Below are 72,089 nucleotides of genomic sequence, written 5' to 3'. Positions count from 1 at the left end.
TGCTGGCAGGCTGTGTAAATGTCTCAGGCCATATGTATTATGCGGTCTCACACATTAATTCACATTTGGGTCACACTTTATAAAAGGAACTTTATATAACTTGCTCACAAAGGATTAATAAAAGATGGTTAGACAACTTAATAAATGGTTAATCAACTGCTGTAGATCCCATAGGGTCAACAAGTTGCTCATAACGTTTATAACTCCTACTGCTGATGTTCTATAGCAGTGGTTATCAAACTTTTGTATTGGTGACCCCTTTCACACAGCAAGCCTCTGAGTGTGACTGCCCCCATAAATATATTTTAAAGTATTTTTAATTTATTAACACCATTATAAATGCTGGAGTCAAAGTGGGGTTTGTAGTGGAGGCTGACAGCTCATGACCTGCCCTCCATGTAATAACCTTGTGACCCTCCTGAGGGGTCCCAACCCCCAGTTTGAGAAGCCCTGTTCTATAGCCATCTATATAACACATGCTACTCATGTCTGTAAAATGCTAATGACATATATTAATAATTTATTAACTGTCTTTATAAATAGAACTTTAATATAAAGAAAGTCTAACCTAAGTCTGTCATGGTGGTGTTGAGTCATTAACAGAGGCATCTCTTTGTTAAAATCTCAAGAGTTATTGATGTTAGATAGGTGTCAACAACAAAGTGGGCCCCAGTCCAACAGTTGACTTTACCCAGACACACCGCTGAAACAGCAGGGACCCCCACTGTGGAGTGAATTTCAAGACTGGGCTCAAATTTTAAATAATTTCTTTTTAAAATTCCTTCCAATCTCAGCTGCTCCATTTTTTGTTCTGTTGAACCTCGTGATGCCACTAGCTCTGCATTATAGTCTTCCATTGCAGACAGTAACATAAGCCAGCAGAATGGGCTCCTGTTGTATGTAACAAGCAAAGAAAAACAAAATCCCCTCCAAACCTTTCATGCCTTCTTTTATACAGCACAAAAAAGCCAGAAAGTGCAGAAGTACAATTTAAAAAAAAAATCCTTTTCAGGTCACCATTAAGGGAAGCTAATTTTAGGAAGATTTCTTTAGAGTCAGGCCTGTGCTTGTGCAGCTTTTGTGACAGATGAAAAGGGGACGTGGCTGGAGGTATACACAGTCCAGAAAAGTGCTTTTTCCTAGTGTAAAAATTTGGCATGTCATGCCAGAAATGTTACATCCAGTGCAGCAGTGGTGGATCTCTCTTTTTATCTCAGGGGGCCCTGCTGTGAACTCAGTCTTGGTACCTCACAATTTTATTGAAAATCTTGTGATTTTTTTTTATGTTAGTTAATTTTTGTAAAGTCTGAGCTGTTGGAGGCATGTGAGTAGGTGAACGTTCATTTAAACTAAAAAAAATTCTAATATCATGGTTGTGGAGAAAAACTTGAAAACACCACGTGCACCCAAAAGATTAAAAACAAAACAGAAGACAAATATAAAGATTGGCTTAAAATCTCATGATTTAAAAAACAGTGTCATGATTTCTTGCACTGTGACTCATGCATTAAATGCATGGGGTTGGCAATACCACGAATGACCTCTGCAGTTTGAAAAGAGGAGTCTCTTCATTGCTCTGTTTTCCTGCTGTTCGTCTCTTTTTACTATGATACTATGAAAAGCCAGTTGCTGTAGTGGCCATGCCTGCCTAGTGATGGAACACAGGGACAGGGGCAGGTACAGACATTGATTTCTCATGCTAAAGGCAGGATAAGTAGCTGCCTCACAGCCCTGTGTCCCCCTTGGGAAGCATCCACCGTATTCATCAATCAAAAGGAGCTAGCAATGAACATAAATTTAGAACCAACTCTCACACGACAGCCAGATATTTCAAGAATAACTATGTATTGGGAAAAATAAATAAGGAATGGCGTGTTTGTTAAATCATATTCAATATTCACACTTTAAAATAGTGCAACTCTTCTTTGAAAATGCTAGAACCATGATTTAATGCAAATGAAGAAACACAAAAGCTGTTATTTACATTCTAGCAGTATTTACAGGTCCCAAGAGAAACTGAAGCTCCAACATGCACCAGCACACACCAGGAGACACATAGGAAGTGACAATCTCTACTCCAAAAATCTAAATGGACGAGTACAAGAAACAGAGCTTGGGGCAGCTCTAGGTATTTTGCCGCCCCAAGCACGGCAGGCAGGCTGCCTTCGGCGGCTTGCCTGTGGGAGGTCCCCAGTCCCGCGGATTCGGCGGCACGCCTGCCGCCAAAGGCAACCTGCCTGCCGCCCTCACTGTGACCGGCAAAGCGCCCCCCGTGGCTTGTCCCCCAGGCATGCGCTTGGCATGCTGGTGCCTGGAGCCGCCTCTGAACAGAGCAATTTAGCAACAGAGTCAAGTTGCTGCACAGTGCACAAGCCATTGTGCCACACTGACATATTCAAGCTCGTATACTCTGGTAATACATTACTAACCAAAGAAAAATGGACTGAATGTGCAGGCTTCTGAAGGGCCAAGACTTTATTTTATCTTGAATAATGAATGAAAGGGAGCCAAGTACTCTAACATTTGGCATACGAATATCTGTCTCCTCAAGTTAATCACCTTTTCTATTACAAAACTTCAGATGTTTGTATGTTCAACTTGGCTGCTCTGTCCTGTAAACCATTATCAGGAGCTGATGGAAAGCCTGACTGATGTTGGTTGTGCAGTCTCCAGTAAGACGACCATATCATATAGTAGTGCTGCTATAGTCTGTTTGATCAAGGGGGTTTGTAGGGAAAGAGTCACTGTGGACTTTTGAGGATTTAATAGTTTTGGAAAAGCCTCTGTCTCAAATCCTGAATAATTTTTAGGAATTGGGGGGGGGAGGGGAGAAATCAGTGGCCTTTCTCAACACAATGCAGCATGCAGTTACATGGGCCTGAAGACTACAGTGCTCAAAAAAAGCATCAGCACATTGGTTTACAGCACAGGTGGGCAAACTATGGCCCATGGGCCACATCCGGCCCGCAGGACCCTGCTGCCCAGCCCCTGAGCTCCTGTCCAGGGAGGCTAACCCCCGGCCCCTCCCCTGCTGTTCCTCCTTCCCTGCAGCCTCAGCTTGCCCAGTCCACTGGAGCAATGCTCTGGGCGGTGAGCTCCTGGGGCAGTGCAGCTACAGAGTCTGGCCTGACCCAGTGCTCTGTGCTGCGCGGTGTGTGGCTGTCTCCAGTCAGGCAGCCACCAGCCACCGGTGCTCCAGGCAGCATTGTAAGGGGGAAGGGAGTGGGGAGGTTGGATAGAGGGCAGAGGAGTTAAGGATGGTGGTCAGGGGGTGGGGGTGTGGATAGGGGGCGGGGTGGCCAGAGGCTAGGGAACAGGGGTGTTGAATGGGCATGGTTCCCGAGGGTGGGTGCGGCAGTCAGGAAGGAGCGGGGGTTGGATGGGGCAGCAGGGGGTAGTTGGGGGCAGGCATTCCAGGGGCAGTCAGGGGAGAGGGAGAAGGGCTGGTTGGAAGGGGCAGAAGTCCCAGGGGGGTAATCAGGAAGGAGGGGGAGTTGGATGGGGGTGGCAAGGGCAGTTGGGGTCAGGAGTTCCAGGGCCAGTCAGGGACAGGGAGAAGGGGTGGTTGGATGGCGTTGAGGGGGGCAGTCAGGGGTGGGGGTTCCAGGGGCGGTCAGGGGACAGAGAGCGGGAGGTGGATGGGGCAGTGGTCCTGGGGGGGCATCAGGGGGTGAGAAGTGGGTGGAGGGGGGGGGGCTGGGCCATGCCTCACTGTTTGGGGAGGCACAGCCTCCCTTAACCAGCCCTCCATACAACTTCTGAAACCTGATGTGGCCCTCAGGCCAAAAAAATTGCTCACCCCTGGTTTATAGTCAATGCAGCAGGCTAGTCAGTTACCATCAGCTGACTGCTAATTAATGGAATGTATTCCATGTCTAGCTCTAACCTGTATACTGCTACATTCAAGACTCTGTGAGAAGTCCTTGTGACAACAGTTGTGTATGTAGAAAGCTGAGGAGAAATGCCACAGCATCTATAAAGACATGGGTAACCCTTTCTCCACTGCAAACCATTTTGGTCTGTCTTGAACACTTAGCGTTCGAGTTCAGACAAAATATTTTTTGTAGTTCTAGAACTGAAGAAATCATCTTGTTAGTTAGTTATGGCTGCACCTTGTCATCCTGCCACTTTCAAAACATAGCCAATAAAAGCTTTATGTATCTTTCTACAAAAAGAGTCTGCAATAAACACATCTTGACAGTGGTGTGATCAGATTCCAGAGATCAGGAAGTACTGCAAGTAAAAGTTAACTAGGCAATAAACAACTCAATGAAAATGTTTAATAAATATTTGTTGTGCAATATCTTTTTATTTCTCAACTCTCAAATATTTTGATTTTGTTTTATTCCAAATTGTCTGAAGAAAAGCAGCAATTAAGCCCCATAACACCTCACTAAGTGGTTGTTAACTGTTAACACAATATTATCACACTTCATCTGGTGTTTCCTAAGGCACCCAACAAATAATGAGCTAAGATTCTTAAAACCAAAATAAAACACTGAAATACATTGAGACATTGCTTCATCTTGTGGGTGGTGTTTGTTGGAAAGAAACAGGTCAGTTTTGCCTTCTGGGCTTAAGTTTGTGTTGGGACCTGCATGTTCTGAAGAACCACCAGCTGGAGTTTTACATGTATGAGCAGGGGGTGAGTGGTGTGTTGGGGGGAAGAGATCACTGGTGGCAGGCTGGAGAGTGAGCTGACCCCCCAAGCTTATCTGGCAGTGGCCCAGCCCCCTGGACCAGGCGTCCCACTCTCAGTGTTGTGACCTGGTGCACGGATTTGCAGTGTCATTCAAGTTTAGCCTGGCTACCCCTCCATCATGAAAGAGGGACAGCCAGGCCAGATCTGAGTGAGTGATGTCAAGACAAAGTCCATTGAGTCACAGTGTCATGAAACCCCCATGTACCATGCTGCAATGCCTGACCCTGGCTCCATGGAATAGGAGCCATTGCTGCCAGGTGAGAGAGGGGCAGGCTCACTCTCAAGTCTTGTGTGAAAATTTGTGTTGTACACCTCCATTTGTCAATTGCACACTGTGTGTGAAAAGAGGCCACATATATACCTAAAGGTCACTGTGGAAGTGGGTGGTGGCATCCCCACTGCCCTTCTACCTCCATCATTGATTGTGTTTATTGCTCATAGAAAACAATATATACTGTTCTGAAAGTAATAACTACTCCTATACTCTGAGCTTTTGGTATTCACTTTGTTACTCTTCTGCTTGATCAGTCAATTTAAGAAAAAACAAAAAAACCTACATTAATACTTGAGCCATTTCTCAATTAATTCCATGCACTCTTATCTGCAACTCTTCTTAGTCTATAATATATAGTCTAGCATGCTGTCTTTTTGCAATAACACTGTTTTGCAAAACATACTGACATTTTGCTGTGACATTATAAAATTGTCATGTTTTTGCTTTCCCTATCTTTTTATTTCTCCTACTGCTTTTGCACTTTCTGGAACACTGTCACTGACCTTCCAAACAAACTTTAATGTGGACATTTTCACCTTTTTTTTTATTCTACAGAAATTGAAAGAGAATTTTCAATTAGGTCTTGTATACACTCTCTGAGGATTTGTGCCAAATATTAATGCCTAAGTTGAAAGATCTTTTTCAAGTAGAGATGGTTTTCATATGGTAATCACTCCATTTCCAAACCTCTTTAAAATGTGGACTCACTCTGAAAACTACTGCTTGTTTTCATGAATATTTATGATTATTCATCCTACTTATTTAGTATTTTTTATCAGGTGATCCAAAAATAACTTTTAAAATGTTCCCCTGGGCAAAAAATCACTTTGTTAAAGAAGCACACCGTGATATTCAGGATATAAAAACTCTCTCTGACTCCTGGTTTGTATTGTCTCATTTATTGGCTAGAGTTATTTAATCTTATAGATGAGACAAAGTTACAAAGCAGCTTCTGGCACCCAATGAACACTTAAAAGGAAGTATTCTTAACCCATTTTAAGCTCTATAATCACACTTCTATCCAGTCAAACAATATTACATTATTTTGTTAAAAGCTATTTTGTTATTGTCATTGGCCTTCTGTCTGTCTTTATTATTCAGACTTTCTCTGGGGATGGCAGTAGTAGAGGAGACCTAGCCTCTTCCCCCAATAGTCTATGTAGGAACTCCATTCAATTCCAGTCTGAACAAACTGTAGTGTAGGAACAGAAGCAGGTAATGAGCCCTGCATATCTGGAATGGCTCTGGCTGAAATCTGGTTAAGTTTGACTTTCGGTTCCTGTACCTGTTCCTGAGCTGTGACGGGCCAGTTGCTTGTTGCCCAACTACTACTCCCAGCCTCTTTTCAGACGCTGTTGTGTCCTGTGTGTGCATCCATCAATGTGAACAATGCTCTCCTGCCTTTAGGGCCAAATATTTAAAGGTATTTAGGCACATAAAGATGCAGATAGGTACCTAGTAGGATTTTCAAAATACCATGCTGCCCGAGCACCCTTAAAATCTGGCTCTAAGTACCACCTACTGTCCACTAGATCTCTTTCTCTTGGCCTGGACACCCCCCTTCTACAAATGCCAGTAGAAATAAGAGGGAAACCTTAGAGGATGTTGGTTACTGGTTTTAGCTAGATAAGGCTGAAAAGGAGAATCTAACAAAATGGCACAATACTGCCATCCCCAAAGTGTTTCTCCTAATAAGAGGCAGAGGATAGCTTTCTCCAATAGGCAATGCTAACTACCTGGGTCTGTAAAGTAATTAGGTAAATGGGGGATTATAGCCCCCACCTTGGTTTCCAGGGCCCTCTGAAAATTAAAACCTTTCTTTGCAGTCAGGGAGATATTGTGCCCCATAGGGTCTTATCGCAGGATTTATGGTGAGCTCTTCAAACACATTTAAGTGATTTTAGGAGACTAATCTCATTGATTTTTAAAATTCCTTAATTCTCAATTTGTCACTTACCACAGGGTATTTTGCCTGAATGAGGAGAGTGGGATTGGACCCTAGATCTCTACAAAAACTCCACAAGGACTTGTCAATACTTGGTATTGTTATGTTGGTAATTCTCTATCAAGTCTATCCCATGAGTCATAGGGATACCCATTTCACCATATAGGTAAAGGATAAAGAGGTAAATATGAATGCTTTGAAGGTTTTCTGAGGGAGTGGTCTGAGTTAGTTTGAGAGTAAGAGCACTGGGCCCACGACTAGAGAATTCAAAGTTTGTGCAATACAGTTTTGTTGTTTAAATCTGAGGTTCCCACACTTTTCCTTCATGTGGACCATCTTAATAGGGTGTCTCATGGACCCACTTCCCACATATTTGTGATCCTATGGATCTTGCTCTGCTTTTTGATAACCAAATAACAGCAATGGAGCATCTGCAGCAGTTGTTTAAATAAAAAAAAATTAAGAGCCTATATATTTTTAAATGTCTCTTAACTCAGTTGAACAGGTAGAAATAGGAAAGAATTAGTACTATGTGACCAGCTAGTGCTTCATAGATGATTAGAAAGAATTAGATGGGCCTCACACAGTCCACAGGCACATACATTTGGTAACCACTGTTCTACACCTAAAAATCTTCTTTCCTGAGCATTCAAAAATATACTATCCAACATATTTTATTTTCCAGGGGTGCTGGTTGGCATACTATACAAGGAAAGATGCCAACCAGATGGTGTGGAAAGTCTAATATGGAAGCAACTGAACTACTCCTGCCATGCAAATATGTTCTCTGCAATTCAGAAAGTGGAATAAAAAAAATCTACTGCATAAATACTGTATGCATCACACACGGCACGTGAATATATTGTGCTGACATATTTGTACAATAGGATAAAGAATAAGGTATGCATTTTCTAGCCAAAGTTTTGCAATGCATACTTTATAATGCAAACATTTTAAAGAATTCAAGTAATTAAAAATATCTGCATGGTAGGTTTGACAAGTGCTTCATGCAATGTATCTGTAATGTGACACCTGATGTGCTTGTTAAAAAGCTGCTGACAAAAGCTAAGGAATTAGTTATAAAATTATTACTAAACATAAATGGAACAGGCAGCCAGTGTACAGAAGCCTTAAATCAGAGCTGGCCTAACAGCAGAGAGCTTTGTGGTTGAAAACACACAATCTATCATATTGCTGAATTGAGTCATGAGTTACCGATACTTGTCTTCCCAATCTATCCCATATCTTCTGTCTTTTCCTGTGCATTTAAGAATGACAGTTGAAGAGAACAGACCTGCAGTGATGTAGCAAAATGTTACTGACATCTATTCTGATTTTCTTTCAATCTTGAGGTAGTTTGGGGAATGCCATCAACAAGATTTTATTTGAGTGTCCCAGAAGATCTGGGATACCCTAGTGAAGGAATACTTAGGGGTTCCTAGGAAAGGTCTTCTATTTCACCCCACTAACTATACCATAAAAGATTCATATTAATAGTGGTAGCCCTGGTATATAGCAAACCCAGAATTCCAGAGGAATGAATGCTTTTTGCAGGGTTTTATTGGAACTACTGTGCATATGCAAAACCAGTTGTCATACACACTTGTTTGAGAAGCAGGAAACATCTTTTCTTTTCTAATAAAATAAAATGTAAAAGTAACAATCTTGATGACAATACATCTTAATGTCTAGCTGAGCTAGACTGAAACCTTATTTAGGCTCTGGAGACTATAATGAAAAAAGAATCTAATGAAGGAAAAAAAAACCCCTAACAGTATTATTTTAGCATAAACTATATAGGAATTACTCAAGCTATAGTCATACAATATGACTACAAAATATTGCCTACTTCAACCTTCTATTATCATTACTTACCAGATAGTTATGTGCTTTTATTACAGTAACTATGGATGCAAAAAGCCAATTCTCAAGCTAAATACTCCTTTGACCCTCAGAAAATATTAGAAATTATATGTTTGGGCCAGGTTAATTACTAGTAATTAGCAGCAGTATCTAGCTGCTGCTTTGGTTCATGAGTCCTGCAGTGTTTTCTATTGAGGGAGGAGTTTTACTGCCTCATAAAACTTACCTTATACTATTCATATTATGCTACAGTATGTGATCAAATATAAAGTTTAGATAAGCTTTTAAGTGACTTAGGTGAAGGAGGAAGCAAAAGAAATGAATTAGGTCACATAGAAGAAAGTGGCAATTAAATCCAGACTTAGATTTTAAAGATGATGGAGTATGTCCATAAAATGGAACATTTATGACAATCTGTAATATATACATTCATATTAAAGCTTCTGACATAAAATAAATATTTTGTAAGCATTATTTTGGGGGAAGCAAGCAGTGTTATGATGATGGAATTGTTTTTTATTCTGATATATTTCAGAGCTTTATCAGTAATAATTGGATTGGTAGAAGCTTTCTACTTTGTTAAAAGGTCCCATATATGGTCCAATGAAGAGATAATATCAACAAATTAGAAAATTGGTAAAGGGAAATAACTTGTCTGTAATCCTGTGGCTCTGAAGATATCATTTCTATGGGATTCACATTCCTGGGTTTTAGTTCCCTTGCATAACAACGGTAACTTCTTCAGCTCTTAAGGAAAAAGGACATCTCTCACACTGGTACTAGGGTAGAGTAGTGAGGGACAAAGCCCTTACTGGTCATTGCATATCATTTCAGTCTGGTATCTGTGCTGCAGTACCATGTACCAGTCATTTCTTTGGTTGAACAGGACGTGAAACTCTCAGAATAGGCCAATTCAAAATGATGACTCATATAACTAAAAACAAGGTCCTGAAGACAAACAGAAGCAAGCTACAGGCATTGGGGTCACTGAGCATCCTTTGAGTCAGAAGCAGCATATACATGCAAGTCATTTCCCTTATCCAAAGATACTATCTGCTAAGATTCTCATTACTGGAAAATAAGAATTGTGAGTAGTGGACTCCCTCCACATCACTTCTCATTCCCTAACCCCCACCAAAGAAAGAAAGAAAGCTGCAATGAACAGGAGTAATAATACAAAAAATTCTATCAGGATTTTATTTTTTTTAAATTACATAAGTAGAGAACAGGGACTGATACCTCTGAAATGTCCAAACAGATCAGATGGTCAACCTTGAAAAGGGAAACATAGAATGACACCCCCAAAAAATTGAAAAAAAATGGGCCAGTTGAAAAAAATGTGCTTCCTGAAATAAAACAAACTTCTCCAAGGATGGAGAGTTTGGCATTCTACCATGGAAACAAGTTCTTCAGCATGGAATGTGACTGGGTGCTCCACTCATTGCTAGGATGGTACCTCCTCCTGGTTGTTCTGGGGATTAGTTTGTGAGGTTTATGCCCCTTCCCACCATCACATGCTGTCACTCCATCTCTCTCTCAGGGAGTATCCATGAGTTATTTATCTCTATAGCCCCCAAATACCCTCCCCTTCTCCCAGGGACTGATTGGAGACTCCCTTCCTGCAGCATCCTTCTTGCATCCAGTGCCCTAGCTTTATAGAAGCCCTGTCTGTTGCCGCACAGGTGACCTTCCCCTAATTAGAGCTTTGCTCTTAGCCTTCAGCCTAATAGGTTATGGGAAAGTGTGGGGTTAATGGAGGCCAGATGATCAGATCGAACCCTGATACAAGGGGAATAAGTGCTATGGTAGCAGGAAATGGAAAAAAAATAATCAAGCATGCAGATGCCTAGTGTGAAGGCTTGCTTTGTAGAGGGAAGTTACACTGTCCCAGGATGGATCTCAGAATTGCCATGCCGGCTGAGGGGAGAGGGTAAACAACAGGGGTGGGTCCATGCCATTATGGAACAAGTGCCGGAAAGCCAGTAGAGACTGTGGGAAGTTCACATCTATCTGCAGGACTATTTAATGAGGGTAGCTGTGCAACAGCAATGTTTATTGAAAATCCTGTGAGAAGAAAGTAGGAGAAGCCATAAGGGGCAGGAACAACAGTGGGGGGGAGGGGTTCTAGGATTAGAAGGCTGGAGGGCCAGCCAAGGTATTGTTATGCCTGTGGGAAGCAGGGGCACTGAAGAGGGAATGTCCTACTTCTACTGTGTGACCCTGGTGCCTTGAAATACCAAATCAGGGCAGGCTGAAAGAAATGAAGCAGATATTCGCCAAAATGGCAGATTACACTGTAATTACATTCACCAACCAGTATCAGAACGGTGCTCCTATGTTACCATGCTGGTTAGCAAGAAGGCACACAGTTCCCTTTAGGCATTCCAGTCCTTGGCTCCCACCTAGATAACCAAGTCTAATATAGTGAGAGGTAACTGAAAACCCAATTCACAGACTTAAAGTTCTACCAATCCCAAAGGATCGGACACTTACCCCAGGTCAATATGATTTTCAGATCTTATCCAAATATCACACTGTCAGCCAATCTTTACTAACTAAATCTAAGATTTATTATTAAAAGGAAAAAGAAAGAAGAGAGTTATGAATGGTTAAAAGATCTATGTACATAGAAGGGATTTTCAGTGTTCATAGATGAGGATCACAGCAGTGATGTTATATGTGCTGTATGTAAAAGTCTCTCTGGAATCATCCCAACAGGTTAGATTTCAAAGGCAACTTAGATGTAAAGTCCATTAGAGCTTTCCACATGCATTTTCCAGGGTATTTCAAATAATTATTTGGAACATCTCTATCTTATGGCTTACGCTTTCCCTGTTCAAAGTTTTAGCATACTAGAGATGAAAGGATCAGGCTTGAGGCTTCTTTTACAGTTGAAACAAGCTGGGTGCTGACAGGCAATTCCACCACATGGGCTTTGATGAAAGCGAGTAGACAGTCTGTGATCTCTATTCAATAAGTCCTTTCTCAGATAATACCTTTAGCAAGAGCCATTCAATCTCTCCAGATAGTTCACAGGTGGTTTACTATGTGGAATTACAAGTTTCCAGAAGAGATGAGGACAATAATATTATTACATCACAAGTCCCATCTAAATGATTATATCCCCCTTTATTCGGTGAGTCAACAGAATACAAGAATGAAGCATTATAAAACAGGAACAGGATTTAGCCTCTACAAACTAACAATCATATTGTTAGATTTCTAATAGTATGCAAGTAAACATAGACACATTTAGCACTTACTCTTTCATTCTCTAACAATAAAGGAAAACAGGTTAAATATTTTAAGTCTACTTAACATGGCCTTGATAACTGTCTAAAAAGAATGTCCCTGTTTACCATTGCAATACCCTTTATATATGTCCTTAAGGGTTGCTTACAGGTCACCAGGATTGCTGATTGTTTAATCTTCACTAGCCCAGCATTACATGCTGCAATAAAGAATCTTGCCAGGGAGTAGTGAAGATTAGGTAAGAACAGGACAGAGGACGTATAAAGAGATATTACCCCCACAAGAAAGAGGGGAGCAGGGAAGACAAACGCAAGCTTCCAAGAGAAAACAGTCAGGAAGAAACAGAGGCCTGTATCGAGACCACCGATGTGGCAGAGAAAGCCAAGAGGATGGTAAAACCAGGACGTGAGAAGAAGCAGGAGGGGAGAGAGAGACCCTGAGAGAGGAGACTGAAAGATGCATGGACTATCCCAAAAAGAAGTCAGGGACTCAGACCCTGGGAGAGAAGATGACTGGCCCATCTACCCTCCATTAAGCCCATCAGGACAAGTGTGGGGTGGATACCCTATCACAGAGTGTCCAAAAAGGGATTCTTCTCCTTGAGGCCCCATCAGTGTAGTGATATTTTGCAAATGAGAGGACCATGCAACTGCTTTACACACATGCAATGGATATTTCTTGGAGGTAGATAGTGGTAACAGCCTTGCCTCTGCCCAGTCAAATCATATACAATGGGAAATGGCAGCTATATGAGTGCTAAGAAGCCAACACTGAAGCCTTGCACAATGCACTGAAGTGCTTGAGGCAAAGGCTTCAGAAATTAGACTACAGATGATACCAACAAGATGGTCTAAAAGATTAATAGATTTTAAGGCCGGAAGGGCCATTAGATCATCTAGTTTCATCTCCTTTATAACACAGGCCATACAACTTCACCCAGTTACTCCTACATCAAGCCTAATAATTTGTATTTGACTAAAACATAATTTCCAGAAAGGCATCCGTGCTTGATCTGAAGTCACCAAGAGATGGAACTTCTCGTGGTAGTTTGTTCTAATGCTTACTCATTCTCAATGTTAAAAATATGTGCCTTATTTTAAATTTGAATTTGTCTTGCTTTCGCTTTCAGCCATTGGTTCCTGTTATGCCTTTTCCTCCACTAAATTAAAGAGCCCTTTGGTACTCAGTATTTTCTCACCATGAAGGTACTTATATGCTGTAATCAAGTTGCCTGTAATCTGTCCCTTTGCCCGTATCTGAATATTATGAAGTTCCTTTATTTTCGTCTTTGGTACAACTCTACAATACTGAGTTAGTCAGCGGGAGAAACGATTTAATCGTCTTAAGTTTTATGGACCTATGGCAGTATTAAAGCATAGAATGCAGTGGCACAAAACTTCAAGACTTCTAGCATACTAAACATCAGAAAACATTTTTCAAAACTTCTGTTAGAATTAAACTCAATGTGAGACAGCTATTGAACAACAGAAAGATACACTTGGTACAAGACAAAAAGGAAAGAAAGGGAGTTGACATCAAAAATAGATCCCTGAGGAACAATAATTAGAAGTTAGTCAGATATAAAATGACTTAGAACTTTTACAGGATGACAAAGACATATCAATATAGATAAAAATGATATGATGATGGCTTTGATTATTCTTTAATGCACCTTTTTTTCAAATCCCCTATATTTTATGGTAGGAAGGAAGTGAGAGATTCCAAAGTCTAGTCTAATTATTAATGCTAAGTAATAGAAATAGAAATTTCAATTAATTTTAATAAGGCCTTATCACTCAAGTAAATATACAAATGTTTGGGAATGACAAGGAATATATGAAGGAGATAGGAACTCTCCTGTCATACTTAAATGTTTGGGGAAAGATTGTGGGAAGCCTTAATGGATGGCTTTTTTTTTTTTTTTTTTTTTTTTTGGTAAAAGAAAAAACACTTTAAGTGTAATTTCCCATTCTCTCCTGTCTTTGAATAGTCATTGAGTTTGTAAAGTTATCAAACACTAAAAACTAACATAAATGTAACTAATTGTTATCCTTGAATATCTGTTTCGTAGGGATCTGCTCCAACTCGCATTATAGGTGATAGGAATCTTTCCATTGATTTTTATTGGGAGTTGAACTAACCCTTAAGGGAGGATGTTGGAAGAAGGTTCTTTATATATGAGTTCCAGTGGTCTGAGTCTTGTGTCCTGTAAATGCATAATGATGAGAGAGTGTTAATGCTGTACGGCAAGCCTTGATGGATGTACTGTCAATATTTCTGTAGTCTATAAAACTCCACTGACTCTTGAGATGGAAAGTAAAATCTTGAAGGTAAATAATGTATTGCATTTGGGATAACAGTAATTAGAGAAATCTTGTAGAGTACACTAGTTCTAGGGTATGTATGATGTATGGCAAAACATTACTTCTATACTCTAATTAGAAACCTACAATTGAATGGAAGTTACAAAGAGCTATAGAGAATTATTGCAACTGTGTAAAATGAATTATGATGATTTCTGATTTTCTAAACTGCTCTAAGACACTCTAATTTGCTTGTCCAACAAAAGCATCTGGGAGAAGGATGTTGATCAGCAAGAAATACAGACACGGTTTTGTTTTTTAATGGCAAAAATAAAGTGTGCCTCTTATCGTAGGAGCCAATTTTCTAATTTTTCTCCTGCATTACTGCCTGCTATAGGGTAATAATCAAATAGAAGAAAGAAAATAAGGCAAGCAGATTGTTCTTTAGGAACCTCCCTCACCTTGTCCAAAAACTCTCCTGTCCTTTGTTGTCTTTAAATATACCCTTATACATCCCACCTATTGGGTAAATATACATCCCCTCTATACTGGGTAAATGTGATACCAACATATGCCACGTATTACACTGTATAAAGGAAGAGTGATCATTTATAAATTGTCAGTTCCTGTGGCAACCCCGAAAAGCTACTCCAAGGGCCCCTGCTCTAGTGCTGGGGGTTGACTGGCCCCCGGTCTCTGCTCCCAGGACAACTCTCCGGACATAACTCTGGGACCACTGCTGCTTGGGTGGTCCCCAGGGCACCCCAAAGACTGCTGCTTGGACACTCCCCAGAGCCGCCACACTGGCTGCTATTCTGGCAGTCACTGAAGCCAGCTGCCCAGGGCCGCCTGAGCAGCAGCTGTGCAGCTGGCTCTGGGATGGTCCTCAGGACCACTGCTCTGGTGCTCCTTGGGGCCGCTCCCAGGACTGCTGCTCGGGCGGCCTGCAGCACTAGCTGCACTGCTGCTTGGGCAGTCCGCAGAGCCAACTGCCCGGGGCTTCCCAAGCAGCCGCTGATGCACTGGCTCTGGGGACCACCAGAGCAGTTGCCCCTGGGTCGCTCCAGCAGCAGCAGGGCAACTAGCCATGGGGTGCCCAAGCAGCTGGCTCTGGCGGTGGCACCAGGGAGCACCCTGGGGCCAGCTGCTCAGGCGGCCCTGAAGTCAGCCACACCAGCTGCTGCAGAAGTCATGGAGGATGTGGAAAGTCATGGACTCTGGTGACTTCTGGGATCTCCGTGAAAGAATCGCAAACTTAATCAGGAGTTGTCATAAATAGATAGCTAAGGGTTAACGTCTCTTTCACCTGAAAAGAAGAAATCTGAACCACCTGACCAGAGGACCAATCAGGAAACAGGATTTTTTTTAACTTTGGGTGGAGGGAATTTTGTGTCTGAGTTCTTTGTCTTCTGCCCGTATGCTCTCTTGGATGAGAAGTTTTTCTATTTCCTGCTTTCTAATCTTCTGTTTCCCAGTTGTAAGTACCAAAGATCAGATAGGGATTTATATGTTCTTTTGTATTTACATGTCTATAATTGCTGAAGTGCTTTGAATTGTATTCTTTTTGAATAAGGCTGTTTATTCATATTTCTTTTAAGCAATTGACCTTGTATTTGTCACCTTAATACAGAGAGACCATTTGTATGTATTTTTCTTTCTTTTTCTATAAAGCTTTCTTTTAAGACCTGTTGGAGTTTTTCTTTAGTGGGGAACTTCAGGGAATTGGGTCTGCAGCTCACCAGGGAATTGGTGGGAGGAAGAAGTCAGGGGGAGGTCTGTGTGTGTTAGATTTACTAGCCTGATTTTGCATTCCCTCTGGGTGAAGAGGAAAGTGCTTTTGTTTCCAGGACTGGAATTACAGAGGGTGGACTCCCTCTACTTAGATTCACGGAGGTTGCTTCTGTGTATCTCTCCAGGAGCACCTGGAGGGGGGAAGGGAAAAGATTTATTTCCCTTTATTGTGAGACTCAAGGGTTTGGGTCTTGGGGTCCCTAGGGAAGGGTTTCGGGGGGACCAGAGTGCCCCAAAACACTCTAATTTTTTGGGTGGTGGCAGCAGTACCAGGTCCAAGCTGGTAACTAAGCTTGGAGGTTTTTCATGCTAACCCCCATATTTTGGACGCTAAGGCCCAAACCTGGGACTAGGTTATGACAGGAGTATTGAGATAACACTTGTTCCTGGTGACTTTCACCTCAGACTCTTTCTTTTTGACCAATTATTGGATAGCAAGCCATTATATTTATCCTGCTACTGTGGGTTACTGCAACTGGCCCTCCTTTCCTAGGAGCATTTTCTTAACCTGGCATGAGTGCCTTCAATATAGAGACTGCAACTGTGACTGGCCCTTAAGAAGAGAAAAGTTTCTTCTGTCCCCTCCACACAATCTGATGCTAATAAAGGGCACATCTGGAAACTTCCCTGGGCCCTTTGCTACTCTTGTGGGGCTGTAAAGTGAAGTGAAGCCCACCTTTCCCAAATTCCTGAGGTTACCCATTCCTGGACTGTGCACTACTCAGTCATGAGAGCAAATACTCCCTTGTGGATGCTGTATCTCGTAAATAGAAGCAATACACTGTTATTTTTAACAGATTGGGTTGGAATGAAGGAGACAATTTATTCAACTTTGATTTTAGTTTCTCACTTTTCTGAGTGAATTAGTGTCTCAGAAGCAGAACTGCCAATGACTTTCCTATCTGGTTCGGGAGGAGGGTAAGATTCATGTTATATGGCTCACAGACAGGTACAGCAAATGAAATTAGAGGATCAGTTACAGAGTCTAGTTGAAAGAAGAAGCAAGCAACAACTCAAAGAAAATTCTGAAGGTGTTTGTTGTGGGGAAATTGAAAGGAATTAACAAGGCACAGAGCTTCAAAAATATTCCCTCCTCCAAATAGTCTCACTTAGCCCTCGTCCAGACTAACCCGCGGCATCGGCGGGTTAAAATCGATTGCTCGGGGATCGATATATCGCGTCTAGTCTGGACGCGGTGTATCGATCCCCGAGCGCGCTTACATCGATTCCGGAACTCCATCAATCCGAACGGAGTTCCGGAATCGACACGGAGAGCCGCGGACATCGATGGAGCCCCGTCCAGACTGGTGAGTACCTCGATTTTAGAAATTCGACTTCAGCTACGTTATTCTCGTAGCTGAAGTTGCGTATCTAAAATCGATTTTAATTCCTAGTCTGGACGTGGCCTTATTTTCACATTCAGACAGAGTCATTCTCGCTAATTATCCATTGGTGCCATGAGGCATAATGCCAGAGGTGTCAGCAATCTGATGGAGTTTTTATACTGAGACATCCAGTTTCACCATCTGCTATATAATTTTGGGATGGGATAGTAGGACAACAGACATCTAAAGGCATTAGTGTTGATACCACTTAGAGGTGCAACAAAGGTTCCACTGGCAAAAAGCCTTGTAAGCAAATAGCATGGGTTGTTAAAAATATGGTAATAATCAGAAGGCACAACCATTACAGTATCATTACATAGTCCTAGATCATTTCTTTCTCAGTTGTCTCCCATTCTGTTTTTGCTAGCAGTATGCATGGGAATGAGATAGCTGTTCTAAGATGCAGAAGAGCAACATAGGGGTCTTCCTTAGCATTCAAATGAGCATAAATTGCTTAGTGAAGTCCAGGACAAGTGACACCACATAAAGCTGTGGTCATAAAAAGCAAGAACACATCTAATCAGCCATCTGCACAGGCTTGCTATAAGAACACTACAGAATGCAGCTGTAGACTGATGTCTCCGTTTAATGCACTCATCAGATTAGTGTTTGCTGACCCCCCTCGCTTCCCTTTCTTTTCTAAAATCATGCACTATTCTACAGTGAAGGCCCCAAACAGTCCAGCTTAATATAGTGTGACTGTTCTTGTAAAACACTCTCTCATTTTGTGTTCTTAATTATTTTTAAAGTTGTCTTAAAAAAAGACCATTCTTCAATTTTAGGACAAAATGAACAAAAAATCATTTCAAATAATAACCAGCTGGCAAAAAAAAAAAAATCACTGAGGGACATAAAGCAAGGAGACCTATTACACTAGATGTGGACAAAACAGTTACTTTTCTTTTTGACTAATTGCATGTACCAATCACATTTTTCTATCTGTGGAAATAGCATTTTGTTTTAAGGAGAAATGTAAGGCAAGAACAAAATGTGATGATGTTCAGTGGAATTGTGTGTACTTGCAAGGGAATGGAGTATTTCATATTTTGGAATTGGATTAGTGTTGCCACCTGTCCAGATTTTCTCAGGATCATCCCTTTTTAAAAAAAGAACTAGGAGTGGCACCTTAGAGATGAACAAATTTATTTGAGTATAAGCTTTCGTGGGCTAAAACCCACTTCATTAGATGCATGCAGTGGAAAATACAGTATATATATATTTTCCTACTGTATTTTCCACTGCATGCATCTGATGAAGTGGGTATATATGTATACACGGAAGACATGAAACAATGGGTGTTTCCATACTAACTGTGATGATAGTAATCAATTAAAGTGGGCTATTATTAGCAGGAGAAAAAAAATTGTAATGATAATCAGGATGACCGATTTCAAACAGTTGACAAGAAGGTGTGAGTAACTGTTGGGGAAAAATTAGCATAGGTTTTACTTTGTGTAGCAAGCCATCCACTCCCAGTCTTTATTCAAGCCTAAATTAGCTGTCCTGGGAAATGTGTAAGTATCCTCAGTGCTCACTGACAGCTGTCCCTTTTTTGAGTTAGCTGTCCTGGGAACATACTGACCAAGTCTCCTAGTGTCAGGGAGACTCCTATTTACTACCCCAAAACTCCTGACTCCTGATTGAGGGGCAGCCTGGCCAAACCTGAGAGGAGCTACAACCAGGTCGCAATGCCACTCACTCAAATTTGGCCCGGCTGCTCCTCCTTCATGATGTAGATGCTCTACAGAACGTTCAATATATGGGAGGTAAACCATCATAATAGGCCCAGAGGAGTTGGGAGTTGTACACTTCTGCATGTAGAATTGCTGATTCATAGATTTGGCACCAGTTGCCTGCCTTGGGGAATAAAGATCTCCACACACACCACTCTACAGTGTTCCTTTTGCCAGCTCAAGATTAGAGGGACCAGTGTCCTCCTCTTGACTTCAGGGAGGGCTGGGGCCTTTTGAAAGTAATCATAGAGCACATAGTGTCTTTCCCTCTGCACTGTGTATGTGTGTGGAGGGGGGCAAGAGGTATGGCAACCTAGACAAGGGAAAGAACTATAGGGCTGGTCCTAACTTTCTCTGAACAACTTTCCCATCCAGTCTTCTGTAGATGGTCAGTAGCATTTTGGGGTTGCCACTGGAACTGCCAATTGATAAATGATTTCTCTTCCTGATGGGTTTACAGGGCTCTCAGTGCCAGCCTATCTCCAATCATCTCTGCTGTGAAGCAGCCCTCGTCAGCTCTAGTGATTGCATTGCCTATCGCAGCAAAAGTGGGGTTGCTGTAGGGCCCAGTACCTGGTCCAGTTTCTGAAAATTCACATCTTGCTTCCTGAGAGTCAGGCTTTAATTGGGGATCACCAGATCAAACCAGAGAGTGTCTATGGGAATAATGTGCTACATACAAACAGGACTGTTACCAGTTCAATCCAAGCAAGGAGATGCTACAGAAGGTGAAGAGTGCTACAGTCACTGTACTTTAGCAAGATCATTAATAAGGTAAATACATGTTTTTAAGTTATTATTTAGCAAAGTAATATAATGGAACTTATACCTTGTGTCTATTCAGATAGAATTTATTAGCAAATTAAGTGCCATCACAAATATCCTAAAATTAATGTGAAAATGTTGGTCAATCTACCTGGGAAATATGTAAAGGTACCCAGTACGCACTACCAGCTGTTCAGGTGTTCCAGGTTTTTTTTTTTTGGTATCTCAGAGATGGACACCTTAGGTGGGGTTTGCACATGTCTGAACAGAGTAACCTTTTGGTGTAACAAGGTTATAATGCTTCTGATACTGTGTTCTGGTGACAACAACAGCAATTGAATGTTGTTCAAGCAGTAGTAACCCCATTTGGCAAAAAAATAACATGAATGGTGTTGTTGGCTACCAGTTGGTGGCCAGAGAGTAAGCCTGGTCTACACTACAGGGTTAGGTTGAATTTAGCTGTGTTAGGTTGATTTAAAAATGACTGCTTCCACACAGCCAACCCCATTCCATCTACCTAAAGGGCTCTTAAAATCGACTTCTGTACTCCTCCCCAGGGAGGGGAGTAGCAATAAAATCAACTTTGCTGGATCGAATTTGGGATAGTGTGGACACAAATCTGCAGTATTGGCCTCTGGGAGCTATCCCAGAGTGCTCCATTGTGACCACTCTGCACAGCACTTTGAACTCCAATGCATTCGCCAGGTACACAGGAAAAGCCCTGTGAACTTTTGAATTTCATTTCCTGTTTGGTCAGCATGGCGAACTCAGTAGCACAGGTGAGCATGCAATCCCGCCAGAATCGTAGAGCATAAAAGTTTCTATGCTCCCCCTATCATCTCCATCCCTGAGGTTATTGAAGATTAGAAGGTGAGAAAAATGCACTCACAATGACATATTTTCTGAGCTCATGCAATCCTCCCGCACTGATAGGGCACAGCTGAATGCATGGAGGCATTCAGTGGCAGAGGCCAGGAAACAATTAAGTAAGCACGAAGAGCAGAGGCAGGACATGATGCTGAGGCTAATGGGGAAGCAAATAGACATGATGAAGCATCTGTTGTAGCTGCAGGAAAGCCAACAAGAGTGCAGACTTCCGCTGCATCCACTGTACAACCACCTACCCTCCTACCCATGTTCCATAGCTTCCTCACCCAGACGCCCAAGAATGTGGGGCCGAGGAGGCTCTGGGCACCCAGCCACTCCACTGCAGAGGATGGCCCAAGCAACAGAAGGCTGTCAGTCAAACAGTCTGATTTTTAGTGTGGCTATAATAAACCTTGAGGCCTTGTCCTTTCCTCCTCCTCCACCCCACCCGGGATACCTTGTCCATTATCTCATTTTTTTAATTAATAAAGAAAGAATGCATGGTCTCAAAACAATAGTTACTTTATTTCAAAGGGGGGAGGGTGGTTGGCTTACAAGGAATTAAAATCAACAAAGGGGACGGGTTTGCATCAAGGAGAAACCCACAAAACTGTCACACCGAAGCCTGGCCAGTCATGAAACTGGTTTTCAAAGCCTCTCTGATGCGCAACACGCCTTGCTGTGCTCTTCTAATCACCCTGGTGTCTGGCACAAAATGATTGTCTGCCATTGCTTTCACAGAGGGAGGGATGACTGACGACATGTACCCAAAACAACCCGTGACAATGTTTTTGCCCCATCAGGCATTGGGAGCTTAACCCAGAATTCCAATGGATGGCAGAGACTGCGGGAACGGTGGGGACACACTCCGCCAACTTAATGTGCTTAGTGTGGACATAAGCAATCGACTGTATAAAATCAATTTCTAAAAATGGACTTCTATAAAATCGACCTAATTTTGTAGTGTTGACATGCTCTTCTGAGATTGATTCTGCAAACTCTTGCATACCCAGAGAGTCCAGTAGTCCTTACCCATATTGCTTCAATGGGACATGTCCTGTGTAGGATCATGTCCTAACTACATAGTGCTGACCCTGATCTTTTGTTTGAAATAGCTGTATATATCTGTTCACCAGATAATCTGTAGATCAAACTTGAATCTGGACTTATTATGTTAATAGACATCAGTTTTTAATAAGGCTCTGAGTCAACAAGGTACATGCATATCTTCAAGCATATAAGTAGCATCAGTGACTTCAGTGGGAACACTGTCTGCTTAAAATTATGCACATGCCTAAGTACCTTGCTGAAACAAGGCCTAGGTAACTCAAAATGATGCTTTTTAATTGTGACTCCTATAGAAACTGTTCTTTTGTCTCAATTAGAAGTTACTTTCTGCATACTTAACATTTTTCTCCTTTATATTTTGTGCACAGAAAATAATCCTTTGTTCTTCAACTTTATCATGTATAGTACCGGAATTATTGCAAATTGCATTAAAGCATTTTTATATGACACACTGTGCCCCTAATGATGAAAATAAAGCTCTGCTACAGGGAAAAGAAAATCTAGCTATATATATTAGATAATTCCTCAATTCCATGCTGTTGCTTTGGCATTCATTTTTACTTTAGTCATTCAAACAGCTGAGCAGACATAATACAACAGGTTATAGGAAAAGCTGGTTCATGTATATGTGCTTGGTACAAGTCTAAAAACTTTCCTGAAAACACAGGTAAGAGGATATTTCAATTAAAACTCTTATTTCGCTTTGTTCTTCTCCAAGAGAAAATATGGTGAAGAAAGACACTTAGGAAAGCTGCCTCAGTTTATACAAAGAGGGGGGAATTTTTGCTCAATAATTTACTTTATCTCCTTCACAGGAAAAAAAATAATGAGAGACACTTCTCAATGTTTTGCTGGCCCAAATCATTGGGTTATACAACAACCGGTTCACACCTGCAATTCATTTGCAAATGAATTTATAATTTTGTTAGGCTTCACTCTCCTCCAATTTGGGGTCACTGTTCTTTCCTGATGCTATAACTTTCTTCATCTCAATCTCCTAGCCCAGTTTATCTGAATAAGTAGAAACAAGGAAAATAGTTTCCCTAGCAATATGTATCAGAACAGCACAATCTTGGTTGTCTTCAGTCTAGTGATCTGAGCATCAGTTCTTAGGGAGAATCAAATGTGTCAAATTTAAGAACTTTTTTTGTGAACTGAAGTGAGAGAGATTTTGTTAATGCAATGGACAAACAAGCCATTTCCCCTATATTCATGGAGTTACTTCAGATATGCCTGGTCTTTCTCTAAATTGGTGGTTACCATGGGAATAGATCTTTGATCAGAAGTGTAATACAAATTTCAGGGGAAAAGAAGAAGTGTTTTTGAACAAACACAAAAACCAGTGATATAATAATCATATTTGGAGATTGGACATTGACTCATGGTCCTTTACATTCTCATCTCCAACTAATCTGTCTGGTATATGTAGTTTTGTAACAGTGGACAAAGTACTGTGCTTAATTATACTGTTTGTAGAATGCCAGACACTTGGATAAGGTCAATGCAGGCTATGACTATCTTGCTGATGTTCCTATTAATATAAAGTATAATTTAAATCAGAAGACATTACTTATTATTTTTTTATTACTATTACTATTACTAAGTGTTTGTTCTTTGTATATAGAAAAAGATAAGCTGATAGCAATGGCTATACATAAGCAATCATGAAATGCAGACAATTGGTAAGGGAAGCTAAAGGCATCAGTATAAAATCCAGGTATCAGTAGGGTTGAGGACAATAAGAAGGGGTGACAGAACCCATTATACGAAAACAGTATAAGATGTAGTCCTTTTTATCAATACAGCTGATATGTATTGCTGTGTTCCTGGCTCATCTGGGATGGGTAGGTTTCCTGTAGAATCTGTAATCCCAAATGGGTGATTAATGCAAATTCCACATTAATGGTTATGCAAAAACCCTGCCTTTTGAAGTTTCACCCTGAGGAGAGGGCCATTGACTGATGATTACCTGTAATAGGAGGCCAGAGATCGAAGGCCCAAACTATATAAAGAAATGGCTGGACTGTCCCAAGATGGTCCTTGTTCTTGATCTATAACCTAACATAGCCTGGTAACCAAGAGAGAAAATCCAGTTGAGAGGTTTGTAAGACTGACACCTACTGGTGCCCAATATTGGAGTGGGGGGGTGATTTTTGGTAAAATTTTAGCATGGGTGTAGCAGCCTTTATTAGTCAATGTTTTCTCTATAATGCTATTGTGTTAAGAATAAATGCACTTTTCTGTATGGAGGCTAGCTGATAACTGGTGTACGTTGTTGCAGCCCCTGGAGAAAGGTTAACCATAGGTGTTGGACCCCGGTCAAATCTGCTGGGGAAATTGCAGAGAGGTGCAGAGGGACTGCAGACCTAAACAACTGGTCTGGCAGAGAGACATAGGTGCCTGCCTGAGAGAAGTGATGGCTAGAAAGCTTGAAACCTTAAAAGGTGCTCTCCAAGGAGATCAGAAAGAGTGTGTCAAAGGTACAGTTACCCTGGAACTGTGACGGAGAGGTTTTTACAAATATATTGAGAATAAAATAAATACTAACAATGATGTAGGTCTGTAACTAGATAATAATGGTAACATTGCCAATGATACAGAAGAGGCAGAAGTGTTCATTAAACACTTCTGTGTTGAGAAAGAAGCTGGATGGCATTCATAGTTTACAGTGATAATGAAATACTCTCTATATTCTGACAGCAACTGGGGAGGATGTTAAACAATTGATAAAAGTTAAATATTTTAGAATCTGCTGGACTGGGTTTAAAAAGTGTTGACTGAGGAGCTTTCTGTGACAATGATGTTGGTATTTAATGAAGCTTGGAATACTGGAGATGTTCCTGAGGACTGTAACAAAGCTAGTGTGCTAATATTTAAAAAGGGTGCTAATATTTTTAAGGGGTAAACAGAATGATTTAGTTAGCTTAATATCACTCCTAGGCAAAATAAGTTAAAGGCTAGTACAGGATAAAATCAGCAAAGAATTAAAGAATGGCAGCATACTTAATATGGTTTTATAGAAAATAGGTCTTTTCAAACAAATTCTATCTTATTATTATTAACTTACAAGTTCAGTTGACAAAGGTAATAGTGTTGACATTATATACAGAGACCACTGTAAGATTTGTATGACCTTTTGGCAAATAAATTAACTCTATACAAAATCAATGTAGCACATAAAAACCAATTAACTAATTGTAAAGTAATTGTAAATAGAGAATAATCATCAAATGGGGGTGCTTCTAGAGAGGTCACACAGGGATCTAGTCTTGACCCATTGCTATTCAATGTATTGATCTATGATTTGGAGGAAAATAGAAAATCACTACTGATGAAATTTGCAGACAACAAAAATATTGGTGGAGTGTAAATAAGGATGGAGACAGGTCAGCTCTATAGACCTATTTAAATCATTTGATAAAGTGGACTTATTTGAATATGTATGTAACACAACCAAATGGAAGGTTGCCTTGTGAAGTACCATTTGAAAATTCATAATTTACTAATCGTTATTGTCCTGGTAAACATTGTATGTAAAGGTATAGCATTCTACTAAAGACATGTTCCAAATCTGGGGGGAGCAGCCATAAAACAATTTCCCAGAAACAAAAGGCTAGCCAATGCCTCAGCCAGGTGTCAACAAAATCAAATAGCCCACCACCTGGTTAAGTGGCCATTCTTTGACAGGAAAGAGGACGTGGGTGAAAATCTGCATCTTGACAAAGAAACAGCAGAGCATTCCTGTCCACACAGACTTTCATCTTCTAATCTACGTCTAACGAAAGAGCTATAAGAAAGGGAAGCAGATGCCCTAGCATCCACAACACCTGAAGAGCAAAGGAAACAGCTTTGAACTGGAGGAGGGATCTTGACTGAAGGATTAATCCAGGAAGACTACTAAAACATGTGGTGAGAGAGACTTTCAGCATGAATTCACTCTAGACTGTTAAGTTAGGCATTAGTTGCCATTTACTTTTCATTTGTAACCAATTCGGACTTTTATGCTTCATTACTTGTAATTACTTAAAATCTATCTTTCTGCAGTTAATCTACTTTTTTATTGTTTTATCTAGACCAGTGTGTTTGGATTGAAATATTTGGGAAACTCCATTTGGAATAACAGGATTTGCGCAACAGACTTTATATGAGTTTGTATTGTCCAGGAGACAGCTGGGCAATTCGAGATGCACATTTCTGGGGGAAAGTCTGGGACTGGGAATTTGCTGACGTTGCTCTGCAGTGTAATTCAAGGGTGGCTGGCTGTAACACTCCTGCAGTATAATGGGGAGTAATTTACATGCTGGAGGCTGTGTGTGAGCAGACCAGGAGTGGTAGCTCTCACAGCAAAGCAGTGTAAAAGGCATTTTTAGGTTGTTCATCAATTCATATTGTACCCTGAGTAATGTCACAATACATTACTTACTGAAGTCATCATGCTGAAATGTGACATGTGATACAGACATCTATTGTAAAAAGAACATGTTTTCAATGTGCTTTGATACTTGGCCCCTTCACTGCCCTTTTCCAGTGATGACTCTGGGAAGTGGGAGAATGGGAGAGTGTTATCTAAAGTGACAACATTGCTTTGGAATGTCAGTAGTTCATAGCCTTCATCACTGTGGTATCCAAGTGCATCATACATACTACAGAATTAACCATCACACACTCTTTGTGATTGGTACACTTAGTTTCTGGATGGGGATTTGTGACACAGTGTGTACAGCTTTCCCAAGGTCCTACAAGAAGGCCTTGGTAGATCTGAGAATTGATCCCTGATTTCTAAAGCCCCACACTATTACCTAACAAGACCAACTTTTCCCTTTTAGGAGATATTATTGAATGCACTTTTGCTGAAACATTTAATGTTTATTAAATATTAAACTTTTGTCTCTAGGTTGTTAAACCATTATAAAAGTAGGAGCAAAACTGTTACAGTGTGTAAAAAAATGTGTTGTGAAGTCAACAGGACTACTTGCTTGAGTAAGAATTTGTGTTGCATGACCAAAGGTTTACAGGATTATGCCTGAAGTCTGTAACTATGCATAGGCTCAGAGGAAAACTAATCAAATTCTGAAGGCTTTGCCTTAATGATGGCTTTAAGTGAGTGAAGTGATGCATAGGAGTCCTATGTGTCCTCTGCACTCAGATGAATTTCACCCTGCATTTGTGCTGCAGATATAAATGCTTTTTTAAGTACATTGTGATTGTCCAGAATATATTTCACAGTTTGAAAGATCAATAAGGTATGACAATGAAAGGAAGTGAGAGGTTATCCTACCAGATTCTTGAGCAATATAATCACTAGAAATGGAAATGTTCTAATTTATTGAGGGGAACTTCTTAAAAAATGACCCCAAAATGTGTGCATGCTTTTTTCTATTCAAATTTATCTTCTACCTGCTCATTGCTATACAAGATTATGCCATCTAAGTATGCATTGGCTGAATTTTTAAAACCTCATGTATATCATATTTAATTTTTGTCGTTCTACTTATGTCATAAATCTACAGTCATTCACCATTTTCTTGTATTTTTGCCCTCATTAAATCTTTGCTTTGTACCTCATCAATGAATCATTGGAACTGCCTTACTTCATTTCAAGTCAATCAGTAAGACCTTTCAGACTTTTATTCTCTAAATTCCAATATGATCTAAAATGAGGAGAAAGTGCTTTTTAAATTATAACGATTGAGATGGGATCTCATTCCTGCAAAGTCCAGATGCTAAAAAATCTTAGCAGTGGGTTCCTGGATTTTTGGGACAAATTAGATGGATAGTTGAAATTGTTATATGAGTGAGGAATATTCAAGAAATCACTGTTGTGCTTCTTTCTGAAATGACTTGCATCTGTTTCTTTTAGAATACAATAAAATAACATAAGTTTTACTATGAAGAATTTCATTCTAGCTCACCCACATATACAAGACAAACTCCATATTTAAAATGGAGACCCGTTGAACTAGAAATAGATTAATCAGATAATTTATAATTAGGACCAACCTGGAGATTTCACATAAAACTTAGACCCAGTCCAACTTGAACAAATCTTTTCAGAACAATGTTAAACTTCTGTATACCTTTGCACTTCCTGGTTCTGGCTGAAAGTAGATGTGCTGAACAAAAAAAAGAGATGCTGTTTTGCAACATTTATAGCCCAGTGGCAAACAGTAAGCCACAGAAAATTCAAGACAGAACTACTCTTTCAGCCCAAGAACTTACCCTTTCTCACTGAAATCCATGGGAAAGTTTCAAGGACTCTAATAGGAGCAGCAATGCATAATCAAGAGGATCAAATAGTTCTGATGAACATTTAAACACATGGGCGTTTACCCAAAACAAAATGTTGAATCATCTAAATATGCAGTATTGTTGTAGTAGTGTTGGTTCCAGAATATTGTAGAGACAAGATGGGTAATATCTTTTATTGGACAAACTTCTGTTGGTGAGAGAGACAAGTTTTTGAGCTTACAGGAACTCTCTGTTGGTCCAATAAAAGATATTACCTCACCTACTTTGTCTCTCAAATCATCTAAATGTCATCCATCATCATCTAAATGTCATCCATCAAAATTAGAATAGAGAGAACATAATGGTTTTTGAACCTCTTAATGCTTTGTAGACATTTACTAATATTATGCTGTAGATAAGGCTGTGCTATTCTCTGTAAGTTACTGAGGCACAGGCGAAGTAATCATCCAGTTCTGCAGAAGGAACCAGAGTGAGATTAGAAATTAGGAGTTCCTGGTTCCCAGGCCTGTGAACCAGCCTCTAGACCATATTTCTTAAAATATTAATTTGTTTGTTTGTTGAATTCATGATATACTCTACTTAAATCTAGTTCTTCCAGTTTTAAAAGTCAGGCTGGATTTTGAGCACACACCATGGATGGGCTGGTTTCCATGGTCTATCAGCTCTCTCCATCCCCAACCCACACCTTTCAAGTATCCAAATCCTTAATTTTTTCATTTGAAATTCTGACAATTGATTGTCCACACAATATCACTAATAGTGGCTTCATTTCTTCTTTTGTAGAAGATAAAGATAAAAACACTTCACTGTAGTCACTTTTAAGAGCTGGCAAAATTCAATACAATAAGACTGAAAGGTCTGTGAACTTCTGATGAAGGAAGTTGATGCATCTGTTGTGAAGGAATTTGCCAGTAGGACATAAACATAAATGATAACTTGTTGGTACTATACATCTCTGTATACAGTATAAATGCAAAAGGCTAAATTCAACCCTTAATAATCCCAAAGTAAATCTAGAATAACTTAATTGAAATCACTGGAGCTATTCTAGATTTACACTGGAATTGCTGAAAACAAAATTTTGTCCTATAGTTTTCCTTGCATAATGTCACTTGCTTGGTACTATCTGAATGTAAAGAATATAAATCTAGAGCTTTCCACTGAATTAACATATAAAAGGCAAAGAGAATGAAGTACTCCTTAGGGCTGAGTCATGCTGACAGTTACTAGTATTCAGTTATTTAATTAGGTGAGTCTTAGCTTAGCTACTGCCTTGCCTAGCTTTACTTTTAGATATATAGAGGATTCAGGTACTTAAACCTCAGCTGAGAGTTGGTGAAATGGATTTACGAAGGGTTGACAGTCACCTTTGACAGGATTACAGTACAGGAGTTATTTGTGCTGTTTATAATTTAAAAGATCAAACTCTATGGAGGGCATAAAATAGAAGGATAAATGCACTTTCCACAGACCTTGCTGCAAAGAAAAAGCCATAGCTGTCCAAAGCAAAGCTGCCATGCACATCCCTGGTCATTTTTTGTCACAGACTGACAATTTGTGAAAACCTACAGTGACATATAGAGTAGTACCTGTGGGGGTACCTTGGATTGAGTCTCTATACCAATTCCTTGTTGATTTTATGTTGTAAGTTATGCCTTACGTAGCAGCTTTAACACAGTGTTTTACTATTGACTACAGTGACAGGATCTCTATATCTTATCTTGTTAGAAAGCCACAATAAAAGCAATCTATTAGATAGGGAAAAAGAAAATCATATACTTGTGGACTTTATTTAAGAAATATGGAATACGCTGCCTGGTGGGAGCCTTCCAACAAAGATGTAAATAATTGCATTGAAATGAAACAGACAGAAAGCAAAGCACATTCTTTGTCCTGCAGACTTAAATTGAAACCTAACACTATAGATGTAACTTTGGCTTTCCTGACAGTCTTGCAGATGGATTCTCAGATTACCGGCAGCTGCAGTACAAAATTATTTTGAGTGAAACCCCAGTGTTTGAATGTAGTGAAACCCTAGTATAAATCATCTTATACAAAGACTTTATAAACACAAGACTAAATGTGTCATACTGCTATGCTGAGGGTTGGGTGAAACCTCATTGACGCTAATGGGAGTAACAATCAACCACCCTTCACTCTGGTTAAGTGTAAAAAGCAGATAAGCTCTTTATGGATATAGATAGCTGAACCAATAGGAGTCACTCCCTGCAGTTTGAGGGAACATTCCTGGGGTTTGAACGCAAATACAGGGGTTTGGATATTGTTTGATGGAGCTCTGTGTGTGTGGGAGAGAAGCAGCAGAAACACACAGAAGCACACACAGCAAGGAAGACCCAGACACATCCAGAGAATCACTTGTAGTGCGACCTTGAGAAAAAGTTAAGGCCTTTGCTACACTACAGAGTTTTGTCAACAAAAAACATCTTTTGTCAACAAAACAGTGGAGGTGTGCACACTACAATGCTCCTGCCACCAACATAACTCTTCTGCTTTGCAGACAAAATAAAACCACCTTGATGAGAGATCTAGAACTTTTTGCACCAAAGCTGCATTGACAATATATCAAAGTAACAGGTTTCAGAGAAGCAGCTGTGTTAGTCTGTATCCGCAAAAAGAACAGGAATACTTGTGGCACCTTAGAGACTATCAAATTTATTTCAGCATAAGCTTTTGTGGGCTACTGCCTACTTCATCAGATGCATAGAATGGAACATATAGTAAGGAGATATATATACATACAGAGAACATGAAAAGATGGGTGTTGCCATACTAACTCTAACAGGCTAATTAATTAAGATGAGCTATTATCAGCAGGAGAAAAAAAACCCGTTGTAGGGATAATCAAGATGGCCCATTTCAGACAGTTGAGAAGAAGGTGTGAGGATACTTAACATGGGGAAATAGATTCAATTTGTGTAATGGCCCAGCCACTTGAATAGAGACTTATTCAAGCCCAAGTTAATGGTATCTAGTTTGCAAATTAATTCCAGTTCAGCAGTTTCTCGTTGCAACAGAAAAGCTTCTGAAACAGACTCCAATGAGAAACTGCTGAACTGGATCCGCTCCAGCCGTAGGAGCTTTGATAACTAAGGTCAGATTTCCCAAAGCATGTTAGATAAGAATGGGACACATGTCAGTGCCGTGCAAAGATAAAGGAGCTGAGGCAGGCATACCAGAAGGCAAGGGAGGAGTCAAACTGTCATTCTGGTGCTGTGCTAAAGACCTGCTGCTTCTATAAGGAGTTGGATGTCATCCTCAGCAGTGACCTCACCTCCACCATCAAGAGCCCCATGGATACTTGTGGAGGCTGGAGACAGCAGATAAAGTCATGGATGAGCAGGTTGAATTGGAGGACGATGTGGAGCACACAGCAGGGCCATCTGGTGGTTCAGCTAGCGAGGACCTCTTTTCCACTCTGGAGTGGTCTAGCCAGTGCCAGCAGTTCATTTCTAGTGCACATCATGCAGGGGAGGGGAGCTCTGGTAAGTGATCTTTTTGAATTGATGCTGCTTGGTTATAGGAGGCAGAGCTGTCCTCTGCTTTGTATTTGCTATAAGTGGATGAAGGGATAGAAATATACAAGACCAGCTGTGCTTCACATTCCCCTGTGCAACTAAGCAGTGTGGCGGAACAGTGTGTTAATGCACTCTGAGATTTCCTGGGAATTCTCCAAAGAGATCTTTAGGAAACTTTCTTAGAGGTACTCACCAATCTTCTGCTGAAGGTTCCTTTGCAGAGCTGCTTTGTTTCTCCCCCCATTGTAGTAAACTTTCCAGTGTCAATCGGCAATCACTTGTGCAGGGACTAAAGCAGCACACAGGCGAGCACCTAGGGACCCGGTCTGAAGCCATACCCATGCAGAAGGTGCACCCTTGCATCCTTGCTTACTCTCCAGAGTGAGATATCATCTTCAGTTACTTCTATCTGTGAAAAATGGTTGCAGAATTTACCATATTGTGACTAGTCACCTCCAGTGATCCGCTTAAAAAAACACCAAGACGCTTTGCCCCATCTTGAGTGCCTGCCTTCTACAGGCTGAACTCCCCATGTTTGGGGCATTCACCAAGCTGCGTGCTTGCCAAGGGACAGTGAGAAACTGATTTGTATTTTAAAAAGGTTAATTTTACTATGATTATTTGATGCTGTGTGTGCACTAACAATAATGCTTCTGTTTCTTGGGCTTCTGCAGATGTGGCCTTCAGGGAAAACCCCTATTCCCCAGCAGAGTGCACCCACCTGGTAAGGAAGCAACAAAGGAGGAGCAAGGAGGACATGTTTTGAGAAGTCTACCAATTCTCAGAGGCTGAAAAACAAGAACGCAGGGTGTGGAGAGAGACTTTAAAAGAAAATTATAAAATAGATAGACAGGACAGAAAGCAGATCCAGGAGCAAATTTTAATGGGCCAGGAGTGGATGATAAAGTGATGGAGGAGCAAACGGAGATGTTGAAGTCCCTAATCATGTGCAGGAAGAATTCATGCATTCTTAGCCCATCCGCAGCCACTACAGAATTGCTTTCCATGCTCTCTCCAAACTCCTCCAACACATTCCTTGTAACTTCCCGGCCCATCTTGGTACCACGTTCACTCCACCCCCTTCGTACAGCTTCCAAAAAGACAGCTATGAGAGCCTACATTGCCCTTCTTTGTTATTTCCCTTCCCACCAAAAGTTTTGTGTGTTGTTAATTGGTGTTTAATAAAAGCATATTCTGTCTTTATTTGTCTCACACACAGTGGTTAATTAATATGTCTTTATTTGTCTCACACACAGTGGTTGCTGCTGGAATGAATACACAGTGGCAATTTGTTCATTTGTTGAGTACAAATCATGGTCAGGAATCATCAAAATTTTCATGCAAAGTGTCAAGTTAACAAAGCCTCCCTGATTCAAATAGCCCCTGATTCAAATAGCCCCTGTTGTGCCCCTCAGATAGCTTTGGTATTTGGCTGCTCAAATCAGCTGCCAGGAGATCTGCCTCTACACTCCATCCTAGGTGAAGCTTTTCACTTTTCAGCCCAGGGCCGCCCAGAGGAGGGGGGCAAGTGGGGCAATTTGCCCCAGGCCCCGGGCTCCGCAGGGGCCCCCAAGAGAACGGGCCAGGCTCTCGCCCTAGCTCGACCCCGCCTCTGCCCCTCACCCAGAGCCTCAACGAATCCAGCAGTGTCCCTGAACAGCAGTGCACTGTGGCTCCAGCGGGGCTCCTGAGCTCCCAGCCCCACCCGCTTACCATGTGGTTCTGAGCGGGGCGGAGCTCAGGAGCCCCACCGGAGCCATGCCGCACCACTGTTCAGGGACACTGCTGGATACGACGTGCTAAGGCTCCGGGTGAGCGGGGTGCCAGGGGTAAGGGGCCGGAGCCAGGGGAGGTTGGCTAAGGGGCAGGAAGTCCTGGGGACAGTCAGGACACAGGGAGGGGGCAGAGGTGGGGGGGCGGTCAGGGGACAGGGAATGGGGGGGTTGGATTGTGGGCATTCCGGGGGTTTGTCAGGACTCAGTGGGGGGGGTGGATAGGGGTCGGGGCAGTCAGGGGACAGGGAGCAGGGGTGTGGTTCCAGGGTGGTGGTGGTGGGTCTCTGGGGGATGGTAAGGGGGCAAGGAACACGATAGGTAGGGGATTCTGAGGGAGGTGGGCAGTTGGGGGGCAGGAAGTAGGGGAGTCAGACAGGGGGCAGGGCCAGGCTGTTTGGGAGGCACAGCCTTCCCTACCCTAAAGCTCATTCAGCAGTTTGAGGCTTGCAGAAGAGCCAAGCTGTTAGCTTTTCCATTAGGGCTACCATCTGTTTTACTTCTCAAATGCCAAATTATAGTCTATATTTAATTTCAGTGCTATAGGGATATTCATGTCAGAGGAGAGTAGCTTCATTTAAAATTAGCCACTGGGGAAGGGATCACATGAGAAGAGCAATATCCTGCACCACCTACCTCCTTCCCGACCCTACCAAGGGAGACACTTCCCCCTCCCCCCCCCCGGCATTCCCTGAGGCTTCAGAGGATTTAATTCAGAGGTTCTCAAACTTTTTTGTCCTGGTGACCTCATTCACATAGCAAACCTCTGAGTGCAACCCCCCCTCCATACACTGAAAACACTTTTTTATATATTTAACACTATTATAAATGCTAGAGGCAAAGTGGGGTTTGAGGTGGAGGTTGACAGCTCACGACCCCCAGTAATAACCTTGTGACCCCCTGAGGGGTCCCAACCCCCAGTTTGAGAACCCTTGGGTTAATTTAATTTTAGCACCCTGTGTCCATTCACATGCATGTGCTATTTTGAGCATGTCAGTTTTCACAACATAGGCTCATCCCAGATTCTGGAACAAACTCAAATGCTCAGTTCGTGGAGTTTGTACATAAGCTATACCAAAGACAAACCCACAGTAACCATCTCCAGTTTGTGAGGGACCCCATGGAGCCAGTCTGTAGGAAACAGATAAATGCATGGAGGTTAAGTCCATTAATGGCTATTAGCCAGGATGAGTAACGAATGGTGTCCCTACCCTCTGTTTGTCAGAGGGTGGAGATGGATGGCAGGGGAGAGATCACTTGATCATTACCAGTAGGTTCACTCCCTCTGGGGCACTTGGCATTGGCCATTGTCGGTGGACAGGATACTGGGCTGGATGGACCTTTGGTTTGACTCAGTATGGCTGTTCTTATGTTCTAACCTAAATGAACCCAAAGTTATGGAGACAGATATGAGTCAAGGAAGCCAGCAGAGTATGAGAAACCTGGAAAAATCTCTGACTGGATGGGCTCAGGCATTTGGTCACAAGCTGAGGTGGTTCAAAAGTTTTGGATTTTTTTAAGCAGAAATTTTTAGTGTTTCTTTAAACAATACACAGCAAGCAGCAAACATTTGGCCGCACACTTCTGAAACCTCAAACCATATTCAGGTTTTGGCAGACTAATTTCAGCTTTTTAATTAAAAAAAACCACAACAAATTTTGAAGGAAAGCAGACACTGTCCGTGATTTTTTTCTGCTTTTTAAAAACCCCTAGTTTTCGATCCAAAAAAAGTTTTGATGGAAAATATTTGTCCAGCCCTTTTAATGAGCTTTAGTGCCTTTTAGCACTACCTGATGCTGAGAACCAGCGATACCTTGTAAAGAAGTTTTCTCAAAGCTGGATTTGTGCTGAGATGCAGAAGGTTTATTTTTCCCAGGGCTGCCCCTGGCAGGGAGCAAGTGGGGCAATTTGCCTGGGCCCTGCAGGGGCCCCCAAGAGAATATAGTATTGCAATTTTTTTTATGGAAGGGGCCCCCAAATTACTTTGCCCCAGGCCCCCTGAATCCTCTGGGCGGCCCTGTTTCACCCTTATCCTCACAAATATTATGCAGTGTACAGCAGGCTGCTATGACCACAGGAATATTTTCTTCATTTAGGGCTTATCTGTCATGAAGTCAGAACCACTATGCTTTTAATCTGCTAAAGGCACATTCTACAGTCATTCTGAACCTAATCAGCCTATTGTTGATGCATACCTTGCTGCTATCCAGGTTTCTCATGTAAGACTTCATGAGTGAGGAGTATGTTGGGTCTCCCAGAATCACTGTGAGCCTTTCAGTATCCCCACTGGAATCTTCTGGTTTATTAAGAAAGTCTCTGCTTGCAGATTTCTGTACAAATCAGTGTTCCTGAAGATGTGTGTGTCATGCACCTTCCTGGACCACCCCACACTGACGTCAGTGAAACGGCCATGGTGATCCACAAGTACCCCTTTCTATTGATGTACTCTGCCATAAGATTGTCTGGGGCCAAAATTATATTGTCCCACTGCAGTTAGGAAATCCCACTGCCATAAAGACATCCACTATTTCATGCACATCACCAAGAGTCACAGTCCTTTTTAGCAATTAATGGCCCTGCACACTTGTGTTAACGCAGCCCCAGTGGTCAACTTCCCAACTCCAAACTGATTCATGACCAACTGATAGCAGTCTGGAGTTGCCAACTTCGACACAGCAATCGCCACATGCTTCTCCACCAAGAGGGAAGTTCTCATTTTGATGTCCTTGCGCTGCAGTGCTGAGGCGAACTCTGCACACAGTTCCAGGAAGGTGGCTTTGCACAACCAAAAGTTCTGCAGCCACTGCTTGTTATCCCAGACTGGCAATAATGACGCGATCCAGCCACTCAGTGCTTGTTTTCCAAACTCAAAAGCGCTGGTCCACCATATGCAGCTGCTCCGTGAATGCCAAAAGTAATCTGGTGTTGTTTCTTTCCATGGCACACAACAAGCCACCTCTGATTCTTGTTCAGATTGGTGCTCATGATATACTGAATAACCACTCATGATGTGTTCATAACAGTGACCACAACAGTAGAGAGCAGTGCAGGCTCTATCCTTTCAGACAGAGATGGTGGGTGCATAGTAAACAGCGGCCATTGAAAAATGCCACAAAATGCAGTCTGAAGCCCATGGAATTGTGTGCCTGAAAAAACTGCATCATGGGATGCTGAGCCCGCACCTATGATGCACTGTGATCCATTCTGCCTTTGTAGCTGCCGAAGATGGCAAGTAGCACAGTAGATTAGCTATCCACAGTGCACTGTCAATGCTAGAACACCAACTGTGGATGTGCTGTGCCAACACGACTGTTGTGTGAACATGCACAAGCAATGCAATTATACCATTTTTTGATACTCAGCATAACCTGCATCAACAAAACTCTATAGTGTAGACAAGGCCTAAGAAACACACAACTTTTGAGTAAACTATAGGCTAAAAAGAGCCTTGAAACTGTGATCAAAGTAACCATCTTTTGTTTGATTCCTAGTGTGTTCAGGGATTCAGGACTGTGTGTATGTTCTCTGTAAATAAACAGGATTGCATGAAAGAAATCCCTGACTCCATCAATTTCTCACCTTAATAGAAACAACCCACAAACCCTCCAAGACTGGCTAACCTCTTGGGCTGAAATGGGTAACATTACCTTGAATTTTTCTGTTAAATATTATGGAACCACTGATATCAACTCTAAAGTTCATGTCGTATTGAGTTTTTCACTTTAGATCCCTCTATTTCACAATTCATGATTTAGTCTCTAAATTCAAGACAATTAACTATTCAGAGAACTGAAATTTGGAGATCAAATGCTATCTTTGCCAGAGAAAACTTGTAAAATATCCATGTTGGGAATGATAAATTAAACTTGTAAAGATAGTGTCAATATATTTGTACATAATGGGGTCCTGATTCTGAGTTTTGGACCTTTGGTACTACTGTAATCAATAGTAAATTTGGCCTTGACACTCCATGTAGCTAAATAAACAGTCACCTTCAGCTCAAAGCTTTACACATTCTCACTACTTTTCAAAAAATGGCTATTTTTCAAATGTTTCAGGTAAGCCAAAGAAAATTATGTCCCTTATTCATAAAAGATTGCCATAAAAAAGATGTCAAGAATCAGAGAGGTAGCCGTGTTAGTCTGGATCTGTAAAAAGCAACAGAGAGTCCTGTGGCACCTATAGACTAACAAACGTATTGGAGCATAAGCTTTCGTGGGTGAATATCCACTTTGTCAGACACATGTCACATGCATCTGATGAAGTGGGTATTCACCAGGGGCGGCTCTAGTTTTTTTTGCCACCCCAAGCACGGCAGGAAATGTGCACCTTCGGGAGGTCCGCAGTCCTGCGGATTCAGCATCATGCCTGCGGGAGGTCCGCCAGTCCCATGGCTTCGGCGTACCCGCTGCCGAATTGCTGCCAAATCCACAGGACCGGTGGACCTCCCGCAGGCAAGCTGTCAAAGGCAGCCTGACCTTGGAGCGCTGGTGCCTGGAGCCGCCGCTGGGTATTCACCCACGAAAGCTTAAACTCCAATATGTCTGTTAGTCTATAAGATGCCACAGGACTTTTTGTTGCTTTTCATAAAAAAGATCGAGAAAAGTTGTTCTCTCTTGTCACAGAGGGCAAGACAAAAAGGCAACAGAATCAAACTATAGCATAGCAAATTTAGATTAAATCTCAGGGAAAATTTCCTAACTGTAAGAACAGGGGCATCACACTAGGAGGCTTTCTATGTGAAAGGGGTCACCAGTACAAAAGTTTGAGAACCACTGCACTAGCCCCATTTCTCCCATACAGAGCTGCTACATTCCCTTTGGGACTGGCTGATGGTGCAAAGGGAGCAGGAAGCCCTCTTACCTGTCACAGAGCAGATTCCAATTTCACCCCTCCTGTAGACCTCAATATAGGGGACATGTTGGGGTAGAGAAGAAGGGTGGCCAAAATATGAGGAACTCTAGACTACCGTACACCTTTCAGGAGTCTGATTTGTCTTATGTACCCCCAAGTTTCACCTAACTAAAAAACTACTTGCTTACAAAATCAGACATAAAAATACCAAAGTGTCACAGCACACAATCACTGAAAAATTGCTTATGTTCTCATTTTGCCATATAATTATAAAATACATCAACTGGAATATAAATATTGTACTTACATTTCAGTATATAGTATATAGAGCAGTATAAACAAGTCATTGTCTGTATGAAATTTTAGTTTGTGCTGACTTTGCTAGGGCTTTTTATGTAGCCTGTTGTGGAAGACCTCTGCGTACCCCCAGGGGTACACATACCCCTGGTTGAGAGCCACTGCTCTAGCACACCCCAGATGGCCCCGGGTTCCTGGTTGCTCTAATCTCTGCCTAGCATTAGTCTTAGGTACAGAATCTGGAAGCAATAATGAGTCTCTCCCCCATACTTTGTTGCTGCATAAGCTTGGCCTAGCTGATTGGCCCAGTATTTTAGGTATTATTGCAATTATTGCAATTCCTTATGTTTTAATTTTATTTATTTATCTTATTTATTGAAAGTAAGTTGGTGCTAGAGGGTGCTTCAGCAGTGAAGACAGAATTGATGGAAGTTTATTGTGAGGGGGGATTTGAAAGAGGTCACAATCCTTTTGTTGTGCCCAATAGTGTGTTGCACCTTAGAGAATATACTAAGTTTGAAATGGACAACTGACATGGAACTGGGAAGTCATAAGAACATAAGAATGGCCATACTGGCCCAGACCAAAGGTCCATCTTGCCCAGTATCCTGTCTTCTAACAGTGGCTTGTGCCAAGTGCTTCAGGAGAAATTAACAGAATAGGCAATCATCAAGTGATCCATCCACTGTCGCCCATTCCCAGCTTCTGGCAAACAAAGGCTAAGGCCATCATCCCTGCCCATCCTGGCTAATAGCCATTGATGAACCTATCCTCCGTGAATTTATCTAGTTCTTTTTGAACCCTGTTATAGTTTTGGCCTTCACAACATCCTCTTCTGGCAAAGAGTCAGGAGAAAAGCCACTAGATTTGCTTGGGGCCTCTTTCATACCATCTTAAAAGCAAGGTTAATTAAGTCTTTAACCATGGTGACTGTGATGGGTTAGATCACAGAACCCCCCCTTGGGAGTTGCCACCCGATGTGCCAAGACTACATCTACCCCTGCCTTCCCTGCCAGCTCGGGGCCCCAGCACACTGTCCTGCTGAGCCAGACACTCCTGTCTGCTCCAACAAGGACCCAGGGTCTAAAATACTTGCCCGAAGCTGCAGGTTTACCTGAAAGCAGCTAATAGAAGTGTTCTTGTCTTTAACACTCAGATGCCCAACTCCCAATAGGGTCTAAGTCCAAATAAATCCATTTTACCCTCTATAAAGCTTATGCGGGGTAAACTTATAAATTGTTTGCCCTCCATAACACTGACAGAGAAATATACACAGTTGTTTGCTCCCCCAGGTATACGCTGAGTTAATTAATAAGTAAAAAATGATTTTATTAAATACAGAAAGTAGGATTTAAGTGGTTCCAAGTAGTAACAGACAGTACAAAGTAAGGGCTTGTCTACATCAGAAAGTTGCAGCGCTGGTGAGGGAGTTACAGCGCTGCAACTTTGAAGGTGTACACATCTGCAGGGCATCACCAGCGCTGCAACTCCCTGTTTGCAGCGCTGGCCGTACTCCCGTTTTGTCTCGGGTGTAGAGGATCCAGCGCTGGTGATCCAGCGCTGGTAATCCAATGTAGACACTTACCAGCGCTTTTCTTGACCTCCGTGGAAGGAGGAAGCCTCTGGTAATCAAGCTGGTCTCCTTCCCTGGCTTGCTCTCGCGTTCCCGGAACCCCGAGCAAGCAGGTCTCCTTCCCTGCCGTTTGCAGGGTGGTTCGGGGAACGCGAGAGCAAACCGCGGCGAAGCTGGTCTCCTTTCCCGGTTTGCTCTCTCGTTCCCGGAACCCCGAGCAAGCAGGTCTCCTTCCCTGCGGTTTGCAGGGTGGTTCGGGGAACGCGAGAGCAAACCGCGGCGAAGCTGGTCTCCTTTCCCGGTTTGCTCTCGCGTTCCCGGAACCCCCCTTGAAGCCGCCCAACAGCGCTGCAGTGTGGCCACATCTAACACCACTTGCAGCGCTGGTTGCTGTAAGTGTGGCCACTCTGCAGCGCTGGCCCTATACAGCTGTACTAATACAGCTGTAACAACCAGCGCTGCAAAATTTTAGATGTAGACATGGCCTAAGTCATCAAGCAAAATAAAATAAAATGTGCAAATCTATGTCTAATCAAACTGAACACAGATAATCTCACCCTCAGAGATACTTTGGTAAGTTTTTTCCTCAGACGGGACACCTTCTTCGCCTGGCATGATTTTTTCCTCTGGTACAGCTCTTGTTCCAGCTCAGGTGGTACCTAGGGGATTCTTCATGATGGCTCCTCCACTCCCTTTGTTCTGTTCCACCCCTTTATATATCTTTTGCATAAGGTGGGAATCCTTTGCCCTCTCTGGGTTCCCACCCCCTCCTTCTCAATGGAAAGTCACTGGGTTAAAGATGGATTCCAGTTCAGGTGACATGATCACATGTCACTGCAAGACTTCATTGCCCACTTGCCAGCACACATGTATATAGGAAGACTTACAGGTAAATACAGCCATCTGCAGACAATTGTCCTGGTTAATGGGAGTCATCAAGATTCCAAACCACCATTAATGGCCCTCACTTCACATAATTACAATAGGCCCTCGGAGTTATATTTCATATTTTTAGTTTCAGATACAAGAGTGGTACATTTATACAAATAGGACGATCACACTCAGTAGATTATAAGCTTTGTAATGATACCTTACAAGAGACCTTTTGCATGAAACATATTCCAGTTACATTATATTCACTCATTAGCATATTTTTACAAAACCATATGGACTGCAACATCACAGTGACTGTTGTCCTATCATGATTAGTCTCCAACTATCCTTCTGCAGGCCTTAAGTACCAAGGACCAGATTCTGTGAGCAGAGGGTAAAGAGCATATTGTGGCTCACTTCTGCCTTTTCCTGAATATGTCCTAGTTTTCAGTCGATCAGCAATGTCAATTATGGTAATAAACCAATTCAGATAAAATAACTGATCTGAAACTTCCAAAATTGAACCAAATCAAACTATTTTTTCTAAATTCAAGGAAGCATAGGGCTTTTTGTTTGTGTTTTGTTTCCTCTTTTTCCACTTTTCTGAGTTTGGAAATAACCTGTAAAAGAAGTACCAAAACACTGCAAATAGATGGTATTCCCATATTTTTGACCTGGCATGTGCCAGGGAACAGCGTAAAATCTCACAAAAATGAGGCATCAGCCCAATTTCTAGACCAAAAAGTTTCAGGTAAACCGCAGATGAGCTTATCTGAACTGAGCTTGTGAATGTTTCAACATTCACTTATCACTAATAAATATAACATTCAAAAATGTAATGGGAAATGGCAAATTCTAAGCTCTGAATGAAGCCTCCTCTTCTCATCAGTATCTTTCCTTTTCATGTAAATCGATAGCTCTGCTTATGCAAAACAAAATGGATTTTACGACTGAGCTCGTACTTTGGAAAAATACCACATTTCAGTTAAAAAGACATTTTAAATTATTCTCTGCAACCCACTCCATAGCGACACAATAATATTAACCTGTCCAAACAAATAGCTGTATTTGAGAATGCATATTTTTTCTTTAAAATAGAATTTATGACAAATTGCTAGTACATAAATTTTAACCTACAATTTAATCTCCAAGTTAGCCATGTGGTAGAGGCATTTAAGTGCAGGCTAATTTCAAAATTATTAGTAAAGGTGCATAACTGTATCTTTTAGTATACTAGATGTATGTAAGTGAATTGAAAATACTCAGATTTCACATTATATAATAATGCTTTTCTCTAAATTACTATGAGCAGATCCTAGGATGATAATAGATAGAAGACAATTAGTAACAATCTCTATCACTCATCAACCATTATTCCACTCTTAGACTAACTAGAGCTTCATTCTATTTCATGGAACCATCTGAACTGAGGCAAGAGATAAAGTTTAAGGTATTTTGATTGATCACAATTCTTAACAGGACTCCACATGACTCCTTCTGTCTGTGGTGTGCATCCTCAGCTGGGTTCTTCCATCAACTGAAGAGGGGTGGTATGGGGAGCTAAAAGCCAGGGCTCTCAGCTCTGTGTAGCTCCCCACTGGGAGCCCAGATGACCCCTGGGCTTCTCAGCCTGAGCATGGAGCTGGGAGCCAGGCAGGCCTATGCAGCCTGGCTGGGGGCAGAGGGCCAGGGTCAGCTGGGCTCTAAGTGCCTGGCTTTCTTGTCAATTTCATGGCTCCAGCATGGAGTCCTGAAATTGACAAGACAGCCAACAACTGATGTAAGTAACACAGTGTCTACACAGACACTGCATCACCCTAGCCACACTGACATAAGCCCAATGCCTCTCATGGAAGTGGCATTTTTATGTGGGTGTAGTAGGGCACTTACATCAGTGGGATAAGGCTGTAGCATGTACACTGACATTAGGTTGACATAAGCTGCCTTACATTGACCTAACTGTATGGAGTAAGCCGAGACTTAGATTTGCTCTTTCTTTCCGTGTAGGTGGAACTGATGGAACTGTTTGTTATGAATTTGGCTCTTTCTTATTTAGCAAATTATTTATGAATAGGTCCTAACTTTCTTCAAATGGATGCACTAGCAGAATAATTTGGACAAATAACTGTCAGAGTTTCAGGTATTTCTGAATTTGTCACTCGCAATATTCATCATTCATTGTGTGTGGATGGTTTTTCTAAGTTACATGATTATGTTTGTGTTCCCTAACTGGATAACTACCACTCCTTTTTGAAACCTATAACTGAAAATAAATAGTGAATAGAAAATAATGAATATCAAATCACTTTAAGTATTTTTATTCAGTTAGTTAGTCACAAATAAGTTCTAAAAGTAACCAAGTTTTTAGGATTCTAGAACATTTTCATGAATACCAGGCAATTTTCACCTTTTTAATAATGAATAACATAACCTCATTAACCTCAAGCTGAAGTCGAGACTTCTGGTTTTTGTTGTTGTTGTTGTTCTACTGTTCAACTAGTTCCAGTCACAGAGGTGAATGGCTTCTGGAGAAAACTTCTTATTTTGACCATTTAGGGACAGATCAACCAGTTGAGGAGAAAGTCATTACAATACTACTTCCAAGACACATGTCACTTTCTTGAAGAAACATGGTATACATAGATTCAATAGATTCTTGCAGAATTTTACAAGAGTATGTATTACAAGAGATATTGTTCCCTTCAGAGCTTAACGGTTTATGTTGAAAAGGCCAGAAAGAGGTTACACAAACATTTTTTCCTTTCCTATTTATTTGGCTCCTTTTAAACGTGATCTATAAATATGGCTGATTTTCATTTCACAGGTCAAACGACAGAGCTGCACCTTAGGCCATGTCTGTACTATAGGGTCTATAGAGCATAGCTATCGCACCCTACCTATACCAGCATAACCCTGTAGTGTAGGCAGTCTAGAGCGACAGAGGGGGTTTTCACTCACTGTATGAACTCCACTTTCCTGAGCAATGATAGCTAGGTTGACAGAGGCATTCTTTCACCAACCTCACTGCATCTAGGCAGGTATCGCTACTTTGCTCAGGCATTTAGATTTTTCAAACTCTTGAGCTGTGTAGCTATGTCAGCCTAAGTGTTAAGTGTAGACCAGACCTTGGTTACTGGCAAGAAAACTTCACCCACAGGTTTTTGCATAAATTAATATATTCACTAACCTTCATGAATGTGTGTGAATTTGATCCACTGTTTAACTTTCCTCATTTACTCCTAGGAAGTTAATCTAGTTTAAATTTTGTCAATGTGTCAAAGTTGTAACATATTAACCAAAGATGTGAACTGAAATCTATTTAGTTAAACCAATACAACCCCCTGAGTGGAAGCTTTGGTTTAAATCAGATTTATTTCATTCTATATTAAATTAATTATTAAACACTGTTGAACCAAAATAAGAATATCCACACAGGTTTGTGCTATTATAACTAAATAGGAATAGATTCACACCTTCGGTGAAACTGGTGCCACTTTCTCTTGTAGATAAGGCCTAAATGAAAATGGCAACATTTACCCTTCTGGATAAAACCAAATTTTCATCAATTCTTCCTGAGTAGAAATGATTTCTTCTTGTTCTCCCCCAAAGTTGTCATTTCCATATTGAAAATAGCATTTTTTTACTGCAAGATGAGTTTTTCACATCCACAAACTACCTTTTCATTTTTGTCAACTATCAGACAAAACATTTCTTGCCTTCATGCATTTGTTGATCTTTTGGGAACAGAGAGAATTTTTGTTCACACTTGAAATGATTACATTATTATAAAAAGCTGAAAGACAAATAAAGTGGTGTTTATTTTAGCCATCTCACCAGTCTCTGATCACCAGTCCTAAAACTCTACAGACTCTGCAAATGCCTGTCAAATTCACAATGCACTTGCATGTGAATTAGGTAGTTAATTTAAAAGCAAAGGCTAAACCCAATTGCACCATATTTTTCCATTCTATTCCCGTCAGCTTCCCTCTTTGTAGTCATTCTCTATAGAACAAAGCTTGCAACAACCCAACATGCACTTTTCTAAATTGAAAGAATAAACTTCTTACTCTTTTTAAAAATGCTATCTTTATGTTATACCAATAGTAAAGTCTGGAAGTTGTTTGGATTCAGCTCAGTGTCAAGATTACTTTGTATAGTTTCCACCAATACACATAGCTATTTCACAATGACAATTTTTTTTAAAGTACAGTAATTTGATTGTTGTGGGGAAAAAAAAGTTGCCAAGAAACTAAAATGCTGGTTAGAGTATAGCTATAGTTGGTACTCCCACCAGCTGCAAACAAGAACTTGCAAAATTGAAAATGTCACAGCATTCCCCAATGGGCAGGGTTTTCCACTTCCTTAAATTTAGACATTTGCTGATTTTATTCCCCAAAGATATATACTGTAGATCAATTTAAGCAGTTTTTTCTATGTTGTTTTTAGTCTTCTATTGCTTATATCTTAGATATGCTCACCAGTGACTTTCAATGGCTGTCTACAGGGCAGATTTACTATGTATCTTCTGTGCAGAAGCAGCATACAGTAAATTGGGGCATTTAAAGTCAGTCCTTGATTTTCATTAGTTTATAGATGGAAGGAGTAGTAGTTCCCCATTCATTTGCCATCTTCTTCATTGTTAGACTTCTAAAGAACCCTGAAGGGTTTAGTTATTCATCTATTTATCACAATAGACCAGTGTCATTTACAGAAACAATTTGTAAACATATTTTGACATGAAAACTCATTTCACTTCCATGTATGAAGTATTCTTTAGATGAAATGAAAGGTTAAGCTCATGCAATATATTGATACTGCTCAGAATCAACTCTAATGATATATTTGAGTATTTTGCTGAGATCAAGCCACAGCTTCCATATTTCTGTCTGGAAATTTCATTCATTATTGTTTTTTTTCTTCAAATTCTTATTTACACAAAAGAAATACTGTAAGGTAAATTTTTATTTTGGCTGGCAAACTGGTTTCAAACAATTCAATTAAATAATTGGGAGTCTCCTCTATTATTATTATTATAGTAATAGATTTGAGTTTTTGACCAGAAGAGACCTTTAGATCATGTAGTCTGACCTCCTGTGCATCACAGGCCATTACATTTCACCATTTACTGCTGTATTAACACTAACATTTTGTGTTTTATTAAAGCTTTTCAGAAAGACATTCAGTCTTAATGTGAAGAGTTAGAGAATTCACCACTTCCCTTGATAGCTTGCTTCAGTGATTAATCACCATCACTGTTCAAAAATATGTGCCCAATTTCTAATTGGAATTTGTCTGGTTTCAGGTTCTAGCCATTACTTCTTGTTAATCCTGTCTCTGCTAGATTAAAGGGCCTTTTAGCATCCAGTATTTTTCCCCCTTGAATGTACTTATACACTGTAATGACTTCATATTGCTCTCAATCTTCTTTTTGATAAGCTAAATAGATTAAGTCACTAAATTCTCTCATGTTAAGTCATTTTCTCCAGTCCTTGAATCATTTTGCGGCTCTTTTCTGCCACACTCTCCAGTTTTTCCACATCCTTTAAAAAATATGGACACCAGAACTGTCAATATTCCATGCTAATGTTGTATGTAGAAGTAAAATCACTGCCCTATTCCAGTGGTGCATTGCTAAATTTTATAATGCCAGAGCCCTGCAGAAATTCACCTATACACTCTTTCTTCCTCTCTGTTCTCTTTACCTGTACCTACTATGGTTGTATCCTTCCATCTGCAGGACAGAGTTAAGGCCCATTTATTCTGTTTCTGCCATTTGGAGCATGATGCATCCCAAAGCTCTGTCCTTCCAATTGGAAGCACTGGTCCAGAGCAGGAGGGTGGGACAAAGCCTCCATTCTTTTGTTACTGGAAGTAACTTTTCAAATTCCTCAAAGCCTGGCTGGCTTCACCTCCTCACTTAACCTGCCGTCAGTTGGTGCCCCGGTTATTGTCCCCACCAGGGGCTAGAGCTACCCGGGAGAGATAAGATGCAGTGGGGAGAGCAGGGTTGGTGGTGAGAAGACTGGGGAGGGGAGCACTGGTTAATGGACTGGGGGAGCAGGGGAGGGGGTATTGTGGAGATGGGGCAGGAGACTAATGGGGAAGGAAAGAGTGGAGGGGATAGTGGGGCATCATTATTATCAGAGTATTTATGATCATGCCTTTTCTTCTGAACGGAATTCTGCTTCCCCCATGGAACAGTCAGGAAAGGGAAGACCCCCATGGAGCTGTCCCCCTCTCCTTATAGAGTAGAGCAGTCAGAAAAGTGAGTCTCTCCCACATCCCATATAGTAGTCAGGAAGGGAAACTCCTCTTTATCTTAGGAAGTTGTCCTCCCCTCCATGCCAAGATAGCATGATGGGGAGGGAAAAGCATCTCTGCGTTCAGTTGTCCGTGCACATGCATTGGGGGAGTGTTGGAGGAAGAGGATGCTTTCTGAAGTGCCAGAGCATAGCCCTGTCCTAGATTTGAGGTGCTGGAGTGACACTTCTGGCTACTCTGGCAGCACTACATCCCTCCCTTGCTTCCGTTCACTGCTCCCCTATTGTACATCCAAGGGTTGCATCAACCCTTTTTTGCTATAGTAATGCACTAGAAGTTCATGCTGCATTGCTTCTTCACTATGCCCCCTGAATCCTTTTCAAATTTCCAGGGTATAGAGACATATTCGTAAGTATGGCCTGCATTCCTTGTTCTTAGATTCTAAGTTTGCATTTGGCTATATTACAATGCATGTTGTTTAAAGGGGCCCAGCCTACCGAATGATCCCAATTGTTCTGAATGACTGCCCTATCCTCATCATTCTCTCTGCCAATCTCTCTTATCTACAAATTTTATCAACAGTGATTTCTATATTTACTCCTGGATAACTTCAATAGCATCGGGCCTAGTATTGATCCGTGCAGAACCCCACCAGAAACACTCCATTCAATGTTGATTTCTCATTGACAATTATTTTTTGAGAACCGTCAGCCTTGTATTATTATTTTGTTACATATAACTCTTTCCTCCCAAATCCCAAACCAATGAAGAACTAGAAGGGAAAGTAATTTAGCCCAGTACATAAAATTAGCCATAACTGTGTGATAGTTATCAATCTAAATTTAAATGGATGAAAAGGATCCTTATGGATCCCAATAAGATGAAAGAGTAGGGAAGAAGAAAGAAAGAAATTGAATAGGTAGAGAACACATTAAAGAACCTACTTGATAACATTTCTCATAGGAAAAATAAAGCTTTTTTTGTATTATTGACCTGTTTACAATAATCTTTTGGAAAATAAACTTATCTTCCTCCATACTGAAATGCCTTCTGTCATAAGTAATTTATTATTATTGAAGCATTACTCTTCAATGATGGGCTGTTGGCTCTGGTTTTCTGTTAGAGCTTCTCAATATTAAACTATCTAGAAGTCAGCTGCTTTGACTATGTGCAATTCATATTCCCCCCCCCCAATACTAAAGATGGGTGGGAACTAGATTTTCTAAGTCCAGGGAAAGTCTATAATTTAAAAAATGTTTCCATTCCAAACAGAACAAAACCAACAATTGGAAATATCCCACAAAATGAAAATCGGAACAAAAATATTATAGAATATATTAATCAAAACATTTTTCTGAAAATTTTTATTTTATATATTTTAAAATCAAAACATTCCCTTCTAAAGAGGTCAAAATAGTCCATTTTGACTTATTGTAATACTCCATTGTCAATGAAATTTTGTCAAGCATCATGTTTCTGTGAAATGTTTTACTTTCAATGAATAGACATTTTCCGACAGAAAAACACTCCATAGGAAAATTTCCAAGCAGCTCTACGGAGTATCTTGTTCATACAGTATCAGAGGGGTAGCCGTGTTAGTCTGGATCTGTAAAAGCAGCAAAGAATCCTGTGGCACCTTATAGACTAACAGATGTTTTGGAGCATGAGCTTTCATGGCTGAATACCCACTTCGTCAGATGCATGTAGTGGAAGTTTCCAGGGGCAGGTATATATATGCAGGCAAGCTAGAGATAATAAGGTTAGTTCAGTCAGGGAGGATGAGGCCCTGTTCTAGCAGTTGAGCTGTGAAAACCAAGGGAGGAGAAACTGGTTTTGGAATTTGCAAGCCATTCACAGTCTTTGTTTAATCCTGAGCTAATGGTGTCAAATTTGCAGATGAACTGAAGCTCAGCAGTTTCTCTTTGAAGGAGTCTGGTCTTGAAGTTTTTTTGCTGCAGGATGGCCACCTTAAGGTCTGCTATAGTGTGGCCAGGGAGGTTGAAGTGCTCTCCTACAGGTTTTTGTATATTGCCATTCCTAATATCTGATTTGTGTCCGTTTATCCTTTTCCATAGCGACTGTCCAGTTTAGCCGACAGAGCCAGACATGTGCCCAGAAGCCTCCTACTGCAAGACAAACCCAAGAAAGAAGCCAACAGGACTTCACTGGCCATCACATATAGTCCTCATCTAAAACCTCTCCAACGTATCATCAGGGATCTACAACCCATCCTGGACAATGATCCCACACTTTCACAGGCCTTAGGTGGCAGGCCAGTCCTCGTCCACAGGCAACCTGCCAACCTGAAACATATTCTCACCAGTAACTGCACACCGCACCATAGGAACTCTAGCTCAGGAACCAATCCATGCAACAAACCTCGATGCCAACTCTGCCCACATATCTACACCAGCGACACCATCACAGTACCTAACCAGATCAGCCACAACATCACTGGTTCATTCACCTGCATGTCCACCAATGTAATCTACGCCATCATATGCCAGCAATGCCCCTCTGCTATGTACATTGGCCAAACTGGACAGTCGCTACAGAAAAGGATAAACAGACACAAATCAGATATTAGGAATGGCAATATACAAAAACCTGTAGGAGAACACTTCAACCTCCCTGGCCACACTATAGCAGACCTTAAGGTGGCCATCCTGCAGCAAAAAAACTTCAGGACCAACTTCAAAGAGAAACTGCTGAGCTTCAGTTCATCTGCAAATCTGATACCATCAGCTCAGGATTAAACAAAGACTGTGAATGGCTTGCCAATTACAAAACCAGTTTCTCCTCCCTTGGTTTTCACAGCTCAACTGCTAGAACAGGGCCTCATCCTCCCTGATTGAACTATCTCATTGTCTCTAGCTTGCCTGCATATATATACCTGCCCCTGGAAATTTCCACTACATGCATCTAACGAAGTGGGTTTTCACCCACGAAAGCTCATGCTTCAAAATGTCTGTTAGTCTATAAGGTGCCACAGGATTCTTTGCTGCTTGTTCATACAGGGTTCAAAAAAGAGCTAGAGAAGTTCATGGAGAATAGGTCCATCAATGGCTATTAGCCAGGATGGGCTGGAATGGTGTCACTATCCTCTGTTTGACAGAAGCTGAGAATGGGTGATGGGCAATGGATCACTTAATGATTACCTGTTCTGTTAATTCCTGTCTTCAGACAGTGGCACCTGGCATTGGCATGTTCTTACATAATTATCTATTACTATATAGTGTTTATAATCTTTGAAGTGCCTTATCAATCCTCCAGTGCCTCTGAGTGTTATTTTGTAAAACTACTCCCATTTTACAGATGGGGACATTTACTTCTATGAAGAAGAATTAGGCAAATGAGTAAGGGTTATAGCTGTATTCACTGCCTGTGCTGTATATTTACTTACCTTTTTAATGCATCCTGTAATCATCTGTACTTACTTTATTAATATTGTTTCTTGTTAATTTGTGGCATTGGAATATTATCCTATTCACTCAGTTCCAGAAATACTTAGAATCATAGAACCATAGGATTAGGAAGGACTGCAAGGGTCATATAGTCTAAACTCCTGCCAAGATACAGAATTTGTTGTGTCTAAAACCATCCAAGACAGATGGCTACCCAGCCTCCTTTTGAAAATCTCCAGTGAAAGAACTCCCACGACTTCCCTGGCAGTTTGTTCTATTGTCCTACTGTTTTTACAAGTTAGGAAATGTTTCCTGAGATTTTATTTAAATCTGCTATGCTGTAGGTTGAACCCATTGCCTCTTGTCCTGCCCTCTATGGCAAGACACAATAACTTTTCTCCATCTTTTTTTATGGAAGTCTTATTTGAACACTATCATCACGTCCCCCCTCAATCTCCTCTTTTCCAAACTAAACATACCGCGTTCCTTCAGCCTTTGCTCATATGGCTTACGTTCCATTCCTTTGATCATCTATGTCACTCACCTCTGGATCCTTTCCAGTTTCTCTACATCCTTTCTATATATTGGTGACTAATATTGGACTCAGTATTCCAGTTGAGGCCTAACCAGTGCTGAGTAGAGCTGTACTGTCACCTCCTGTGACTTGCATTTTATGCCTCTTTTAACACAACTCAAAAAAGCAATTTGCTTTTTTTGCAAGAACATCATATTGTTGACTCATGTCTCCCAGATCCTTCTCAGAACTTCTGCTGCCAAACTTGTTTTCTCTCATTCTGTATTTGTGCATTTCTTTTTTCTTCCCTAAGTGTAGCACCTTACATTTTTCTTTGTTGAATTTCATTTAGCTGTCAATAGCCCAGTTCTCCAATTTATCAAGATCCCTTTGAATTTTAGCTCTATCTTCTAAAGTGCTTGCAACCCCTCACTAGTTTTGTGGTCATCTGTAAATTTGATCAGTATGCTCTCTATTTCTACATCCAAGTAATTAATAAAGATGTTAAATAACACCAGACCCAGAACAGATCCCTTTGGAACCCCATTTGAGACCTCCTTGCAATCTGAAATCATTCCATTAATAGTTATCCTTTGTTTGTGGTTGTTCAACCAATTATGTATTCAGGTAATGGTAATTCCACCGAGTCCTCATTTCTCCATCTTACTTTTCAGAATGTCATGTGGGACTGTGTCAAAAGCCTTGCTAAAATCCAGGTATAGTATGTTCACCACATACCCTCTACACACCAAATCAGTTGCCTTGTCAAAGAAGGAAATCAAACTGGTTTGGCATGATTTGTTCTGAGCTTTGATTCTGTGGCTTCTCTTTGTTGACTGATCCTGAACATTCTCCTTTCTGTGGGGCTTTGTCAATTTTTTTCTGTTTGTGCTAGTTCAGTGTTTGATATGCTTTGTCTTTATGGGATTTGTTGTTGTAATAGGTCCTCTTTTTTTGTGAATTTTGTTCAAGGACTGTGTAAAGTTCAGGTGGTGATTTTAATTTGTCTGGTAAACTATTCCTTGTAGTAATCTTCCTGCATTAATTGATCTGTGTGTTTCTGATGCAGAGCATGAATTTAATATGTTCAGTTCATTTTCTTTTACCGTGTATATGTTGCTTCCTATCCACACAGTCAAGGAATGCACACATTTTAGGCACTACTCTTTTGGTTGTAAGACCAGCTATGTACATAGAAGGAAGAAGATCTCTTAATAAAAGTCTAGCAGGGATTCCAGGAAGCAATAATACTTTAGTCACTGTGTTGTTGGCAACTGCAGTAAGGCCAGAGGAAACAGTGTTAAGTGGGAGGTGAGTTAGGAGCTCTAGATAAGGAAGGTGGCAATGCACCTTCTAAAAACTAGCTGGCCTAGTTGTTCAAGCCAAGTCAAGTTTGAATGGACTGCTTTAATTTGCCAGACTTAGGAGAGTTCAGCTTCTAGGCCAGGTTTTGGGCAGAAGATTTGCACCTGTAGAGCAAGGTTCAGGGTCAGTTCCTGGGTAGATGGGCTTTATGATTCTCCCCATGACTGGCCATGGACTATATTTGTGGAGGCTATCTCTGTCCAGTGACTGGGATATTAAACACTCATTCACCTCACCCCCCACAAGAGAAGGCTGGGAATATCTGTTTCCTGACTTGGTCTGTCTGTGGCCTACCCTCTGCATACTGCTGCACAAGCAGAGGTGTTGCACCATAGAGGAGATGCCTATCCTCTCTTCACATCCAGCCATGCTTGCATAGTGGAACCTCAGATTTAGATAGATCATGAGTGCTAGTGTGAAAATGGCTGCATGAGAGCAGCAAATGAGCTAGGGAATTAAGACTGCATAAGTCAAATTCTGCATTCAGTTGTGTTCTTGCAGTTCCACAGGCAACAATGTAGATAACTGTAGGCTGAGTTTTACCCTTTCTGTTTAAAAAATAATAATAAAAGTAACACGATTTACTGCTACTTTCTACAAATGCAAACTAACATAGTAAGGTTTTTTGTTCTTTCTATTTTTGCAGTAGATTTTCTAAAAGTTAGTATCACAGCACTGATCTTAACCCTCTTAGAGGTATTTTTGCATTGTCAAAAACATTATAGAAGGTTCTAAAATACGAAATGGAGCAGTGTCTTTCATTTCCTGGAAATAGGGAATTTATCAATGGAGAGAGCAATTCAACCCATTCCCCATCTGCTAACAAGTAATCTAGAATTCAGCAAGCAATCTGTAAGTTTGGGCAGTATTTGCTTAAGATCACTTTTGCCATCTGATCCCACAGCATCATATAGTAGATCATTCCAGTAACTCTCTAGGGGAAGTAGCCTTTCCTAATGTCTAGCTTGAACTTTTCACGTCTTCTGTTTAAGAGCAGGTGTTATACCCTTTCCAGACTGATAATTATCCTTGACAGAGATGGATTATAAATATGCCCATTCATCTGAGGATTATATAGCTGTTCTGAATACACAGGATACCAGTCTCTTAGATTATCTGGCCCTAGATACTTGAGAGACTGTTTCTCATTCTGTAGTCTGTCGCAGTACTGTAGTTGAGATTAGTACAATGCTCTTGCTGTTAAATCCTGGTATTGAAGTTTCCAGGACAAGTAGTATGGTTTACTGAGTAAAGGTCACTTGCCTCTGGAGTGATCCTCTTGATCTGCCTGAGCCAGGATTTGGTAGTCTTCAGAGTATAGTGTAAGGCACACTTAATTCAGAATTTGGCTGAGGTTTCTGTTCCTTCAGCTCAATTGTTGATATATCGTTAGCTGCAGTACAAGTAGTTTTAATGCTACCTGTGATGGGTGGACTAGACCCAGAAGCCCCCTGCTGGAGGCCTCAGGGACCTGCTACACCTATCCCAGGAAAGGAGCAGTGGAGCTAAGTTCTCCAAGCAGCCTAGAGAGATTGAGCAGGAAGCCACCAATCAGGAGGGGAGGCTGAAGGGCTAGATAAAGCAGAGGTTTGTAGGCTACTATAAAAGGAGCTGCAGTGCATCCTGCAGTCAGTGCCGCTTGAAACTTGAGGAATGCAGGTGTTACTCATGGCTGGCCAATGGGAACTGCAGCACCATGGACAGCTCAGTGCTGGAAGAAATCAGGAGAATGATAAAGCGCTCTAACCCAGGAACCTATCCTTGCAGCAATGCCCATTGCCAATTCTGTCTACATATCTATTCAGGGGACACCATCATAGGACCTAATCACATCAGCCACACTATCAGAGGCTCGTTCACCTGCACTTCTACCAATATGATGTATGTCATCATGTACCAGCAATGCCCCTCTGCCATGTACATTGGCCAAACCAGACAGTCTCTATGTAAAAGAATAAATGGACACAAATCAGACGTCAAGAATTTTAACATTCAAAAAACAGTTGGAGAACGCTTCAGTCTCCCTGGCCACTCAATTACAGATCTAAAATATTACAACAAAAAAACTTCAAAAACAGACTCCAACGAAAGACTGCTGAATTGGAATTAATTTGCAAATTGGACACCATTAAATTAGGCTTGAATAAAGACTGGGAGTGGATGGGTCAATACACAAAGTTAAACTATTTCCCCATATTTATATCCCCACACACACATGGTTTCTCACACCTTCTTGTCAACTGCTGGAAATGGGCCATTTTGATTACCACTACAAAAAGTTTTTTTCCTCTCTTGCTAGTATTAGCTCACCTTAACTGATCACTCTTGTTATAGTGTGTATGATGTATATATATATATCTTCCTACTGTATTTTCCACTGCATTCATCTAATAAAGTGGGTTTTAGCCCACGAAAGCTTATGCTCAAATAAATGTGTTAGTCTCTAAGGTGCCACAAGTACTCCTGTTCTTTTTGCAGATACAGACTAACACGGCTGCTACTCTGAAAAGAGCTCTGGGCTGCCTGAACATAGAAGAGCCCTGAGTTAAGGATGAAGCATTGGTGAAGGCTGAGGCTACAGGGAAGTGGCTCAGGTAACTAAAAGGGATGTCGGTGTGTGGCTGCTATTCTTGGAGTCCCTGGGCTGTGACATGGAGTAGTGAGTGGGGCTGGGTTCCGTGCCCCCTACCATAGGACAATGGAAAAATGGCCTACAATTGGACAGTAATAAAACCTCCAGAAGGGGGTCTGATCTACTTAATGGCCCAGCTGGAGACCAAAGTGGCCCAGTTGGCTGTCTGTGGCCCAAATGCAGACAGCAAAACCATTGCCTCTAGGGAGGAAGTCCTAGGGGTATGGTTTGATACCAGGTCTGGGACCAGTCAAAGACTGCAGACACACCTGACCAGAAGCGAGAGCTTTTGTAAGTAGCTTGTAGTTTACATGCTAAAAAATTATTATAATTCTTAAATGCCATGGCAATCGGGACTTTAAATCAGTAAATAATAAACAGATACTTCAAATGAGAACCGTGATGCATAAAAGATGGTAGCCATGAGTGAGTCTCCAGAGCCACTTTTTAAACATTCAGTAAGTTGTTTTGTAGCTTATAAAAAGTCTGTGAAATGGAAGTGACATTTCAGCTTCAATAGGAACATTGCATTCAAAACTATAGTTAAGTCTCTGCAGATGATTTTTCAACATTTAAATTATTTATTTGAAACATTTAAATATTTTCCATATTTAAGTAGGCTGTTTGAAAAAAAGAAAGGAAGTTTTAAAAAGTGCTTTGGTAGTATTAGTGTCTTCTCACACTATATGTTCTTGGTGTTTGTTGGTGAGTCGGTATATGTTGCCACTATGCCCATGCAGTATGCTATCATGAATAAGGAAATTGTAAAAGGGTGCTTTGCCCTTTTAAGGGCCATATGTTCTAGGGCCACCCAGCTCTGTATGATGAGTAAACTCAACTATATGGGTGTTTTCTATAAATGACTTAGAGGGCTCTTGTGGAAGTATCTGCAGTTGTGGGGAAAGATGCAGAGGGAAAGCTTCTGGGCCTCTACAGTCTTCATGATGAGGGGAATAGCTTTGTTTGGTGAGGTTTGTGATTGAAGAATAAGCTTAGTCCAGAAGTTTTTCCTGATCCAGACTCTGGGCATGATGTTAGTACTTCCTGGGCTGAGGAGACAGATGAGTGGTCTACAGACAGATTAGTCAATTGCCTCTTTTTGCCTTGAAAAAGAGAAGTGTGTAATCCTCAGCAATGACTCATGCACTGATAGTTATATACTCTCCTGGAGTAAATTGGCATAGCTCCATTGACTTCAGTGAAGCTGTGCTGATTTATATGACCTGTGGATCTGGCACAAAACTATCAAGTTTCTAAGGTCCAGAGAAAGGTTGGGATGGTGCTGTGGAGGTTGCTGACCATTACACTCTGATCCCTGGGGACACGTATGGATCCTAAGGGTGCAGTCTAGCACACTATTTGTTTTCCATTTGATTATTCTGTAAAGCTGCAAAAGCAGGGTAGGGGAGATGGCTCTGAAGCACAGCTAGTTTTCTATAGTTGAGGTATTTTCAATTTTACCAGGATTAAAATCCTCCCCTGAGTGCTATCAGATATATTAATAGGGCTGTGGAGGTGCTGTGTGGCAGCCAGAATCAGTAGGAGACTCAGCCACAGCCCTCCTGGGGACTGCCTAGGAGAGCACACTAGCAAACCTGCAGCACCACCCTTGCAGAGGATGCAGTAATGCCATCCACCTCACCTGCCCAACTTTGGGCATAGCCATGGATATCTTTTCTCCCACCTCCTTGTCCCTTTTCAGGCAGCTAGCCTTCTTGGGTGCTCAGCAGAAGAAGGGATTCTGCTCCCTCTCTGGATTCTGGACAGATCCAGAACAGGGAATACCAGAGAGGTAAACAGTTCTTTTGTATCCTCCTTCACAATGTGCCCATGCAAGGGTTGAGCAGAATATGTGCCTCAATGTTGCAGGTTCATCATTTGGACCCTTCCTGCCTCTTACACCAAACGTGTTATTTTCTGGAGCTCCAGGGTTCGTTAGGAATCATCTACTCTCCCTCAAGCAACCTCTTACTCTTCAGCAGGTACCGGCCCTCCCACAATTCTGATTCTTTTTTATATTATACATCTAAATTATGTGACTATAATATAGTATAGTCCTAAGTATAGTGAATAGTTATTTTTAGGTTTCTGAATATTTGATGTTCTTGTTCTTAACTTCATTTTAATGTTAATGAATACTTCTAGTGATATGTAGTGAATTTATGCACCCAAAGGAAATCAGTACTTTATGGATATCAGAAGGTGGTCATCTCCAGTTAGCTAGCATTCTATAAATATCTACACATTCAGGAATATCATTAGAATGACTTCTAAAGTTTGAAAGTAGATTGAAAATTGAAAAAGATGACAGACGAAAATCTACTTTAGCCTCTTGACAAATCTAGCTTTTGTAGCTCTACTGTAGACCGTGAGACTGATGGAAAAGGAGAGGAGAAAAGAGAAGTTTACAGTTTGAGTATCTCTGAAAACATATAAGTAGTATTAGCCAACACATGTTATACACAAACCCTATATGTGAGGACAGCAGCAAGTTGACTTCTGCTGCTCACCCATCGACTCCGCTTCTGCCTCTCAATGCGGTGGAGTTCCAGAGTTGACGGCAGAGTGATCGGGGATCAATCACTACCCACCGATCCAGCAGGTAATGTAGACGTACCCAAAGATAAGGAAGAAAAGTCCACCATGGTACCAGAAACAAGGTAAAAAGCTGAGTGGTAAATTTGAGTCTGGAGTGAGACATGGTGCTTTTAGGTATGATATAAATATGAATAGTTTTGAGGGCATATTTTGAAGCACACATTCTGTGTAAGTTTAACTGCATGCTGCAAGAAACAGATTCCTGGAGGAAGTGGCATGTATATTTCCTTTTCATATCTTACTTTGTCTTTTAGACTATAAATTGCCAGAGCATAGTTTTGGTCACTTGAATATTTTTAATATAGAACTGCAAGTAGTCAAAATCAAATTGGCTATACTTTTAGCAGTAGTAGCTAGGAGCAGATCTCTAGTCTCATAAAGAAGTGACACGAACTCTGTCTGAAAAGCAGCAGTTACCAGGGGTTTTCACAGATGCTACTTGTCTGTCTAATCCTGTGCTCACATTTGTCCTTCTCACAATAGATGTGTCTTACATTTCACCAGACTTGCTACCTTTTGGCAGTGATGGGACTTCACTGACTCTTAAGTCGTTATTTTTAAATAAAAGACTAAGTTATTCCAAATTATGTAGTTCTAAAGCAACAATGTGACTTTTCCATAGCTGTAGGATGACCTAGATAAATGTAATATTGTATAAAGGCTGAGGAGACTGTCTGTTTTAAGGTAGAAATCCTGTAATTTTCTTTGTAGCTGAAGAGGGCATAAGCTCCCATATGCTCTGGTGGTGGTTTCTCTTCTTCTATTTTTCTTCAGCACAGCTGCAATTTAAGCATTGACTTGTAAGCACAACCCTCTTTGGTAGTTGAACTTTAAAGTTCCACACGTTCTGCTGGGTATCTTCTGCCCTCTAGCCTGTATAAGTGATATTCACTTTGGGGATAGTTTCATGTTATTTAAAGGGATTCACCCTACACAAACTACATACATCTATTCAGAATCAGATATTAAAACATTCTCATTTGCTAAAATGAAATTGCATTTACTCATTTGGGATTTCCCACCTCCTGAAAAGTTGTTACATGGCTGCTTTGACACACACTCATTTCTGAAAGCAAAACTACCATAAAATTCCTAATTCTCATTTAATACTGGAGCTGATTGGGAATCTATGAAATGTCTTTTTATCAGACAAAGCCAATTTGAGAGTAATACTCTTCATGGGAACATATCAGATTAAAATAAACTTTTGTCAGAAAAGGCCTCTCAGGTCCAGGATGGAATATCTGTTCAAAATGAGAAAGAGGAAACTCCCCTCCCATAGCCAATGGGCCTGCTCTGCTTGATTTAGAGCAGGGATTTGAACCCAGCTCTCTCTTCTCTAAATGTGAACATCCCAGCAAATAGGATATAGGTTATTCTAGGGGCATGTATAGAGGATTGATAGATGTCAGTGTGTCTCTCTGTGTCCATTTCTTGTTGTTTTGCTTTTGTTTGAAAACCTTTTTTAAAATCTCAAGTTTGTCTTGATATGGATGGGAACAACTTCAAAAATTTCTTGCTCAATGGGAAAACTATTTGGAACAGACATCACTTTCAGCTGTCCCAGGCCTATTTGGAGTACTTATTTTAATTCTAAACTTTAAAGCTTCACAGTGGAGAATAATCTCATTAGCAGTGGGATTTTGGTAATGTAGATCTTGTGCTGGTCTTCTGCACTGGATGAATATTATTGTATCTGAGTTTAGTAAGAGTGGGTTCTGCTATATTTTAAAGAGATGTTCAATTCTGATAAGATAGGGATGTAAAGTTAGGGACTATTTGAAGTTTGTTTCTCATACAGGTCAAACATGCAGTCAACATGAAATAACAATAAATAATATAGTCTGTGACCCAACATATCATTTTTGTTAGATAAGCGCCTTTTCAGTAACTCCAGTGTTATTAACTCTTAACTTGCTGCAGGTAATCTGCTTTGTTTTGCCTCCCCCCAACAGCCACTGGAGCTCTTGTAAGAACACAGATAAACTCCTGCTTTAATGCAATTTTGGGGTAGGAGAGAGTACCTCTCACAAAGCCTTATAGTCTAATGGATGGTGCATTGAGCTACATGCTAGGTGACAGGAGTTTGAGTTCCAGCTTTTCCCCTAACTGCTGCTAATATTTCTCTGTGCTCCTAACCCTTATTAATATTAGCAATTACTGGTCTACTTCCACTGATGTCACAAAAAAGTGAAGGATAAGTGTCTCTCAGGATCAAGCCCTAAATGGATCAGAGCTTTCACAAGTTCTGCTAAATCTTTGAGCCTACCCCACAGAGGGAAAAGAGAGACTAGAACTGGGCAGGAAATGGGTTCCCCGGCCTGTGAAAAAATGTTCAAGATTGAAAAATTCTCATTCTGTATTGAGATGAAACTGAGACCTCTTGAAGTTGTTTATGTGACTGTCTCGCATTATCACTCATGGCACTCAGCTCAGGAGGTTGGGTAACCAGGTTTAAGTCCTTGCTCTGTTATTGTCCCACATGCTAAGAGAGTGCCTTGATCACCAGGCTATTGGCTATTCTGGGATAGGGGTGTCTCATGCTCATGGAATTTCTGGTCCAAATTAATCCTGGATCTCAGAAACACTTTGCAATAAAAATTTAGTCAAAAGGGGTAATTCCCTCAATGTTTTGGATTTGCAAAGAAAAATTTAAAAAAATTGTCAAATCTCTGACCAGCTCTAGTAGAGAGTGAGAGATAGGAAAGAAGTGCTGTGTATTCAGCTCTTCATCCACAATTCTGAAGTCTGCTCTGCTTTGATTGAACTGTGAGAAGCTTTTCTGGAAAACATTACTTCTTAGCCATCTGCTTCTTATAGAAATATAATTAACTGCAGTTAGGTTGCTGGTTTGATGAGGTGTAACTGACCCTAGTCTTGCCTTCATATCTAGAGTAACAATGTAGATAAAATGGGCAGCACAATGTTTTTCACTGTTTACTTGGTTATATCAAGGAAGGATTAATGGAGCTAAATGGATTAATGGAATTAATCCAGTTAATAAAAAAAGCAGTTCTCCCATTTGTAAAATAGCCTTCAATATGTTTTCACTCTTAAAATTCTACTAGTAATAACTATTAGCCATATTTCTTGGTTGGGCACCGCTGTTTCACTTTGCCTGAGCTGTATTTAAATAGGATAGCAATATTTTATGCAACATGACATCTGGATCAATGGATACATTTCCTCAGGGGTTCAATTATGGATGGAACCGGATAACATAATGATAAAACAATAATTAATGATTACATGTCCAAGTGCTTGTCTATATTCGCTAAAGTGCATGAAGAATTTGAAGACAATATATTAAGTTTCCATGAGTGTTCAGTAATGAAACCTGTCTTAAGCAACAATTCAAAAGACAAAGAAAAACCAGTTACTTAATGGAGGTGGCCTTCTATAGAGATGGAACATCTGGGGGTTACTTTAGGGAAATCTCTAAAGTTTGTAAAAGCAGCAAAGAATCCTGTAGCACTTATAGACTAACAAACGTTTTGGAGCATGAGCTTTCGTGGGTGAATACCCACTTCCTCAGATGCATGTAGTAGAAATTTTATATATATGCTAGCAAGGAAGCTAGAGATAACGAGGTCAGTTCCATCAGGGAGGATGAGGCCCTGTTCTAGCAGTTGAGGTGTGAAAACCAAGAGAGGAGAAACTGGTTCTGTAGTTGGCAAGCCATTCACAGTCTTTGTTCAATCCTGAGCTGATGGTGTCAAATTTGCAGATGAACTGAAGCTCTGCAGTTTCTCTTTGAAGTCTGGTCCTGAAGTTTTTTTGCTGCAGGATGGCCACCTTAAGGTCTGCTATAGTGTGGCCAGGGAGGTTGAAGTGCTCTCCTACAGGTTTTTGTATATTGCCATTCCTATTAGGAATTCCTATTAGGAATGGCAATATACAAAAACCTGTAGGAGAGCACTTCATCCTCCCTGGCCACACTATAGCAGACCTTAAGGTGGCCATCCTGCAGCAAAAAAACTATCCCACATTTGGGCACAGCCTTTATATTTCCAAAGACAAACGCTTTATTTTTTGTTTTATCTGAATAGACTAATTTTGAGACTCATGTCTTGTATTGTATTGTCCATCTCTGCAAAGATTGTTGTTAAACTTTTATAGCTTTATGCTCTCAAAAGATATTTACTAGGGAAAGTCTGCTTTTTGGAATTTGATTGCCCATGGAATAGTCAGTTTGAAACCTAATAAATAAGGTAAGACATTGTCTCATGAATAGATATTGAGCACCCCCAAGATATCATATATTAGGAAGAAAATGAACTCTAACATGCATTATTGAACAGCTCATGTGGGCTTTAAATATAACACTCAGTGACATATTTCATTTCCATATTTTATTAGGCTAGTAATACTTCTTACTAAATGCCCACAGTAAGGGGTTACAGTTATGGCAGAGTTTCATTATCACCATGTGGCTATCTCATTAATAAATTAAGCTGTTTGCACTAGGGTGACCATAAAGTTAGAACCCCTTTTTTCCTTTTTATTTTTTAAAGGATAACAAAATGACTGAAGTTGACAGTCTTATTGTTGTTTCTCTCTCTCTCTCTCTTTCTCTCTCTCTCTTTATCGTACTTGTCCCCCAAAACTCATTTTTCTTGTAGCTTTCAATTGTCACCAAAGCTCACCATGTAAAGATATCTTAATTAAATAACTGTCTGTTAAATCATAATAGCAGCTGAGTTAGCAGAAAGACTCATCAAGAATATTTCAGTTGTCAACATTGAGCATTTTAACCTGAAAGGAAGTAATGGGCTTGAGCACCATAAGGCCCAGCTTCTTTGCTGGTATAAATTGGGGCAACTTAATTGGTCCTAAAATACTAGGGGCTTGTTTACACTTACAGTGCTGCTATTGTGCTTAGTGAAGACCTTCTCCCATTGGTGTAGGTACTCCACCTCCCTGAGAGTCAGTAGCTATGTTGACAGGAGAAGTCTTTCCATCAACATAGTGCTGTTCACACCAGGGATTAGGTTGGTATAACTGCATCGCTTAGGGGTGTGGCTTTTTCACATTCCTGAGTGATGTAGTTATAGTTTGTAGTGTTGACCAGTCCTGGATTTGCAACACTGGAATCACAGCAATGGTTCCTCAAAGTGAGGCCCTGATCCTACAAGATAATCCATGGTTGTGCATCCTCTTTCCAGGTAAAGCCCAAATGAAGTCAATAGGGATTATCATTTTGGGCATAAGAGTATCTCATGTGGATCACTTTGCAGGGTTGGGCCTAAGGCACTTATTCATCAAAGTTGTTGTTTTTTTTTCTTAATTTAATTTAGAAATGTTGACCAACTTTGACCATCTCTGTTACTGTAATTGGTACACACTCCAGCTATTTCAATGAAACTCACTTTAAGAAGCTTCTGTTAATTACTATTGTGTTGGGGTGGATGGGGGGAAGTACATTACTTGGACTGTTGTGTGACAGTCAGGCTGGGCAGCAATGATAGAAGGTATGAATGTTAGGCCTACAGTGGTAAAGGCCCTTTCCCTATAAGCTGGTTACCTGAGACCACCTAGGGACACCTAGAGTCAAATTAAGGGATGCCTGAAACCTTTAAAAACCTCTTTTTTGGGGGTGCAGAGAGGTGAGGCAAGCTGCCGCAGGGCTAGTGGCAGCAGGGAGAAAGACTTCTCCACAGTGGAAAGTTGCTCTTCTCTTTACAGAGGAAGCTACGTAATGGATTTCCTGTTTAGGGGAAGGACTGGCATCCCAGAACCAATAACAACGTGACATATCCCTAGGGGTCACGGTATGAAAAAGCTATTCCCTTTTGTTTTGTGTTGTGAATTTGGGTGTTTTCAGAGGAGGAATACTCCTTGGGTCTGCCCTGAGGCATACCTGAGTCTGCTATGGTGGAGGAAGTGCCTTGCCACAGTTCTTTTTGAGAAGGAAAATAGTAAGGTGGTGACTATAATAGGAGATGCTATGAACTCCTTGTGATATATGAAGCCGTTGGTAGCTCCTTTTTATGGACACCCAGCCAACCCGTTACCTATAAAATCCCTCTTGGTAGCTGTTCTCTACTTGCTTTACCTGTAAAGGGTTAAAGTCTGACTGCAGCATAGGTAAAAGGAAGTGAGTGGGCACCTGCCCAAAAGAGCCAATGGGAAGGCTAGAACTTTTAAATATTGAAACAAGACTCGTCTTTCATAGAATCATAGAATATCAGGGTTGAAAGGGACCTCAGGAGGTCATGTAGTCCAACCCCCTGCTCAAAGCAGGACCCAACTAAATCATCCCTAGGTAACCCATTCCAGTGCTTCACCACCCTCCTAGTGAAAAAGTTTTTCCTAATATCCAACCTAAATCTCCCCCCTGCAACTTGAGACCATTACTCCTTGTTCTGTCATCTGGTACTGCTGAGAACAGTCTAAATCCATCTTCTTTGGAACTCCCTTTCAGGTAGTTGAAAGCAGCTATCAAATCTCCCCTCATTCTTCTCTTCTGCAAACCAAACAATCCCAATTCCCTCAGCCTCTTCTCATAAGTCATGTGCTTCAGCCCCCTAATCATTTTTGTTGCCCTCTGCTGGACTCTTTCCAATTTTTCCACATCCTTCTTGTAGTTTGGGGCCCAAAACTGGATACAGTACTCCAGATCAGGCCTCCCCAATGTCGAATAGAGGGGAATGATCACATCCCTTGATCTGCTGGCAATGCCCGTACTTATACAGCCCAAAATGCTGTTAGCCTTCTTGGCAACTAGGGCACACTGTCAACTCATATCCAGCTTCTCTCCCGTTGTAACCTCTAGGTCCTTTTCTGCAGAACTGTTGCCTAGACATTCGATCCCTAGTCTGTAGCAGTGCATGGGATTCTTCCATCCTAAGTGCAGGACTCTGCACTTGTCCTTGTTGAACCTCATCAGATTTATTTTGGCCCAATCCTCTAATTTGTCTAGGTCCCTCTGTATCCTATCCCTATCTTCCAGCGTATCTACCACTCATTCCGGTTTAGTGTCATCTGCAAACTTGCTGATGGTGCAGTCCACGCCGTCCTCCAGATAATTAATGAAGATATTGAACAAAATTGGCTCCAGGACCGACCCTTGGGGTACTCCGCTTAATACCAGTTGCCAGCTAGACATGGAGCCATTGATCACTACAGATTGAGCCCAACGATCTAGCCAGCTTTCTATCCACCTTGTAGTCCATTCATCCAGCCCATACATCTTTTACTTGCTGTTAAGAATACTATGGGAGACCGTATCAAAAGCTTTGCTAAAGTCAAGGAATAACACATCCACTGCTTTCCCCTCAGCCACAGAGCCAGTTATCTCATCATAGAAGGCAATTAGGTTAGTCAGGTATGACCTGCCCTTGGTGAATCCATGCTGACCGTTCCTGAGCACTTTTCTCTCCTCTGAGTGCTTCAGAATTGATTCCTTGAGGACCTGCTCCATGAGTTTTCCAGGGACTGAGGTGAGGCTGACTGGCCTGTAGTTCCCTGGATCCTCCTTCTTCCCTTTTTTAAAGATGGGTACTACATTAGCCTTTTTCCAGTAATCCAGGATCTCCATGAGTTTTCAAAGATAATGGCCACTGACTCTGAAATAACATTTGCCAACTCCTTTAGTACCCTCGGATGCAGAGCAGCCAGCCCATGGACCTGTGTCTTGAACCACTTCTTTCTTGAACCACTTCTTTCTTCACAGAGGGCTGGTCACCTCCTCCCTATGCTGTGCTGCCCAGTGCAGTAGTCTGGGAGCTGACCTTGTTTGTGAAGACAGAGGCAAAAAAAAGCATTGAGCACATTAGCTTTTCCCACATCCTCTGTCACTAGGTTGCCTTCCTCATTCTGTAAGGGGCCCACACTTTCCTTGATTGTCTTCTTCTTGCTAACATACCTGAAGAAACCCTTCTTGTTACTCTTAACATCTCTTGCTAGCTGCAACTCCAAGTGTGATTTGGCCTTCCTGATTTCACTCCTGCATACCTGAGTAATATTTTTATACTCTCTGGTCATTTGTCCAATCTTCCACTTCTTATAAACTTCTTTTTTGTGTTTAAGATCAGAAAGGATGTCACTGTTAAGCCAAGCTGGTTGCTTGCCTTATTTACTATCCTTACTACACATTGGGATGGTTTGTTCCTGCAACCTCAATAAGGATTCTTTAAAATACAGCCAGCTCTCCTGGACTCCTTTCTCCCTCATGTTATTCTCCCAGGGGATCCTGCCCATCAGTTGCCTGAGGGAGTCAAAGTCTGCTTTTCTGAAGTCCAGGGTCCGTATTCTGCTGCTCTCCTTTCTTCCTTATGTCAGGATCCTGAACTCGACCATCTCATGGTCACTGCCTCCCAGGTTCCCATCCACTTTTGCATCCCCTACTAATTCTTCCCAGTTTATGAACAACAGGTCAAGAAGAGCTCTGCCCCTAGTTGATTCCTCCAGCACTTGCACCAGAAAATTGTCCCCTACACTTTCCAAAATCTTCCTGGATTATCTGTGCACTGCTGTATTGCTCTCCCAGCAGATATTAGGGTGATTGAAGTCTCGCATGAGAACCAGGGCCTGAGATATAGTAACTTCTGTTAGTTGCCATAAGAAAACCTCGTTCACCTCATCCCCCCAGTCTGGTGGTCAATAGCAGACTTCCACCATGACACTCTAGAAGTTGCTCACACTTCTAAACTTAATTCAGAGACTCTCGGGTTTGTCTGCAGTTTCCTACCAGAGCTCTGAGCAGTCATACTGCTCTCTTACATACAATGCAATTCCTCCACCTTTTCTGTCCTTCCTGAACAGTTTATATCCATCCATGACAGTACTCCAGTCGTGTGAGTTATCCCACCAAGTCTGTTATTCCAATTACATCATAGTTCCTTGTCTGTTCCAGGACTTCCTGTTCTCTCTGCTTGTTTCCCAGGCTTCTTGTGTTTGTGTATCGGCACTCAAGATAACTTGCTGATCATCCCTCTTTCTCTGTATTAGACAGGAGTCTTCCGCTCTTGTGCTCTCCTGCTCATGCTTCCTCCCAGTATCCCATTTCCCCACTTACCTCAGGACCTTGGCTCCTTCCCCTGGTGAACCTAGTTTAAAGCCCTCCTCACTAGGTTAGCCAGCCTGCTTATGAAGATGCTCTTTCCTCTCTTTGTAAGGTGGAGCCCGTATCTGCCTGGCATTCCTCCTTCTTGGAACACCATCCCATGGTCAAAGAATCCAAAGCCTTCCCAGCCTTTGTCTGGCTGTTCCTTTGTTCCTTTGTCTGGCAGGAACAGGGCTGAACTATGCTGTAGGAAGTTTTAAACCAGGTATGAAAAATCATCAAATCATACCTAGGAATTGCATATCTGAAACCCCAGATATGTAAGTAAAGCAGGGAATGTCTAGGAAGACGTGATTAGGTTTATTTTATTTTGCAAGGCTTGTGGGCTTATCTGTGTTAATCCTCAAATGCTTTTGTTTTTCTTGTCGCCTTTAAGTTGGACTTCGAAAAGGTTATTCTTGTCTAATTTTTGTAAGCGGGTTTTTAAAATCTAGCAAAAGCCTAAGTTCTAGATGTATTTTCCTTCTTTTTATTTTTAATAAAATGTACCTTTTTAAGAACAGGATTGGATTTTTGGTGTCCTAAGATGTTTGTGTACATGTTTAATTAGCTGGTGGCAACAGCTGATTTTTCTTTGTTTTCTTTCTCAGCTCTTTCCTGGGGTGGGGTGGGGTGGGGTGAAGGGGTTTGAGGGTTTCTTACAGGAAGGAATTCCCAAGTGCTCCTTCCTGGGTTCTCAAAGAGGTGGGCTTTTTGCACATGGATGATATCTTCATCTACCCACAAGGTCAGAGAAGCTGTAACCTTGGGAGTTTAATACCAGCCTGGAGTGGCCAGTATTAATTTTTAGAATCCTTGCAGGCCCCCACCTTCTTCACTCTGCCATGGCAATCAGCCTTGATACTCCTTGAGCCTGATTTGGAGACAATCTATTAATTGCTGGGGAGTTGTATTTGTCCCACTTAGAAAAAATGGATACAGAATGGAGTTTAGCATGAATAGCTCAAATACATGTGCCCCGTATTAATACAAAAGCTAAGCAAACATTAAGAGTTTTTTTAAATACTTAAATTTTATGTATTGTGCTGTTGCTCTTGATGTTAGTGAGTACATTCATGTCTAATTAATTTACTCATGTTACCCTTGGTATTTGTTTAGATTTAGACTGGAATTAACTTGTGTCTCTTCTCTGAGCCTCTGGGTACATTTACAGCAATGAAAACGACATCAGATATATAAATTATAACTAATTTGGGCTCTATCAAAACTCAATTCCCAAATTGCCAACCACCACTGTCACAATCTTATTATTATTTGTTATTTACACATCACTGTAGATGCTTTACAGGCAGATAAAAAGGCAGGTCAATGCCTTACAATCTTACCGGAGCTTATAATCTAAGCATCTGATCCTGCAAGCTGATTTGTGCATACAGAGTTTTGTGGTGGCAGGGAGCTATTCCATATGGGTAAAGGGTTCACCTGCATGGAATTGCTTGTGGGAACAGGACTTAAGTTTGACAACTCACACCAAGGGATGCCAAAAAGGGGAGTAGCGGTCGGTGGTGGTGGTGGGCGGGTGGGGGGGAAGATGGATACCATTGGGGAAAACAAGCAAGAAGCATGTTTTTGGTACATACATAACTTGCTGCTTTAAAACACACGCAAATTTACAGGTCCAAACTCTCAACCAAATGTAAATTGGTGCAGTTCTATTGATTTCAAAAAAGCAAGATCCATCTACACCAGCAGCATAGGCAGCGGGTGGCTATGTCTAGAGGGGGCTCAGCTCCCCAAATTTGAGCCATCCCACCACATACATGCACAGCCCAGCTTGGCAGGCGAAGCTCCACCTCCAGCGGCACTAGGGCCAGCTTGGCACTGAACTGGCTGGCTGTCCAGGAACATGAAGAGTCTTAGGAGCCTTCAGTGGGCGAGTCTGAGGGGCGCCAGCATGGTGATCATCATGGACAATCATGATGAGGTCTGCATCCAAATAAGAAAGGTCACAATGACCAAGTCAACTGATGAGGAGAAGAAATACTATTGCCCCCCACTGCCATGTAGGGTTCTTTGGAGCAGATGAGGGTCCAAAATAATTCCTAGGTACAAATCTAAACAAAGCAGCTGAAACAACTTCAATCCAACTATACTGAAGCCTTCCTCCTACTCACTAGCATCATAATTTTGTCAGGACTGACTGTCGTGCAGCTCACTTTCTCTGTGTACCTATTCCAGCCAGGCACTGCAAAAACACTACTTGGGTCTACTGCAAAAGATGTAGAGCTGAGTATAGTCAACACAGTGTGGCTCTGCAGCCCAAAACCTCTTTGCGCCATCTCCCCAACATGCTAACTAGATCTGCCCATGACATGGTCTTTCCCTGTGTGAACATTTTTTGAAATAACTCATTCCAAAAGCCTGGGGATGTGGGAGCCTGTCATAAACAGATAAGTAAGAGTTAATAGAACAGAAGTACTTCATATCTCTCTTTTGCCTGTAAAGGGTTAACAAGTCCAGTGAGCCTGGCTGTCACCTGACCAGAGGACCAATCAGGGGAGAGTATTCTTTCAAATCTTTAGGGAGGGAAGTTTTTGTATGTGCTGTTAGTGTTTGGTTGTTGTTCACTCTGGGGGCTCAGAGGGACCAGACGTGCAACCAGGTTTCTCTCCAATCTCCCTGATACAGGTTCTTATAGATTCAAAATAATAAGTACTAGGTGATAAGGCGAGTTAGGCTTATGCTTGTTTTCTTTATTTGCAAATGTGTATTTGGCTGGAAGGAGTTCAAATTTGTATTTTGCTGAAAGGATTTTAATTTGTACTTGTATACTTAGAGTGGGAGGGTATTCCCAGTGTCTATAGCTGAAAGACCCTGTACCTATTCTATCTTAAATTTACAAAGATAATTTTTACTGTTTTTCTTTCTTTAATTAAAAGCTTTTCTTGTTTAAGAACCTGATTATTTTTTTATTCTGGTGTGAGACCCCAGGGGACTGGGTCTGGATTCACCAGGGAATTGGTGGGGAGAAAGGAGAGAAGGGGGAGAGAGAGGCTAATTTCTTTCTGTGTTAGGATTACTGTCTCTCTCAGGGAGAGTCTGGGAGGGGGAGAGAGAAGGAGGGGGGAAGGTGCCTTTTCCTCTCTGTTTAAGATTCAAGGAGTTTGAATCACAGTGATGTTCCAGGGTAACCCAGGGAGGGGAAGCCTGGGAGAGGCAACAGTGGGGGAAAGGGTTTACTTTCCTTGTGTTAAGATCCAGAGGGTCTGGGTCTTGTGGTTCCCCAGGCAAGGTTTTGGGGGGACCAGTGTACCAGGCACAGGAATTCCTGGTTGGTGGCAGCGCTACAGGTTCTAAGCTGGTAATTGAGCTTAGAGGAATTCATGCTGGTACCCCATCTTTTGGACGCCAAGGTTCAGAGTGGGGAATTATACCATGGCAGAGCCTGACAGGCCTGGTTGCTAAGGTCCCATCTAGGGAGGGTACTGGGGAGGTGGGAGGATGGACAAGTTTGCAGAAAATCATGAAAATTTGTGTGGAAAATTTTGTAAAAAATCAACAGATTCCTATGGGAATGCATCATTTTCGATAAATCTGTTTTCCAGTGGGAAAAGCTTCCATTGGTAATTTTCTAACCAGCTCTTAGCAAAAAAGGCTAACTAGTCTATTGCTCTTATGTCCTCATTATTTCCTAACTTTGATATCTGGAAAGGTACTGAAACAAACTGCACATGTAGCATATTAGGTTTATAAGGAATAACCAGCATGGATTCATCAAGAACAAATCACACACCAAAGCAACCTAATGATACTGGCCTCCTGCATAGGAGGGAAGCAGATGTGTGATATATATATAAAAGGCTTTAGACAGTAACATATGACATGCTAATAAGCAAATTAGGGAAATGTGGCCTAGATGAAATTACAGTATGATGAGTGCATATTTGGCTGAATGATCATACTCAGAGTAGTTATCAATAGTTCATTGTGCAGCTGGGAGGACCCATCTAGTGGGGACTTGCAGGGGTCAGTCCTGGGTCTGGTCCTGGTCAATATTTTCATTAATGATTTGGATAATAGATTGGTGAGTATGCTTATAAAATCTGAGTGACACCAAGCTGGAAGGAGTTGCAAGCACTTTGGAGAACAGATTTAGAATTCAAAATGACCTTAACAAATGGAAGAATTGGTCTGAAGTTAACAAGATGATGAAATTCAATAAAGACAGGTTCAAAATACTGCAGTTAGGGAGGAAAAAAATCAAATGCCCCCAAAATGGGGATAACTGGCAAGGCGCTAGTACTGCAGAAAAAGATCTGGGGGTTATAGACTCATAGACTCATAGGTCAGAAGGGCCCAATCTGATCATCTAGTCTGACCTCCTGCACAAGGCAGGCCACAGAACCCCACCCATCCAATTTTATAAACAATCCCTATCCCAGGATCGAGTTATTGAAATCTTCAAAATTGGTTTGAAGACCTCAAGCTGCAGAGAAACCACCAGCAAGCGACCCGTGCCCCACGCTGCAGGGGAAGGCGAAAAACCTCCAGGGCCCCTGCCAATCTGCCCTGGAGGAAAATTCCTTCCCGACCCCAAATATGGCGATCAGCTAAACCCTGAGCATGTGGGCAAGAGTCACCAGCCAGCACCCAAGAAGGAATTCTCTGCAGTAACTCAGTTCCCATGCCATCCAACATCTCCCCGCAGATCATTGAGCAGACCTATCTGGTGGTAATCCAAGATCAATTGCCCAAATTAACAATCCTATCATAACATCCCCTCCATATACTTATCAAGCTTTGTCTTAAAGCCAGGAAAGTCTTGTGCCCCCACTACTTCCCTCGGAAGGCTGTTCCAGAACTTCACTCCCCTAATGGTTAGAAACCTTCGTCTAATTTCAAGTCTAAACTTCCTAATATCCAGTTTATACCCATTCGTCCTTGTGCCTACATTAGTACTAAACTTAAATAATTCCTCTCCCTCCCTAACGTTAACCCCCCTGATATATTTATATAGAGCAAGCATATCCCCCCGCAGCCTTCTTTTGGCCAGGCTAAACAAGCCAAGCTCTTTGAGTCTCCTTTCATAAGGCAGTTTTTCCATTCCTCGGATCATCCTTGTAGCCCGTCTCTGAACCTGTTCCAGTTTGAATTCATCCTTCTTGAACATGGGACACCAGAACTGCACACAGTATTCCAGATGGGG

This window comes from Gopherus evgoodei, chromosome 6 (genome assembly GCF_007399415.2).
Source record: "Gopherus evgoodei ecotype Sinaloan lineage chromosome 6, rGopEvg1_v1.p, whole genome shotgun sequence".
In the NCBI taxonomy this organism is placed as follows: Eukaryota; Metazoa; Chordata; order Testudines; family Testudinidae; genus Gopherus; species Gopherus evgoodei.
This window is presented reverse-complemented; position numbering follows the sequence as displayed.